We start from the raw sequence: 72,089 nt of genomic DNA, 5'->3' as shown, positions 1-72,089 counted from the left end.
GGCTAACTCTATAAAATTATAGAAGTTCGTTGGGGGTTGGGCGAACTCATCCTAAAAAAAAGCGCATTCCGGAAATTAAAAATTAAATTTAAAATAACGTGTTTTTGGAAATAATATTTTTTATTTGTTTCAGAAAAAAACCATGAGATCACATTTAAAGATTTGCATAAGTAACTTCGGTTCAGATAGAGGCAAACGACAAAAAGCAGGCACACGTCTAGCCCAAAAGCACAAATGGATACGTTTGATGTAGAATATGCTCAGAAAAAATTGATATCAATGTTTGTTCGCGAGAAGCTTTCTTTTTATTTGTAAAAAGTGAAAGTTTTAAGGAATATTTGACAGTCTTGTAACCAGGATTCAATACTCTTTAACGTATTACATTGGCACGTGACATCTTGATGCTCTATGAAACAAAGAGGGTTCAACTTCAAAAATACTTTTTCAAATACGGTGGAAGAGTTTATCTTAAGACTGATAATTGGAGTTCGTATCAGAATATGGCGGATATGTATTTGACTACTCATTTCATTGATGTGGATTGAAAGTTGCAGAAGAAAATACTAAATTTTTGCCAAGTCATCGACCACACTAGAGAGATTATGGCTCAAAATGTTGAAGCTTGCTTGAATAGCTGAAAGTTGAACAAGATTTTGAGTTTGACAATTGATAATGCATTGTCTAATGATGTAGGAGTTATGTATTTACAAAGGAGGCTGATTTCTTGGAAGAGTTCAATTTTGAATGGAGAGTATCTCCATATGTAGTGATGTGCGCATATTTTAAATCTAATTGTGAAGGATGGACTGAAGGAGATTAATGATTTGGTTATCGAAATTCGAGATGCTGTGAAGTATGTTAGATCTTCAAATTCAAGCTTAACTAGGTTGAAGGCATGTATTACACAAGAGAATATTCCGTATAAAAGCCTTGTTTGCCTAGATGTTAAAATGCAATGAAATTCTACACACTTGATGTTAGTAGCAGCATTAAAGCATTAGAAGGCATTTGAACTATTAGAAATGCAAGACAAAAAATTTATTGTAGAATTAAACAAGGGAAGAGGGGCACCTTGATAAACCACTATTTTATGGTTTATATTGTGTTTAATTGTGTGGTTTTATCATGATCCTTACCCACTTATTCATTAAATTAGCATGCATTTAGATTTCCTTCCTGAATTTATTACATGTTTGAAAACTACTTCCTAGAGACTTTAATTATTTATTTTTAATTCTCCTTTATTCCATTCGATGTCGTGATCTGTGTGTTAAGTGTTTCAGACTTTATAGGGCATGAATGAGTTGGATATTGGAAAGGAAGCTAGCAAAAAATGGAAGGAACACAAGAATTTGAGGAGATAACCAGCGAGAAGTGACGCGGTCGCATGGCTCACGAGACCGCGCGAAGGAGCGCAAATCGCAGTGACGCGGCCGCATGGCTTGCGCGGCCGCGCGGATTGGAAAGCCCAAGCGACGCGGTAGTGTGGACGACGCGAACGCGTGGCGAGGAAAAACGCGAATGACGCGTCCGCGTGGATGACGCGATCGCGTGACATATGCGATCTGCATAATCTGCAGAATTCGTTGGGGGCGATTTTGGACCTCATTTCGGCCCAGTTTTTAGCCCGGAACAGCATACTAGAGTCAGAGAACATGCAGAAACAAAAGACATTCATTCAGCAAGTTTTAGATCTAGTTTTCACTCTCTTAGGTTTTCCTCTTTAGGTTTTGAGAATTTTAAAATTTCAATTAGTCTTAGCATTGGAACATTGAGAAGAGTTATTTCCTCATCAAGACTTCATCATTCTAGTTTGTTTTCTTAACTTGGTTTTATTCTTCCATGTTCTTTGTTTTGTTCAATTTTGTCATTCAGATACTTTTATGATTATTTAATGCAAGGATTATTTCTTTTTAATTCAATTTCAATTCCAATAATCATGTCTTCTTTTAATTCCCTTTCATGTGCTATGGATTCTTTATTTACAATGCGTGAGTAGTTTCCTTACTTGATGGGGAGTTGATTAAAAATAACTCTTGAGTTGGAAGGATTGAAAGAAAATTTGTAATTGGGTTAAATGTTGGATTGCTATCCTGTCACCGACGCCAATCCCTTTGAACTAAGTGGGTTGCAACTTGTGAATAGATCTAGCATTCCAACTTGTTTGACTTTCCCTTACCTAGTAAAGGATAACCAAACAGAATAACCATTAATTATAAATCAATCTTAAAAATCACTCCATCAATGATAGAGATTCTAACCAATCAATTCCCAGTCAAGGATTTTATTTATATTATTTAAAATCCCTCAATTTAAATTCCAATTTACTTAGCTCAACTTCTTGAAACATCTGATTAATAAAATAGCACACTTGTCTGCAACTCGTTGGGAGACGACCTGGGACTTAAAACTCCCAGTAATTTTAATTTAAACTCTCTGTGACATATTTCTAAATTGATAGGCAAATTTTCGGTGAGTTAAGAACTATACTTGCAACGTAACCATTTTAATAACTTTTAATTCACCAGCTTATGCGTCCCATCAATTTTTGGCGCCGTTGCCAGGGAGTTGCAATAGAGTGCTAATTTTATTAATTAGAATTTATTTATTTGCATTTTATTTAATTTTGCTACTATGAGCTGCATGTTTCTTCCGTCAAATGACACGTTCACTTCCTGATCCGCGCTTGCTAATATTCAATCCTGAAATTGAAAGAACAATTTCATGAATAAGGCGAGAACAGCGTAGGTTAGCCCGCTCTGAGGGTGGATCTGAAAGTGAATCTGAGGAAGAAACCAGCCCCCGTTCTACTGATTCGGTTGTTTTACGTGCAGAAAACATAGCAGCTAGAAGAGTTACCATTCAGGAGGAAGGAGCTCCTTATTTTACAATGCAACCGTTTCAAGCGCATCATCCAGCGGTAGCTACGGATTTTGAAATAAAGACCGCACTGTTAAATTTTATGCCTAAGTTTCATGGCCTACCTGCTCAAGAGCCTATCAAGCACTTGAGAGATTTCCAAGCAGCCTGTTCTACTGTCAGGCGTGATGGCACTGATGAAAATTCAAATCTGCTGAAAGATTTTCCGTTCTCTCTTGAGGGAAAAGCTAGAGAGTGGTACTACACTCAAACCCTAGCAAATGTATCCAACTGGGATACACTCAGAAAGGAGTTTCTGGAGAAATTCTTTCCATCTGAAGTTACTGATAAACTGAGGAAGGATATCTCTACAATTGTTCAGGATGACAATGAGACTCTCTTTGAATACTGGGAGCGCTTCAATAATCTTCTGGAAGCATGCCCCCACCACATGATTGACAAGATCGTGCTACTCAGCTATATCACACAAGGTATGAGGCCCCAAGATAAGACCACATTGGAAAGTGCCAGTAATGGGTCTATGAAGAAGTACAAGACCACTGATGAAGCTTGGCAATTGATCAGTGATTTAGCTGAATCTACTCGGAACCACAGACAAAAGCAAGGCCGTTCAAAAGCCATTACAGAAGTATCTTCTGACAGAGAGACTGCTGCTCTAACTCAAAGCATCTGTGAGATGACCAACCTGCTGAAGCAAATGCAGTTAAATCAACAAGCTCAGCAAACTCAACCGCAGCAAAACCAACAACTAGTCCCACAAAGAATTTGCGGAATTTGTGCTGATTACAGCCATTACACTGATGAATGCCCGCAGCTCCAACAAGAAGACAACATGGTGGCATCCACTCACAACTTCTATGACCGCCCCAACCAAGGGTACAATCAAAGTGGAAATAATAACCATGGATGGCAGGACAATTCAAACCAGAATTGGAGGGACAACAATAACAGGGGAGGCAGAGATAATCAGGGAAATCAGAGGTGGAATAATAACAACAACAGGTAGCAAAATCAACCTTACCGAGCACTTCACCTGAGGCAAAACCAAGGACCACCGAACAATTAGCAGCAAACCTCTCAATTTACTCATTCTTCTGTATCTTCTAATGAAGATTTATTACAAGCTTTTGAGAAAAGACAACTGGCCATGGAAAGTACCATCGTGAACACTATTAACGCCAGTCTGAATGGTCTCACCTCTACTCTGTAAGCTTTTATGACACAGCTTGGTTCAACACAAAATTCCAGCAACCAACCTTCAAGCACCACTGGAATCCCCTCTCAACCGTTACCCAATCCAAAGGGAGGCATTAATGCCATCACCCTGAGGTCCAGAACCACACTGCAGGAGAGGAATCAGGAGGAACCAAGCTCACCAGAATACGCCTCAGCTGAAGAGGTGGTAGAAATCGAAGATGTTGAAGAGGAAGAGGATATACAGGATATAGCTGAAGAAGAGATAGCTCAACCACAGGAAGAAGCACCAAAAGGCACAGGCACCACGGAACCCACTGTTCCCATTCCATTTCCAAAACTTGCAAGGAAGCCCAGGAAGCAGCTGGAACCTGATCCTAAAATGGTAGAAATATTCAAAAAGGTTGAGGTAACTGTTCCCCTTTTTTATGTTATTCAGCAAGTACCTAAATATGCAAAGTTTCTAAAAGACTTATGTATCCATAAAGACAAAATTAATGAATTAGAAACTATTCCTTTAGGTAGTTCTATATCTGCTTTAATGGGAGGATTACCTGAAAAATGTAGTGATCCAGGTCCTTGCATAGTTAGTTGTACTATTGGTAGTGTAGTAATTTATGATTGCATATGTGATTTAGGAGCATGTGTCAGTATAATGCCTTTGTCTATATATGATGTTTTAAGGCTCCCTCCCATAAAAAGGTCGGCAGCTCATTTTGTGTTAGCAGATAAAAGCATTATTACAGTGGCTGGAGTTGCTGAAGATGTTTTGGTGAACATTAAAGGGCTCACATTTCCCACTGATTTTTATATCTTGGAGATGCCCCATAATGATTCAGATAAGCCATCATCAATCCTACTTGGAAGACCATTCCTGAAGACATCCAAATTCAAATTGGATGCTTTTTCAGGAACATACTCCTTTGAAATAGATGGCCGCATAGTGATCTTCAATCTGAATGGAGTCATTAACAACCCCCCAGAAGATCGTTCTATCTTCCAGTGTGATGTCATAGACGAAAGTGTGGCTGAAGTTCAAAAAGAAGAGTTTGAAGAGAGGCACACTGGACAAGGTCCAAGTGTGGGGACCCTCTTAACTGATAGTGAGGGCACTTCGCCATCTTCATGAGCCCTAGATAATCCAGAGCCTGCCCATGATCAAAAGTTAGAATTGAAACCTCTCCCTCCACATCTCAAATATGCTTATCTTGAGGATGAGTAGAAGCTTCCGGTTATTATTGCAAGGGAACTGACTTCTCAACAAGAAGAGCAGTTACTTGATGTACTGAGGAAGCATAAGAAGGCAATTGGATGGAGTTTGGCAGACATAGTTGGAATCAACCCTCAACTATGTGAGCACAGAATATTTTTAGAAGAGGGAGCAAGACCTGACCGTCAACCACAAAGAAGATTGAATCCCACCATCTTGGAAGTTGTCAAAAAGGAAGTGACCAGACTATTGGAAGTAGGTATCATATATCCCATTTCAAACAGTGAATGGGTAAGCCCAGTACAAGTGGTGCCCAAGAAGTCCGGAGTCACTACAGTGAAGAATGAGCATGGAGAGCTCATAGCAACTAGAGTTCAGAATGCTTGGAGAGTCTGCATTGATTACAGGCGTCTCAACCAAGCTACCCGTAAGGATCACTACCCACTTCCATTCATTGATCAAATGCTGGATCGCCTGTCAGGTAAATCACATTATTGCTTTTTAGATGGTTACACAGGTTATTTCCAGATTCATATAGCTCCTGAGGATCAGGAAAAGACTACTTTTACATGTCCTTTTGGGACTTATGCTTATAAGAGAATGCCCTTTGGCTTGTGCAATGCACCAGCCACCTTCCAAAGGTGCATGATGAGTCTTTTCTCTGATCTTATTGAGGACTGTATGGAAGTTTTTATGGATGATTTTAGCGTTTATGGTGATTTTTTAACCTATGCTTAGATGGGTTATCTAGAGTATTAGATAGATGTGTTAATACAAACCTTGTATTGAATTTTGAAAAATGCCACTTTATGGTAAAACAAGGGATTGTATTAGGACATGTGGTAATAATGGCATTTCTGTAGACCCAGCAAAGGTGAATGTTATTTCTAGTTTACCTTACCCCTCTTCTGTGAGGGAAGTCCGTTCGTTCCTTGGCCATGCAGGTTTCTACAGGAGATTTATTAAGGACCTTAGTAAGGTGGCACTTCCCTTATCCAGATTACTGCAGAAGGATATTGAGTTCGAGTTCAGTGAGGATTGTAAACAAGCGTTTGATAAGCTGAAGACTGCTCTAACGCAAGCCCCAATTGTGAGAGGACCAGACTGGAACCAACCGTTTGAAATCATGTGCGATGCTTCCAACCATGCAGTAGGAGCAGCACTGGCTCAGCATGAAGGTAAGGATCCTTTTGTTATTGCCTATGCGTCTAAGACTTTAGACACTGCCCAGTCCAATTATACTACTACTGAGAAAGAGCTACTTGCTATTGTTTTTGCTCTGGATAAATTCCGAGCCTATTTACTTGGTACCAAAGTAGTAGTGTATTCGGACCATGCAGCTCTAAAGTATCTATTAGCTAAAAAGGAGTCCAAACCAAGACTTATACGTTGGATACTGCTGCTACAAGAATTTAATTTAGAAATAAAGGATAGAAGTGGTAATCAGAATTTAGTAGCAGACCACTTGAGTCGCCTTGAACATATTAAGGATGATTCTACTCCTATAGATGATAATTTTCCTTTTGACAACCTGCAAGCAGTATCTGAGGTAACCCCTTGGTATGCACCTGTTGCTAATTATTTAGTTAGCCGCACATTTCCTCCACATTTTTCTAAACATCAAAGAGACAAGCTGAAAAGCGAGTCTAAATATTATACATGGGATGACCCATATTTATGGAGATGTGGTGCTGACCAGATAATTAGACGTTGTGTGCCTCAATCAGAATTCCAGTCCATTTTAGAGGCCTGTCACTCATCTGAAAGTGGAGGACATTTTGGCCCTCAAAGAACAGCTAGAAAGATCTTAGACTGCGGATTCTGGTGGCCTACTCTTTTTAGAGATGCTGCTGAGTTTTGTAAATCTTGTCACCTATGCCAGAAATTTGGTAACATATCCAAGAGGGATGAGATGCCTCAACAATATATGCTTTTCTGTGAAATTTTTTATGTTTGGGGCATTGACTTCATGGGTCCATTTCCAAATTCTAGTGGATATTTTTATATATTGTTAGCTGTGGATTATGTTTCCAAATGGGCGGAAGCAATTCCTACCCGCACTGATGATGCTAACACTGTTGTTTCCTTTGTGAGAAACCATATTATATGCCGCTTTGGATCACCACGAGCAATCGTGAGCGATCAAGGCACCCATTTTTGTAATAGGAGACTAACAGGATTAATGAAGAAGCATGGGATAATCCATAAAGTTGCAACAGCTTACCATCCCCAAACTAATGGGCAAGCCGAGGTGTCGAACAGAGAAATTAAGCGTATCTTGCAAAAGATAGTGAAGCCTCATAGAAAAGACTGGAGCACCAGGCTACAAGATGCACTGTGGGCATACAGAACAGCATACAAGACACCCATTGGGATGAGTCCCTTCCGCTTGGTTTATGGAAAAGCTTGTCATCTCCCATTTGAAATAGAACACAGAGCCTTCTTGGCAGTTAAGGAGTGCAACATGGAAATTGAGAATGCTGGAGCTGAAAGAAAGTTGCAACTGCAGGAACTGGAGAACCTTCACCTGGAAGCTTATGAGAACTCCAGAATATACAAGGAAAAGATGAAAGTTGTGCATGATCAAAACATCAAGAAGAGAGAGTTCCAACCTGGAGATTTTGTCCTCCTTTACAAATCTCGACTAAGGCTCATGCCCGGTAAGTTGAGATCAAAATGGAAAGGTCCATACAGAGTAGAGAAGGCTGAACCGTACAGAGTTTATCACCTAAGCCATCCTCCAAGCTCTGAACTTATTAAGGTTAATGGACAACGCCTGAAGCTATACCATGGTGAGAAGGTGCAGAAAAATAAGGAGCTTGAGATCTTTCGCTTGGAAGACCCCCACATCGCAGCAGATTGAGCTATTGGAGCGTCCAACTTACGGATGTAAAAGCAAAGTGCTTGGTGGGAGACAACCCACCGCGGTATGATCGTTCTTTTCTTCACTTTTAGTTTTTCTTCTTTAATAACTCTTCTCTTTATTAGTGCTTTCGTGCTCTTTCAATTACATGTCTTTATCTTTCCTTAAAAAAAAAAATTTCGCCGCGCGACGCGATCGCACCAGCGACGCGTCCGCGTGGTAGGGGGAGTAAAGAAAAATAAAAATGAACAGAAAGTTACGCAGGAGCAGCGCTGGAGTCGTGCCAATGGCACAAATTACCCCACGCGACTGCGTCGCATGGAAATCATGGCCTCCCATGCGACCGCGTGCCCCACGCGGCCGCGTGCCCTGAGTTTTCGACGTAAAAGGGTGCACAGTCACATTCCGTGCGAGAGTGATGCTGGATTGGTGCTGGAAGCACAATCCTTGTCACGCGACCGCATCGCTGACGCGGCCGCGTCACCCATTTTATAACGCACACTCATGCGATCGCGTGACCCACGCGATCGCGTCACCCAATTTTGGCAATTAAAATGAATCGAACAGAGAGTTGTGCTGGAGCGAGGCTGCACTCGCGCCAGCAGCGCAACATAGATCACGCGACCGCGTGACCGACGCGATCGCGTCACCTTACCTGAAGCGCAACCACGCGAACGCGTGCCTTCTGCGGCCTGTTGCATGCGCCGCACAGCTCAACCTCAGTTGCCAAGTTATCTTATCTTTCTTTCCTCCAAATCCTACTTTTTCTTTTCCCTCCTTCTTTCTTCTTTCCCCCTTCCCCTTTCTATCTCACATTTCACTCTCTATCTCTCTCATCATCATTACCAAGGTTTTACCTTCTTCTTCCTTCTTCTCTTTTCTATCATTCTTATTATATTATGTATATATATTATTATTTTCTTTTTCTTCTCTTTTTCTTTTCAAATTTTTATTTTTCTTCTTCTTCTTCTTTTCTTTTCTTTACATGGTGTTAGAAACCTTTTGAGTCATCATCCCTCATTATATGCTTGTGAATTATTGCAAATTATTTGACAATTATTTTTCTCCCATTTAAGGGATTGCTTGCATGTTCATCTTCATATTTTCTATACCCTATTCACCATGCATGCTATGTGTTTGTGAAAAAGTCCATGTGGCATTATGCACTTCTCTATGTTACTATACTATTCAATGCTTGCTTTTCACAACTTTCCCTTATTATTTTATTAATTGAATTCAATTGTCAATACAAACGTGATGGTTTGTTACAAAGTAATGCTTGGTCTATACTACTCATGCCCTTTGCCAGCATGCCAATAAACACCTTGCATTCACTTGTCTTTTTATGCACTAGCTATTTCCCATTGATGGCTTTTCATATGTACTCGAGAGCATGTGTTAATGTCATCTACATTTTACTGTGCATCATTCACCCTCTTTTCTGTTTCCTTCCTTGCTGTATCTCTCTTTAAATTTAATTTTCTTTCTCTTCCCTTCTTTCAGGATGGCCACCAAGAAAGGAAAGGAGAAAGCAACTTCCAGACCACCAGTAAGAAGAGGAACTAAAAGAGCATTAGTGGCAGAGCCTTCTTCAACCGCAGTCAAGCCCTCAACAAAAAGAGTTAAGAGGATAATAAAGGTTGATGAAAAGGAGAAAGCCTTTCCAGCGAAGGACGCTGCACGATTTCCCAATCGCTACTGTGAGCAGATGTTCCCTATCCTAGCAGAAAGGAACTATAACAATGAACACCTTCTTATCCTCCCATCCAATATTGCCTCCTTTGTTGAGCCGCAAATTGAACGAAGACAATGGGGTTTCTTACGGAGACAGCCGAGGCAGGTCAATCTCTCTTGGGTAGTTGAGTTCTACTCCAACTTCTACATGCCGACCCTGCAGTCTGTTTATGTCCGGCAGAAGCAAGTCTCCATCACAGAAGAGGCCATTCAGCAAGCTCTAAGTCTTCCCCCTATTCCAGCAGGAATGGACGCTTTTCAAGAAGCCGCCCTTTAGCGCCAGAGATACCAATTCGACTGGGACTCCGTTCTCGGAGTCATTGCATTACCTGGCAACTGTTGGATCTACGGATACCACCGTACCCGCCCTAAGGGAATCTTGGCTTCAGCACTTACCTTGGAGGCTCGCGTATGGGCACAGATCATGTCCCATTACGTCTTTCTGAGCACTTATGAGTCCTCTTTCACTGCAGACATGGCTGTTTTACTATGGTGCATCCTTATAGACCAACTTTTGAATCTCTCAAGACACATCCGGAATGCTATGGAGCATGTACAAATCGTGGGCAACCTACCTTTTCCCGCCCTGGTCTCAGATCTTGTCTCAGTAGCCGGAGTCTCCTACAGAGCTGGGGACACCAAAGTCATGCTTCCACGGGATGATCAATATGTCCCTAACGGGAAATACCTCAGACTTTCAGCAGCCACTACAAGCCAGCCTACTGAGCCAGTTGAAGATATTCCTTCTTCAACACCACAAGCATCTACAACTGAGAAATTACTCCAGCAGATACTTGAAAAATTGGATCGGCATGAACTGAAAGCTAAGATGAGAGAGCGCCGTAACGAGCGCCGATTCAAACACCTCAAGGAGCTACTCAAGGGACGCTTCAGAGACTCAGATACCCCGGATTTCACTTCCTTTACTAGCACAGGGAGCCATGACGGTCCCGATGATGGAGATACTACTACCAGCCCACCCCTATTTCTGACAGATGGCACCGAGGACGGTGCAAAGCCTTAAGTGTGGGGAGGTCGGTCAGTACCTGACTTCCGGAGGTAAATTCTCTTCTCTGGCACCAATAATTAGGACATTTTAGTTAGATTTTTCTTTCCTTTATAGAATAGAATAAATTGCATAGGTTAGGATAGTTGCATGCATGTTCTACTTGATTGAAAAGACAATAAGTTTCTTTTAAAATCTATCTTTGGAATAAAATTTCACTAATTTTTCAAAAATTCTTATGATAAATTTGCTTGAGTTGTATTTGGAACATGATATTTGAATTAAAGAACACGCAACCTGTGGAAGATTTGAGCCTTTATGAATGGTTACATTATTTAACCATAATTATTTCATTCTTGTGTGTTTACTTCTCTATGATTGTAATCTATATTTTGTTTTATCTTATATGTCCAATAGTTATTACATTTGCATGCTTGCACATGATTGAGGTCATTATTTGTTTAAACTCACTCATCCAAATTAAGCCTACCCTTTTCAATTACCTTTGTTAACCACTTTGAGCCTTTAATTCCCTGTTCGATATCTTACCACATTACTAACCTTAAGCCGAAAAACAATTGTATATCCCAAATTGAATCTTTGGTTAGCTTAAGATAGAATTGTGTGTGCTAGTTAAGTATGGGAAATTGTGGGAACAAAAGTTGTTAAGGGGATGTGTCATGAAAATTTAAAGGGAATTTGGATACCTATTCATGTGAAACTATAAGAATCAAAAATCTATGTGCATTGATAAGCTTTATTTATTTCAATTCAAAAAAAAAAAGATGATAAACAAATAAATAATGGGACAAAATTACCCCAATGTTAAATTCAGAATTCAAAGATCAATGCACATATGATAGAATTAAAATACAAAGTTGAAACATGAGTATGGGTTGAAAAAGGGAACTACGGGTAGCTAGGCATGAATTTAAAGGTATATAGAATATATGTATATTAGGAGAGAGCTTAGGTTAATTAAAGATTCAATTTATAAAGCTCACTTGGCCATATATATACCCTTACCTGCACCTTGGCCCCATTACAACCCTGAAAAGACCTCATGATGTTTGCATTGGTATATTAACTGTTGTTGATTGGTTAGGAGAAAAACAAAAGTTAGAAAACATGACTAGAGAAGAATAGAGTGATTACCTTATACACTAGAGATTAGAGCGTACATACATTATCAGTAAGGGTTCAATGCTTGAATCTTCATGTTTCCTGCCTTCATAAGCTATCTTCTTGCACTTTTATCCATTTTACTGTATAATGATAGAATTGGTGGAATTTGATTTGTAACTGTTTTGAAGAGCTTATTTACTTTTGATCAAGTGGACAAGAATCATGTAGTTGCATTTATTTATATGTATAGAGGTTTGCATTGCATTTCATGAGTTTCTACATGTTCATACTTATTTCCTTATCTCCTTCAATTTAGCATGAGGACATGCTAATGTTTAAGTGTGGGGAGGTTGATAAACCACTATTTTATGGTTTATATTGTGTTTAATTGTGTGGTTTTATCATGATCCTTACCCACTTATTCATTAAATTAGCATGCATTTAGATTTCCTTCCTGAATTTATTACATGTTTGAAAACTACTTCCTAGAGACTTTAATTATTTATTTTTAATTCTCCTTTATTCCATTCGATACCGTGATCTGTGTGTTAAGTGTTTCAGACTTTATAGGGCATGAACGAGTTGGAGATTGGAAAGGAAGCTAGCAAAAAATGGAAGGAACACAAGAATTTGAGGAGATAACCAGCGAGAAGTGACGCGGTCGCATGGCTCACGAGACTGCGCGAAGGAGGGCAAATCACAGTGACGCGGCCGCATGGCTTGCGCGGCCGCACAGATTGGAAAGCCCAAGCGACGCGGTAGCGTGGACGACGCGAATGCGTGGCGAGGAAAAACGCGAATGACGCGTCCGCATGGATGACGCGATCGCGTGACATATGCGATCTGCATAATCTGTAGAATTCGTTGGGGGCGATTTTAGACCCCATTTCGGCCCAGTTTTCGGCCCGGAACAGCAGACTAGAGTCAGAGAACATGCAGAAACAAAAGACATTCATTCAGCAAGTTTTAGATCTAGTTTTCACTCTCTTAGGTTTTCCTCTTTAGGTTTTGAGGATTTTAAAATTTCAATTGGTCTTAGCATTGGAACATTGAGAAGAGTTATTTCCTCATCAAGACTTCATCATTCTAGTTTGTTTTCTTAACTTGGTTTTATTCTTCCATGTTCTTTGTTTTGTTCAATTTTGTCATTCAGATACTTTTATGATTATTTAATGCAAGGATTATTTCTTTTTAATTCAATTTCAATTCCAATAATCATGTCTTCTTTTAATTCCCTTTCATGTGCTATGGATTCTTTATTTACAATGTGTGAGTAGTTTCCTTACTTGATGGGGAGTTGATTAAAAGGAACTCTTGAGTTTGAAGGAATGAAAGAAAATTTGTAATTGGGTTAAATGTTGGATTGCTATCCTGTCACCGACGCCAATCCCTTTGAACTAAGTGGGTTGGAATTTGTGAACAGATCTGGCATTCCAACTTGTTTGACTTTCCCTTACCTAGTAAAGGATAACCAAACAAAATAACCATTAATTATAAATTAATCTTAAAAATCACTCCATCAATGATAGAGATTCTAACCAATCAATTCCCAGTCAAGGCTTTTATTTATATTATTTAAAATCCCTCAATTTAAATTCCAATTTACTTAGCTCAACTTCTTGAAACATCTGATTAATAAAACAGCACACTTTTCTGCAACTCATTGGGAGATGACCTGGGACTTAAAACTCCCAGTAATTTTAATTTAAACTCTCTGTGACATATTTCTAAATTGATAGGCAGATTTTCGGTGAGTTAAGAACTATACTTGTAACGTAACCATTTTAATAATTTTTAATTCACCAGCTTATGCGTCCCATCACACCTTCTATTTAAGATTGGGATTACGCGTGCCAAGTCCGTCTTACTATTTTTTGAGATATTTTATGATGCTACTTTTTGTATTTTTGGATCCTCTTATGTCATCTATAATTTGTACATGAAAGAAGTGTTTGTTCTTGAAAGGAGGATTTAACAATATCTTAATGATGATGATTTGAGCATAAGTCTTATGGCAAGTAAGATGAAAGCAAAATAAAATAAGTATTGGAAAAATCCAAAAACTATTAACATGTTGTTAATTACTATAGTTCTAGATTCTTTTCATAAATTGGATTATGTTAAGTGGTGTCTAGTTAATTCTTTTAGTGCAGAAGTGAGTGGTGAATTGAAGATAAAATTATCTTCTTGTTTTCATTTTCACTTTATAATTTATATCAAGGTGTAGCTGAAGAAAATCAAGATGATACCCTCTTCCAACCGAGTGCAAGTGATAAAACCAAAGACATTTATGATATGGGGTTGTATCACCGATCAACCGATCACAAATTCAATCTTAAATCTAAGATTGATCATTATTTGAATGAAGATTGTGAGCTAAATGATAAGCCTTTGAATATTTTAGGGTGGTGGAAGGCTAACTCAAATCGATTTTCTGTCCTGGCAAATATGCATATGGCACGGAACATATTGGCTATACTAGTTTCAATAGTAGCTTCCGAGTCTGTTTTTAATATGGGGAAAGAATCATTGGTCAATATCGTAGTTCATTGACTCTCAAAATGGTAGAAGTCCTTGTATGCACCGAAGATTGTCTTAATGAAGACTTTTTCTCTTCTCTTGCACCTGAGAATTTCGAAGAGCTTGAAAAGGTCGAATAAGGTAAATTGAGTATTAAATGTCTCTTAAATATATCATATGATAATTTATTGATTCCAAATATCTATTTTATAGTTTTTTTTCTGTTAGTTAGCTTGATATATATAGTGCTGATAAAACACAATTTTCTGGTTTATTTTGTATTATATTTGGTGGATTTTATTAACTTTTCTCCTATTTATTCAATAGAATATGATGGTTTCATGAATTTTTTCTAATTGTGCTTAATGGTTAAAAACATGCTTTTTAGGCCTTTAATTAGTTAAATTTAATTTACTTTGATTCCACTCGATGCCTTGATATGTTTGTTAGTGATTTCAGGGTCAAGAGGCAAGGAATGGATCAAAGGAGTGAAGAGAAAAGCATGGAAGACGGAAAATTCATGGAAATGAGGATTTGGAACATTCAAGGCGACACGTACGCGTGCGTGCGAAGAAGAAATTTGTCAAGACAACGCGTACACGTGACAAGCGTCTCGTGACCTCATTAAAGTCAACACACTGGGGGCGATTTCTGGACTGGCTGAAGCCCAAATTCACTCATTTCTGAAGCTATTAGATGCAAAATTCATGACGGAACAAGGGGAGAGCAATCAGGGACTAGCTTAGCATCATGTTTTAGGTTATATTCTAGAGAGAGAAGCTCTCTCTTCTCTCTAGAAATTAGGGTAGATTATCTTAATTTCTCTATAGTTCTCTCTTTAATTCCTCTTTCAGTGTAGTTTCATTTATGTTTTCATGCTTTATTGTCTTGGGTCTCTTTGTTTGCATTGTTAATTTCCCTTTTATGCCATTTTTATGTTTATGAACTCTTGTTACGTTTGATTTCTATTAATATAATTTATGTTTTCTATGTTTATTGTTTCTCTCTTTAATTGTTAGTTATTGATTCTTACATTTGGTAGTTTAGATTTAATATTTCTTGTTAATTTTCTATGTTTTTATTTTGTGCCTTCCAAGTGTTTGATGAAATGCTTGGTTGGATTTTAAAATAGATTTTTCTGTTCTTGGCTTAGATTGATCATTTAGAGACTCTTGAGTTGTCAAAGTCTTTTGTTGATTGGTGATTGAAAGTTGCTAGTTAGCTTGAGCTTCACTAAATCTAGTCTTTGATTAGGACTTGTGAACTTAAGTTGATTTTGCTCACTTGACTTTCCTTCAATTGTTAGAGGTTAACTAAGTGAAAGCAAAAGGCAATTACCATCACAATTGACGATGATAATGAGGATAGGAATTTTGATTCTCAACCGTTGCTAAGACTTTCCTTAGTTTTTAGTTTATTTTTTTATTATTTACATTACTGTCTCTTATTACAAAAACCCCAAAAGATACCTTTCCCATAACCAATAGTAAGTACACTTCCCTGCAATTCCTTTGAGAGACGACCCGAGGTTTAAATACTTTGGTTATTTTTATTAGGTTTGCTTAAGTGACAAACAATTTAAACGTTGACGGAGGTTTAATTGTCGGTTTAGAACTATACTTGCAACTCAATATTTTTGTGAAAAATCTTTACCGACATTTTTCTTCTGTCAAGTTTTTGGCACCGTTACCAGGGAATTGCAAATGTGCGCCTTATTATTGGTTATTGTGAATATGTTTGCCTTTTGTTTCTTTGTTAGTTGTTGCTAGTTTTAGGAGTTTAATTTCATTATTTATTGTTAGTTTTTGCTTTAATCTTCTCGTGTTACTATGAATTCTCACCACTTTGGCTATGAGTTTGGTTCAAATTATGTTGTAGGAAATGGAAGCTACAATGAGGATATGCAACAAAGATGGAACAATCAGAGGTGGAAGGAGCCATATGCATATGATCAAGATTTTTGGCAACAACCTCCTCCAGCTTACTATGAGCAAGAGTCATTCCAAGATGCATACCAACCACCTTATGAGCCATATGAACCATACATAGAACCACCCCAATTCCAACACAATTACTCCCAAGAACCACCATCTCAATATACAACATCTCCATATCCTTATCAAGATGAACCATCTTCCTATTATGAGCCCTTTCTCCCACCAAATGAACCCTCTTATCCACCCCAAGCCCCAATAGATGATTCTCTCACTTTACTACTTCAAGGGCAACGAGAGATGCAAAGGACGACACTAGAACTCATGGCTACCTTGACCGAGGTAGTAAATAACTTAGCCTCCCTACACTTCGACACTCAAAGTACCCCCATGGCCCCATGGATACATGTGGAGAATCTAATGAGGAGCATAGCCTGAAGGAGAGATTAGAAACTCTGGTGGAAAATGAGGAATGTGATTTTGTACTAGAACAATTGGAGGAAGACGTAATTATTGAAGAGGAAGAAGTGGTTGAAGACTTAGGAGATGCTGAACTTCCATGGGAATCTAGAGTTAGAGAGTATTCTTCTAAGAAGTTTGACTTTGATCAAGAGATGGATTCAATAATTGATGAATTTCTATCTACAATTGAATCCTTCCTCATTGGACTTGAAAAAGAGGTTAAGGAACAAGGTGCACGACTTCCAAGGCATGTTCCCTATGAAGAATTAGACGGAATAGATCAAGAGGCGAGTTCCTTTGATGATGATGATCATGAATCAAGTCCTCCTAGCGATGAATTTGCATCCGCAAATGAACTCCTTGAGTTTGAAGAACCTTCTCCAATTGAGTTGGAGAATGATATGGAGATGGAAGTCCTTCGAAAAAGATGGACGGGAGTTAAATATGCTTTGTCAAGATCGTTGGAGACTTCTCTACCTAGGTTGCCATCTAATCCTTCATTTGAATGGGTAAAACTTATCTCTCTTAGATTTATTGTCCCACTTGAGTATGGTAAGCTTGAAACGGATGACCAACTTAGGAGGCTTTGTGGAATGAAGCATAAGAGAAGGATGTTTAGTGGTTGGAGTTGCAAATCAAGACTCATCAAGGTTGAGATTTCAAGAGCTAGATACAAGGGTTGGACTAGTGATAATTTGGTTGGATCTAAGAGAATAGTTTGGTATTTCATAGAGAATTCGGATTGCTTACCATCCGATTGGAACAATGATAATCAACTTGAAGACGGGCGTAGAAAATAGATTTGGAATTCGGGAATATATGAGGATCAATTTTGGGAGCCCTTAGCTTGTGTGAAACTTAATCAAGGCTTGGAGCTATTAACGTTGAACTTTGGAGCTTATTGGAAGTCCAAGCATTAGTGGAAGTTTCAAGATGAGCTCAAGCACAAGCCCCATGACAAGGAGCTCACTAAATGTCCAACTTAAGGACTTTAACTAAAAGTGCTAGGTGGAAGACACCCCACCATGGTAAATTTTTCCTATTTTCCCTTTTTGTTTTTATTGGTAATAGGTTGAATTTTCATTTTTTGTTAGGTTTATTTAGTTTAAGTTGTGATTTAGCTTGTTTGATAATATTTGGCATTATTTCGGTAGCTTTTTAATAATAATAATAAAAAAATAAAAAATTGCTGTTGTTGCTCTCTGGTATAAAACCCAGAGAGTTGTGCTGAAACTGTGCGGGTGGGGTGTTAAGCACACAACCCAACTCATGCGTGTGCCTCGCTAAAGCGTATACGTCATTTGCATTTCCGGCCTTCCACGTGTGGGCGTGATTGACGCGCACGCGTCGTACCTAAATGCTGCCTCTGGTGCAAAAACCAGAGAGTTGTGATGGAACTGTGCTGGTTTCGTGCATCTAGCACAAATTTTACCCACGCATGCGCGTCGTCCACTTGTACGCATCATACCCTCTTCTCTCCCCTCATGCCCACGCATGATCGATGCGTATGCGTCAAGGCCCCATTTGCTCCTGCAACGCTTACGCATTAGCCACGCTTACGCGTTAGCCACGCTTACACGTGGATTCAAATATGATAACCCCTGACGCGAGTGTCCTAGCTCATTTGCATAGCCTTTCTCATCTTCCTCTAACGTCTCTTTCTCTTCTCCTCTTCCCCAAACTGAAACTTCCATAACCACCACCCAGCCTTCAACCTAGCCTCCGTCACCGCCGCCGATCCGTCGCTGGCCACCCTCCACTTTTCCCTATTCTTCCTTTCTTTTTCCCCCTCTCTCTCCCTCTCTGCCCATTTCTTCACTTTCTCCCCTGCCATTAGCCCTACCGCAGCCACACCTTCACCGCCGGCATCCATACCACCCACCACCATTACCCTTCCTTCTCCTCTTCTCTACTCAGTTCACCACATTCCCTGATTCCTCGAGCATTGTCTGAGAGCACACCCCTGTTCTCAGCTCAGCGGCGGTCCTGCCTCTCATCACCACAGACCGCCGCTTCTGCCGTCTCTAGAGCGGCAGCTCTTCCTTCATTCTCTTGTCATCATCATTTTCTACTTCTGCTTGTTTTTCCAGGTTTCCATTAATTGCTACTTTTATTTCATTAGCTTAATTTGTTTAATTTCTATTATTAGTTAAGTTAGATTAGTTAGTTGATTCTAGGTGGTTGGGTAGATTTTAGGATTTTGGTTAGTGGATTTAGGTATGGTTCTTGCTGCTGATACTGTTTGGAATGGCTGATTCTCAATTGTTTTGTTGAAGTGATGATGATGTTGATATTCTTTTGTTAATCTATATATTGCTGCTGTGCTAATTTTATTTATTGCTACCTGATTTATATGAATTTATTGTTCTTCATTCTTATTTGAAATATCTTGGATTCATATGAGTTGCTTTTGCTATTTGTTTCTATCCGGGAACGTCCAATTTACTACCGGGATGCTACCGAATTTTCCAAAATTTTTTATAACATTAGTGTTCATACCCTGGGTCGAGCTATCCGACCCCAGCTGATTAAAGATAAAGTGACCGACCTCTTCAGATGGGTCGCCCCGACCTCTTCTCAAAAGAGGTCAGCCAAACTGCCATGAGAGGCCCAAGCAGGCCCAAACAAAGGGACACAGTCCAATCTAAAGGCAGCTAAGCCTAAAAAAATAAGGGCGGTTCTCCTAAGAGATAAGATGACCTTACTTAAAGATAAGATAAGATAACTAACTTATCTTATCTAGAAAGGTCAGCCCACACTACTATAAATACAATGGAGCACCCAAGTATAACTCATACTCTGATTCTACAAAAAACCTGCTTAAAGCCTATGCTAACTTAAGCATCGGAGTCTCTTGCAGGTACCACCACCCTCCAATGATGAAGGATCAGCAGCACCACCAGCTCCAACAAGTTGGACACGACAGCTCCAACAGCAACAGCAGATCTCCTCCGAGATCGACCTCCAGTTTCAGGTAACCCTCGAAACGTTGGTGCCGTTGCCGGGGAACCTGGAAGTCATTCCATCATCATGGCGGACAACCTCGACAATGACCACAACTCTGATTTGGAAAATAGAATGCCACATAAGAATGCGGTCATCACACTAAAAGAAAAATCTCAACCAAATAGAGATAAGCATCTGCCAAATACAGACATCCTGGAAGCCCTACAAACTCAGCAAGATCACCTCAAACAGCTCGAAAAAGAGGTAGAACATCAACGAGAAGCTGAGAGAAACCTCCGGAGGGAAACTAGGCGAAGACGAGAGCTAGAGGACAAGCTCCTAAAGCTCGAAGTTGATCTCAAAGCTAAAACCGTTCAGTCCAGTCTCGATGACAGCTCCCATAAGGACCAAGATCCCTTCACTAAGAAGATCATGAAAGCTAAAGTTCCAAAGGATTTTAAAGCTCCCAATATGACATCATATGATGGCACCTCAGACCCCAGCCATCATCTCAGTAATTTCAGAAGCAAAATGTATCTCACCGATGCCTCGGACGCTGTTCGTTGCAAAGCCTTCCCGACTACCCTGACAAAGACAACAATAAAGTGGTTTGACAGTTTGCCTCCTAGATTCATCACATGTTTTGACGACTTAGCCAAAAAATTCCTTGCCAGATTCTCCAACCAGAAGGACAAAGCCAAACACGCCCCGAGCCTGTTAGGGATCAAGCAAGGAGAACGGGAAAGTCTTCGCAACTACATGAAAAGATTCAACAAAGCATGTCTGGACATACAAAGTCTGCCAACAGAAGCAGCCATCATGGGTCTCATCAATGGCCTAAGAGAAAGACCCTTTTTAGCCACTTCATATCGAAAAAGCATCCAACATGCCTGAACGAGGTACAAGAACGGGCAGAAAAGTATATTAACATGGAGGAGAACTCTCGATTAGGAAAAACCTCAAAACCTGGATTCTCCTACCCCTCTCGGGACAAGGATAAAGAATCCAAGAAAAAAGGAGATCAACTCAATGAGAAGCCTAGAAAATACCACAATTACACCCCTCTTCGGGTGTCTCTTGTAGATGTTTACCGAGAAATATGCAACACTGAGAAGATCCCACCACCCCGTCTAATCAAAAGCAAAAAAGGAGGGGGAAGTTGGACAGAGTATTGTGAGTACCACTGAATTTATGAACATCCTACTAACGAATACTTCGACTTGAAGAATGTCATAGAGAAATTGGCAAGGGAAGGGCGACTAAATCGGTACTTAGCCAACAAAACGGAAGAACCAGGAAAAAGAAGAAGGGATGAAGAGGTCAGACGGGCTGAACGACCACCTCACACTCCTGAGAGACATGTCCATATGATAAATGGAGGATTCGCAGGAGGAGGGATCTCTAAATCATCTCGCAAAAGACACCTTAAAGAAGTATCTCATGTAGGGGAAGGAGAGAGGTCATCCGACCTCCCCACTATTACCTTTACACAAGAAGATGCAACAGGCATTATCCTGGGACATGATGACCCCATGGTCATTACTATCATACTGGCCAACACTAATCTCCACAGAACGCTAATAGACCAAGGAAGCTCCGCAGATATCCTGTTCAAATCCGCCTTCAACAAACTCGGTTTGCAAGTTAAAGAGCTCAGAGCATATCCGAATAGCTTGTTCAGACTAGGAGATACTCCAATCCAACCACTCAGGTATATCTCACTACACACAACCTTTAGAAAGAGAACCCGGACAAGGACACTTAACATAGACTACATTGTAGTCGATGTGAGCTCAGCTTACAACACCCTAATAGGTCGGACAACACTAAACCAGCTCGCCGCAGTGGTCTCGACTCCACATCTATGCATGAAGTTCCCAACTCCAGAAGGGATCGCCACGATAAAAGGAGACCAAAAATGGCACATCGCTGTTATAATGAAAGTCTGAACCTTAAAGGCAACCTAAAAGGGGAGGAGGTCAACACTATTGAACTCGGGGGTATACGAGCTCGCGAGGAACTTCATCCACAACCTGAAGGCGAAACTGAAAAAATCCAAATCGGCGACGCCCGGGATAAGACAACAAACATAGGGGTAACCTTAAGAGGAGGCTTGAAGGAGCCTCTGATACAGCTCCTAAAAGATAACTCCGACCTCTTTGCATGGAAGGCCGAAGACATGCCAGGCATAGATCCCAAACTAATGTGCCACAAACTGGCGGTATACCCAGGATCTCGGCCAGTGCAGCAGAAGCCTAGGAAGCTCGGACCAGAAAAAACCCAAGCTGTGGAAGAACAGGGACAAGCCTTACTGGAGGCAGGGTTCATAAGGGAGGTAACATACTAACTATGGCTAGCCAACGTTGTCTTGGTAAAAAAGTCAAATGGGAAGTGACGGATGTGCACTGTCTACACCGACCTTAATAAAGCCTGCCCAAAAGATCCCTACCTGATTCCCAGTATAGACGCTCTAGTGGATGTATCTTCCAGATACAAGTACCTCTCCTTCATGGATGCTTATTCGGGATACAATCAAATCCCGATGTATCCACCCAATCAATAAAAGACCTCATTCCTAACCCCAAAAGCAAATTACTGCTACATCGTCATGCCATTCGAGCTCAAAAACGCAGGAGCTACCTACCAAAGACTGATGAACAAAGTCTTTGCCAACCACATCGGAAAGCTAATGAAGGTGTACGTAGACGATATGCTGGTAAAAACACAAAGTGAGGAATCCCTGTTGCTCGACCTCACTAAAGTGTTCGACACCATCAGAAAGCATGGAATGCGACTTAACCTCGAAAAATTCACCTTTGTAGTGGAAGCTGGCAAATTCTTGGGCTTCATTCTCATGCAAAGAGGAATTGAGGTGAACCCAGATAAATGTCAGTCCATACTCAACATGAAAAGTCCGACCTGCGTCAAAGAAATACAACAGCTCAACGGAACACTTGCAGCCCTATCCAGGTTTCTAGCCAGGTCAGCCATGAGGTCTCTCCCTTTTTATGCCATATTAAGGAAAGGAAAGAGGTTTGAATGGACAACAGAGTGTGAGCAAGCCTTCCAAGATTTCAAAAAATTCTTGGGGTAACCACCCATTCTTACCCGACCAAGGGGAGGAGAAGTACTTGTTCATACCCTGGGTCGAGCTATCCGATCCAGGATGTTCAGTAATAAAGCGACCGACCTCTTCAGGTTAGGCTATCCGACCTCTTCTCAAAGTGGTCCGTCGAATTGATAGGAAAGCCCAGTAAGGGGCCCAAATAGAGGAACACGACCCAAATCCAAAGGCAGTCCAAGCCTATAGAGATAAGGGCGGTTCCCTTAAAAGATAAGTTGACCTCAACTCAAAGATAAGATAAGATAAGATAACTAACTTATCTTATCTAAAAAGGTCACTCTACAACCATTATAAATACACTGGAGCACCCAGGTATAACTCATACTCTGATTCTACTAAAAACCTGTTTAATACCCATGCTAACTTAAGCATCGGAGTCTCTTGCAGGTACCCCCCACCCTCCGGTGATGAAGGATCAGCAGTGCAGCCAGTCCCACAAGTCGGACACGACAGCTCCAGCCGCCACCCACCAGCCGGACACGTCATCTCTGACCAGTACCGAAGATCTCGTCCGAGATCGACCTACAGTTTCAGGTAACCCTCGGAACATTGGCGCCGTTGCCGGGGACCTGGAAGTCATCCCACCACCATGGCGGACGATCATGACAACGACCATGATTCAGATCTAGAGGATAGAACACCGCACAAAAATGCGGACACTAAGCTAAAAGACACTCCGGAATCCAACGGGGACAAAAATTCATCAAATCCGGGAGTGATAGAAGCGCTTCAAGATCGATTAAAGCAACTTGAAAAAGAAACCCATCAATAACGAGAAGTCGGGAAGGATCTACAAAGAGAGGTAAGACGACGTCGAGAATTAGAAGATAAACTTCTAAAACTCGAAGCCGATCTCAAAGCAAGAGCTACTCGGACCACCCCTGAGGACAACTCACGCAAAGATCAAGATCCATTCACTAGGGAAATCATGAAGACCAAAATTCCTAAGGACTTCAAACTTCCGGATATGACTTTGTACGATGGCACCACAGATCCCAACCATCACCTCAGCAATTTCAGAAGTAGAATGTACCTTACCGACGCCTCAGATGCAGTTCGTTGCAAAGCTTTTCCAACAACTCTCACAAAGACAGCAATCAGATGGTTTGACAACCTACCTCCGAAGTCCATCTCAAGCTTTGATGACCTAGCCAAAAAGTTCCTGGCCAGATTTTCCATCCAAAAAGACAAGGCTAAGTACGCCCCCAGCCTACTAGGAATCAAGCAAGGAGATCGGGAAAGTCTTCGCAACTACATGGAAAGATTCAACAAAACATGCCTAGACATACAAAGCTTACCAACAGAGGCCGCCATCATGGGCCCCATCAATGGCCTACGAGAAGGACCTTTTAGCCAATCCATATCAAAGAAGTACCCCACATCTCTGGACGAAGTGTAGGAACGAGCAGAGAAATACATCAACATGAAAGAAAATTCTTGACTAGGAGAAACCTCAAAATCCGGATTCACCTACCGAGACAAAGACAAAGAGTCCAAAAAGAAGGAAGATCGACAAGGGAAAAAAATTAAAAAATACCATAATTACACCCCTCTTAGGGTGTCCCTGGTGGATGTTTACAAAGAAGTCTGCCACACAGAAAAAATACCCCCAGCTCGACCACTCAAAGGCAAAAGAGGAGGAGGAAACCGGAATGAATATTGTGAATACCATCGAGTCCGTGGGCACTCCACCAACGAATGCTTTGACTTAAAAAATGTCATAGAAAAATTAGTGAGAGAAGAAAAACTAGATCGGTTTCTGGCCACCCGAGACGATGAGCAAAGAAAAAGGAGAAGAGACGAGGAGGTGGGAAGAACCGAGCGACCACCTCGAACACCAGAAAGGCATGTCTATATGATACACGGAGGATTCACAGGAGGAGGAATCTCCAAATCATCTCGCAAAAGATATCTCAAAGAAGTATATCATGTCGAAGGAAAGGAGGAAACACCCGACATCCCTGCAATTACGTTTACCAAGGAAGATGCATCCGGCATCATCTCAGGACACGATGATCCCATGGTCATCACCATTATACTGGCTAATGCAAATCTCCATCGCACACTGATAGACCAAGGGAGCTCCACCGATATCTTATTCAAAACTGCCTTCGACAAGCTCGGCCTAGAAGATAAAGAACTCAAAGCATATCCAAACAACCTGTTCGGGTTGGGAGACACTCCAGTGCAACCACTGGGATACATCCCGCTACACACAACCTTCGGAAAAGAACACCAATCCAGAACACTCAAAATAGACTACATCGTGGTCGACGTGAGTTCAGCCTACAACGCCCTAATAGGTCGAACAACATTAAATCAACTCGGCGCCATAGTCTCAACTCCACATCTATGCATGAAATTCCCAACTGCAAAAGGGATAGCTACGATAAAAGCAGATCATAAGATGGCGCGCCGCTGTTATAACGAATGTCTAAACCTCAGAGGCAGAGGAGAAGAATTCCATACAATCGAACTCGGTGGAGTGCAGAGGCGAGAAGAACTCCGTCCACAACCTGAAGGCCAAATAGAGAAAGTCCAGATCGGAGACATCCCGGACAAAACAACCAATATTGGCACGACTTTAAAAAGAGAAATAAAAGAATTACTTGTATAGTTCTTACGAGACAACGTCGACCTCTTTGCGTGGAAGGCTGCAGACATGCCAGGCATAGACCCCGAGTTAATGTGTCATAAACTAGCAGTCTACCCTGGATCTCGGCCAGTACAACAGAGGCGTAGAAAGCTCGGACCCGAAAGATCCCAAGTTGTGGAAGAGCAGGCACAAGCTCTACTGGAGGCAGGATCCATAAGAGAAGTTAAGTACCCACTATGGTTAGCTAATGTCGTCTTGGTGAAAAAATCAAACGGGAGGTGGCGAATGTGCACCGACTATACAAATCTCAACAAAGCCTGCCCAAAAGACCCTTATCCACTCCCAAGTATCGACGCTCTGGTAGATGCCTCCTCCGGATATAAATACCTCTCGTTTATGGATGCATATTCCGGATACAATCAAATTCCCATGTATCCACCCGATCAAGAAAAAAACCTCGTTTTTAACACCAAAAGCAAATTATTGCTACATTGTGATGCCTTTTGGTCTTAAGAACGCGGGAGCTACTTATCAAAGGCTAATGAATAAAGTCTTTTCAGATCATATCGGAAAAGTCATGGAAGTCTACGTGGACGACATGTTAATAAAAACACAAAATGAAGAGACATTATTGTCCGACCCGGTCCAAGTGTTCGACACTATAAGGAAGCATGGCATGCGACTCAATCCCGCAAAATGCACCTTTGCAGTAGAAGCAGGCAAGTTCTTAGGTTTTATGCTCACACAAAGAGGAATTGAGGCAAATCCGGATAAATGCCAGGCAATACTCAACATGAAGAGCCCAACTTGTGTCAAAGAGGTACAACAACTCAATGGGAGACTGGCAGCCTTATCCAGATTCCTAACGGGGTCAGTGATAAGATCTCTTCCCTTCTATGCTACTCTAAGGAAAGGAAAGAAGTTCGAATGGACAAAGGAATGCGAACAAGCCTTCCAAGATTTCAAAATATTTCTAGGATGGCCACCTATCCTATCTCAGCCACGAGAAGGAGAACCACTCATATTATACCTCGCGGTAGGAAGTCAGGCAGTAGCCTCAGCACTGGCTTGAGAGGACAACAAAGGGAAACAACCTGTATACTTCATTAGTAAAGCGCTACAGGGATCCGAGCTGAAGTACCAAAAAATAGAAAAATTTGCCTATGCGCTCATATTAACATCTCGACGTCTCCACCCGTACTTCCAAGCTCACACCATTAAGGTTCGGACCACCCAGCCCATAAAAGGAAAATCGCAGAAAACAGATCTAGCAGGCAGAATCCTACAATGGGCAGTCGAGTTGTCCGAATTCGACCTTTAATACGAAGCTCGGACAGCCATTAAATCACAATACTTAGCCGACTACATTGCAGAATTTACAGACACCCCGGAAACCCCCATAGAATGGAATATTTACGTGGACGGTTCCTCGAATAAAACTGGAAGCGGCGTAGGTGTGATAATTGAAAGCAACCAAGGAACCCAAATTGAGCTTTTCCTCAAATTCGGGTTCCCTGCCTCAAACAACCAGGCGGAATATGAAGCATTACTAGCCGGTTTGAAGCTGGCTAAGGAGGTGGGAGCTAAAAAACTCATCATCTTCAGCGACTCACAAGTAGTCACCTCACAAATAACAGGGAGCTACCAAGCCAAAGATCCCACCATGAAAAAATATTTGGATAAAACCAAGGAACAGCTCGGATAACTTGGGGAATATGAGATCCACCACATACCCCGCGAACAAAATGTCCGAGCTGATGCACTCTCAAAACTAGCCAGCACCAAACCAGGGGGCAACAATAGAAGCCTCATCCAGGAAATGCTACAGAACCCGTCAATCTTGGAAGAGGAAAAGGTCCTAGCCATAACAGGTCAGGATCAAGGATGGATGACCCCCATAATTAACTACCTCAAAACAGAAACACTCCCTACAGATGAAAAGGAGGCAAAAAGGTTAAAACGGGAGGTACAATACTACACTATCATAAACAATACTCTATACAAAAGAGGAATTTCAATATCATTGCTAAAATGTGTACCGACTTCCAACACGAAGGAAGTTCTAGACGAAATACACAGTGGCATCTGTGGCAATCATCTCGGAGCACAAGCACTCACCAAAAAAGTACTTCAGCCAGGATTTTATTGGCCAACTCTACAAAAGGAGGCTACAGAGTTTGTAAAGACATGTCCACCATGTCAAAAACATGCCAATTTCCATATCGCCCCGCCAGAAGAGCTCATCGGCGTAACCTCACCTTGGCCATTCGCGAAATGGGGACTCGACCTTCTCGGACCCTTTCCCCAAGGATCGGGACAAGTTAAATTCCTCATAGTAGGGGTAGACTATTTCACAAAGTGGATCGAGGCAGAACCCCTAGCTAACGCCACTGCTCAAAGAAGTCAAAAATTCCTATATAGGAACATTGTCACAAGGTTCGGGGTTCCATACTCCATCACCACAGACAATGGCACCAAATTCACAGATGGAGGCTTTAGAAAATTAGTAGCCGACTTGAACATAAAGCACCAGTTCACCTCTGTCGAACATCCCCAAACCAATGGACAAGCTGAAGCTGCTAACAAAGTCATACTGGCCGGGCTAAAACAGAGATTTCAAGAGGCAAAGGGAGCTTGGGCCGAAGAACTTCCACAAGTCCTATGGGCATATCGAACAACACCACATTCCACCACAAAGGAATCACCCTTCCAATTAGCATACGGAACGGAGGCAATGATCCCGGTAGAGATCGAGGAAGGGTCGCCTAGAGTGGTCCATTACAATGAAGAAGCCAACTCCCAACTTCAAAGAGAAGAGCTCGACCTACTTCCTGAAATCCAAGAAAGGGCTCGGATCAGGGAAGAAGCACTAAAACGTCGAATGGCATCCAGATATAATCAAAAGGTAGTGCCAAGAGGTTTCGCTGAGAATGATCTCATCCTAATCCGAAATGATATTGGAACAACTCGACCCGGAGAAGAAAAGCTGGCAGCAAACTGGAAAGGACCCTACCGAGTCATAAAAGTACTTGGGAAGGGCTACTACAGACTATCCAAACTCGACGGGCGAGAACTTCCTAGGTCGTTGCACGCCTGCAACCTAAGAAGGTACTATAGCTAGAGAAGGTAAAAGATCTCAATATAGGATGCACTCTTTTTCCTGAAAAGGTTTTTTAATGAGGCACCAAGTTGAGATCCAGAAAACTCTATATGTACATATTTTCATTTTCTTTTAAATAAAATATATTAGACGTTCTACAAAGTTTTCAAGACACATTAATCTAAAATATTCATCGTCCGATTATAAAGCGACAGATTGGCAGAAAGTGAAAAACAAATTCACTGCACAATCACGAGAAAGACCAACAAAGATGAAAACCAAATTCATCTAAAGGTCGACTAAACGAGGATTTAATCCACTTTCTACAAATCGGCAAAGATAAAAACAGAATAATGCAAGAAGTTATCGAAAGTGATCCGGAGAAAGGACCTGACGAGGTCCTGATGGATTGCTAAATAATAACTTAAAAGACTGGCCGACGTTAAGAAGTCGGACCAAGTCAAACCAAGTTATAAGTAAACCCTGGAAAGAGGTCTGGCCAACCCTATAAAAGAGGATTACTTTAACTTAGAAGGGCTCGACATGACGAAGTCGGCCCAAAACACAAAGTTATAGAAGTAATCCCTGAAAGAGACCTGAACAAGGTCCAAGAAAGAGGATTACAAAAGTAACTTGAAAGGGCCCAACATAACGAAGTCGGCCCAAAACATAAAGTTATAGAAGTAATCCCTGAAAGAGACCTGAACAAGGTCCAAGAAAGAGAATTGCAAAAGTAACTTGAAGGGGCCTGACATAACAAAGTCGGCCCAAAACACAGTTATAAAAGTAATCCCTGAAAGAGACCTGAACAAGGTCCAAGAAAGAGGATTACAAAAGTAACTTGAAAGGGCCTGACATAACGAAGTCGGCCCAAAACACAAAGTTATAGAAGTAATCCCTGAAAGAGACCTGAACAAAGTCTAAGAAAGAGGATTACAAAATAACTTGATCCGACATGATGAAGTCGGCCCAAAACACAAAGTTATAGAAGTAATCCCTGAAAGAGACTTGAATAAAGTCCAAGAAAGAGGATTACAAAATAACTTGATCCGACATGACGAAGTCGGTCCAAAACATAAAGTTATAGAAGTAATCCCTGAAAAAGACTTGAACAAAGTCCAAGAAAGAGGATTACAAAATAACTTAACCCGACATGACGAAGTTGATCCACATAGAGTGCAAAGGCTACAAAAAGTAATACTTGCTAGAGACCTCACAAAAGGTCCAAAATAACAGGATTTTTTCCTCAAAAGGAATCAAAGCCAAAAGCACAAAAGCCACTCAAAGAGATCGAGTGACAAGACCCCAAGCACAACCAAAAGCCTAGAAAATGTGCCTAGACGAGATAAAGATCGATATGATACTAAAGGCGCAAAGTTGTGATAAAAACAAATTCAAAGGGGCTACCCAAATCAGCCCCAAGAACTTGGAAGCTATTTTTTGTTTTTAGCCTAAGGTTGCTAAACAAGCAACTAAACAAGTGTCAACAGTCAGCAAAATGAAAATTACAAAATAAAGAGTTTAAAAGCCCACAAGCTGGGCTATCTACACAATCAAGATAAAAAAGTTCAGTTAAACATCAGAAGTCTTCCCGATAGCATCAGCACGGGGAGAAGGAGGGCGAGTCTGAATGGGCACAGTATCCACAGTCCCATTATCCCGATTCAGGATTTGACAGTCCGGATCGGATACGGGATGACCGACCTCAACTGAAGGAACTGTAGAAGTTGACACTTTGACAGCAGGCGCAGGGGGAGGTTCGACATCATCATCATCCGGGTCGTCAGGGACAATCTTACCATCCCTCACAACATTGTCCAGGCTAAAGAGAGAGAGGTCAACCTCGGGAGCCAGAATTCGAACCTACTCCTTCAGGTTCTCATAAGCAGCATTCACGCTGCCGACAAGGTGACCTTAGAGCTCGGAGTAATCAGCTCGGGCAGACTCCAACTCCTCCCTCAGATGCATTACCTCCTGATAGGATGTAATATAGCTGGCTTTATGCCTCAATGCCGTGTCCTCGGCCAACCTCACAGAAGCTGCCAAGGCAAGGGAGCTAGCCTTCTCGCTCTCCAGCTCCTTCTCCAGTTTTGTCACTTTCACTTCGAGCCCCTCCTTCAAGCCCTTCATCCGATCAAATTCCTGTTTAGCCTCCTCCATGAAGGCTTTGGTAGCATGAAGAGGAAGATTTTGGGCAGTTTGGTACAAGGCAGCCCCCATGTGCACCATCTTAACGCTACTCCGAGTTATAAAGTCCAAATGGCAAAGGAGTGATACATCATCCATAGGGAGGACACCGTAAGGACCGATCTGCTGATCTATGAACTCGACCGCGTCAAAATCAGGGGCATCAAGGTTGAAAGGCTCAATGGTTTTTCGCTTTTTGTTGGGAGGAGCACCAGAAGTAGCAACAGAGGCTTGGGGAGGATCAATCAAACAAACCCGGGGAGTCGGGATTACCTTCCTCGCCCCAGGTGAACTCGGAACGGCCGGCTTCGACTGAGCCTGGGATGATCCCTCCCCGGCCGCCTTGGCCGAGACGTTTTTGGCTGCGGTAGCTTTCCTCGCCCTTTTGAAGGCCTTCATAGATTCATTATCCTTAATCATCTCTGCAAGCAAAGCACAACAGTAAGGAATCAATTAACAAATCAGAAAAGAGCTTGCAAACAATATAGGAGCAGACAAAAGAGGAAAATCAAAAAATTAACTACCCAGCTCAGTTCAGAGGAGAGAGGGATTGGTTAAAAATTTCTTTGTGTCGAGATGGGGAGGCTGGCCCCAGGTCTCTTACAGAACAGTCACAAAAGCTTGCTCAGCCTCATCCAACATTTCCCATGAATATATAGATACCCTCACGTCCTTTTTCCATTCCAAGGGAAAGGCGGGCTCGTCATTTTCATCCAGAAAAAACGGCCGAGCTCCTTCAACATCTCTGACTTTAAAAAAGTAATTTTTAAAATCACGGAAAGATTCATCAAACATGGAGAAGACCTTCTTTCCCTGGGAAGCTCGGAAAGAAACCCAAGCAGCTTTCTTTTTTACTACCCCAGGCTTCGTCAAAACAAAGAGATAGAAGAAAAGAGATTGCGAGGCAGGAATACAATTGAAAGATTTTTATGAAACCCCAGGAATTGGGGTGAAGTTGGGAAGGAGCAACATTACAGGACCATAACAGGTTGGTCTCAAAGTCAGTAAAAGGAAGGGTGATACTCATCTGGCCAAAAAAGAAATCGTAAGCATAGAAAAAAGGGCGATCTCCAGCAACCCGAGTAGAGAAACAAACTCTCTCTTCAGAAGTGGGAGGTACAAGTTCGTAATTCTTTTCCTCACCAACACTACTACAAACCCTATGAAATTGCCTAAGATGCTGACAAAATTCAGAATCAACCAAAGAAACACACAAAAGAACCATTGAATCCACCCAATCAGCCATGCCCTCAGGGACCTGGGAAGATGTCTCAACAATGTTCTTGCGAGAAGACATGAGGTCAACTAGTCCTACAACAAGAAGAGAAGAAAACAGATTACTAACCCAAAAACATCTCGGATAAAAAACAAAACATCTCAGAACATCTCGGACAAGCGCAACACGGAGCAATACAAACAAAAGGAAACCCCCGGGACCCACACTAAAGATCCAGAGGCATCCTTTTGAGGGCAAGTAAGGGAGTGAGGACTCAAGGAAACCTACAAGTTTACATCTCTACACGTCCTGACAGGAAGATAACACTTCGAGAAGAAAAGCCACGAGTTACAAATCAAAAATCATCAAAATAATTACCTCCCAAAATTCACAGTCTCAGACAGAACTAACAAGCAACAAAAGCATCAAGAGGAAGTCAAGAAAATGCACTCCGAACAAAAGACGAAAATTAAATTATGGGTATCGTTATCTCCTACAAAGGTACAGCAACAAGGAAAGCCACCAAAACAGAGCAGAAGTCAAGGGGCAATCTTTTGAAATTGTGAGCAAGATACAGTTTTTTCAAAAAAACAGCCAGAAGCGACAGTAGAACATGCAAAGCCCTAGGAAGCCTCAAACAGAAATACCAGGAGTATGCATAAAATGAAAAAGAAAAAACACATTACAGCGACAAGCAAACACAAGATCATAGAAAGGTTCAAGCTTTTTTTGACATGCAGTCAAATATCAAAGAAAACCAAAGACAAAGCAACGAAAAAAGTGAAGAAACTGTAAATAGAACCAACCTGGAAAAAAGCGGAAAGCTTCAGAAGAGTTGAAGATGGAAAGACGGAATCGCCGGATCACTGAATGACACCGCAACGCAAGAAAAGGCAAGCTATAGGCGAAAAACAGAAAGCGAGAGAACGAAGGGAGAAGTTACAAAGAAAAATGAAGGAGAGAAACCGTTTCTGATTGCAAAATTCAAAATAAAAGCCAAGGGAAACGGGGCAATTAATACCAATTAATGAAGGTATTAAACCCTCACACATTTCCAAGAACAAAGCGCTGATATAAAAAGCGCGCGCTTTTAGAAGAAAACTTTCCACATTCAAAAAAGGCTCTACAAAGAAAGGAATCGACAAAATGCTCGAGTTCGGCTTCACTAAAGAAATATCGAAGTCAAAGATTCGACCTCAAAGCAGAAGACCGACCTCAAAGCAGAAGACCGAGCTCAAGTAGGGGCACTGTTCATACCCTGGGTCAAGCTATCCGATCCGGGATGTTCAGTAATAAAGCGAACGACCTCTTCAGGTCAGGCTATCCGACCTCTTCTCAAAGAGGTTGGTCGAATCGACAGGAAAGCCCAATAAGGGGCCCAAATAGAGGAACACGACCCAAATCCAAAGGCAGTCCAAGCCTATAGAGATAAGGGCGGTTCCCTTAAAAGATAAGCTGACCTCAACTCAAAGATAAGATAAGATAAGATAACTAACTTATCTTATCTAAAAAGGTCACTCTACAACCATTATAAATACACTGGAGCACCCAGGTATAACTCATACTCTGATTCTACTAAAAACCTATTTAATACCCATGCTAATTTAAGCATCGGAGTCTCTTGCAGGTACCCCCCACCCTCCAGTGACGAAGGATCAGCGGTGCAGCCAGTCCCAGAAGTCGGACACGACAGCTCCGGCCGCCACCCACCAGCCGAACACGTCATCTCCGACCAGTACCGAAGATCTCGTCCGAGATCGACCTACAGTTTCAGGTAACCCTCGAAATAGTACTCATCTTATACCTCGCAGTAGAAAATCGGGCAATCGCTTCAACATTAGTCAGAGAGGACGAAAGCGGGCAACAACCCATCTACTTCATCAGCAAAGCTCTACAAGGGGCCGAGCTAAACTATCAAAGGATAGAAAAGTTTGCCTACGCTCTCATACTCACTTCTCGACGACTCCACCCGTACTTTCAAGCGCACACTATCAAGGTCCGGACTAACCAGCCCATAAAAGGCATTCTACAGAAAACGACTTAGCTGGAAGAATCCTGCAAAGGGCAGTCGAGTTGTCTGAATTCGACCTTCAATACCAAGCTCGAACAGCCATCAAATCACAACACCTGGCCGACTTTATTGCCGAGTACACTGATACCCCGGGAACTCCCACAAGATGGAATCTCTACGTGGACGGCTCTTCAAACAAAACCGGGAGTGGCACAGGCGTGATAATAGAAAGCGATCAGGGAACCCAAATCGAACTTTCACTAAAATTTGAATTCCCTGCCTCGAATAATCAAGATGAATACGAGCCATTACTGGATGGTTTGAGGCTGGCAAAGGAGATAGGAGTTCAAAAGCTCACCATCTTCAGCGATTTACAAATAGTTACCTCACAAATAAAAGGGAGCTACCAAGCCAAGATCTACAAAATTGCCCAATTTAGAAGGGTAAGCACTCATATGTACATACTCTTGTCTATATGCCTATTTTCTACTTGAATAAAGTTTTTCAGATTCCCTAAAAAGTTTCCTACCAAGACGCATTGATCTGAGCGCAAAAATTCACCGTCCGATCACGACAAGGTCAGCAAGGTGAAAACCAAATTCACCGCCCGATCACGACAAGGTCGGCAAGGTGAAAATCAAATTCACTGCCTAATCACGACAAGATCGGCAAGATGAAAATGATCAAAACAGATCAATGCAAGAAGTTATAAAAAGTAATCCATAAAAAGTGGCCTGACGATGTCTGACTAAAAATGGACTGCTAAAAATAACTTAGCTTGGACAGACAAAAGAAGTCGGACCAATGAAAGCTACAGCTTGGACCGACAAGAGAAGTCGGACCAACAAAAAATACAGCTTGGACCGACAAGAGAAGTCGGACCAACGAAAGCTACAGCTTGGACCGACAAGAGAAGTCGGACCAACGAAAAATACAGCTTGGACCGACAAGAGAAGTCGGACCAACGAAAGCTACAGCTTGGACCGACAAAAGAAGTCGGACCAACAAAAGCTACATCTCGAACCGACAAGAGAAGTTGGACTAGCAAAAAGCGTGCGCTAAAAGGGACACAGCTTTGCCCAAAAAGCCACAACTCTACGACAAGACTATCAAAATTTTTATGACTAACTAAAAAAGGTTCTACCAGAACACTAAAAAAGTTGTCAAGACAAGTTAGCCCCAAAGGGTGACCTCGCCCTAAACAGAAGACAGACAAAACAAGATCTGATCAAAAAGAGGTCGAACAGCAGAGTACCAACGCTCTATAAAGATCTACAAAAGTTGCAAAGGCACGTACAGTATATCAGAGAAATATACCCATCAAAATAAAAATATTCAAAGACTCAAAAGGCCACCTAAGAGGTAGCCTCAAGAGTTTAAAGGTGTTTTGTTTTCAAAATAAAAGTTGCACAGAGGCAACTGAAAGTCAAGAGAAGTCTATCAAAAGTTACAAAAACAGAGTTTAAAAGCCCACAAATTAGGCTGTACAGATAAAACCAAGAAATCATACAAGGTTCAAATTTTCTCCGGTAGTAGCATCCGTGGCGGAAGGAGGAGGAACGATATTCATAGGCGTAGCATCCACAGTCCCATCCTCCCGATTAAGAATTTGACAATCAGAATCAGGTTGGGATTGGTCGACCTCAGCAAAAGGATTTGAACAAGTCGTGGAAGCAGAAGCTTTGGCTGGCAGTGCAGGAGGAGGCCCATCATCTTCATTGTCCAGAGCAAGCACAATTCTGCCATCCTCCACTACATTATCTAAGCTAAAGAGAGTCAGGTCGAGTTCAAGAGCAAGAACTCAGACCTGGGCCCTCAAGTTGTCATAAGCACCCGTCACATTATCTACTAGATGACCCTGAAGATCGGCGTAATCCGCACGGGCAGAGTCAAGCCTCTCCCTCAGCTCCAACACCTCGGCGTAAGTGCGGGTATAACTCTCCTTACACTTCTTTGCCATCTCCTCTGCCAAGTTTGCAGCCGCCTCAGCCCTGGTAGCACGGAACTTCTCCTTCTCCAAATCCAACTCCAGCTTAATCACCCTAGCATCAAGCTCATCATTCAATCCTTTGACTCTATCAAATTCCGACTGCATCCTCCAGGAAAGCCTTAGTTGCATGAATTGGGGAACCCTAGACAGTACGAAACAAAGCCGCTCCCATATGGGCCATCCGGATACTGTTACTGGTGATAAAATTCAAGTGATGGAGAATGGACACATCATCCATGGGAAGTCAACCATAAGGAGCAATTTGATTATCAACAAACCCCACGACATCAAAGTCAGGGGCATCCAAGTCATAAGGATCCACAGTTTTTTGTTTTTTAGGAGCAGGACCAGCTGAAGGAGAAGGGGCAGCACCAGAGGTTGAATGGAGAGGATCAGAAGGAACAACACGAACCTGAGGAGTCGGGATGATCTTCCTCGGTCCAGAGGTGTCCAAGGTCGGCTTCCTCGGAGGAACTTGAGTAGATCCTTCTCCAGAAGCCTTCGTCGAGATGTTATGAGTAGCGGTCGCCTTCTTAGCCCGACGATAGGCCTTTATGGAATCTGCAGACTTCGCCATTTCTAAAATAGGAAAACAGGCAAAATCAAGTTGCAATTAAGAAAGGGATAGATTGGAAAACAAACAAACAAACAAAGAAAAGCTATAAACGAAGTCGGCGACTACCCAATTCAGCCCGAAGAAGGGAAGGATCTCCTAAAAACTTCTTCGTGTCAAGATGGGAAGGCTCTCCCCAATTTTCCTCTAACACATTTACAAAGAACTGCTCGACCTCATCCAGACTTTCCCAGGAGTACCTAGCTACTACTACATTCTTCTGCCAGCACAAAGGGAAGGTAGGCTCATCATTTTCATCCAAAAAGAAGGGCCGAGCTCCCTCAATAGCTCGAACCTTGAAATAGTAATTTTTAAAGTCCCTAAAGAACTCATCATACATAGAGAAAACATTTTTTCCTTGAGTGGCTCGGAAAGAAACCCAGGAGGCTTTCTTCTTCGCTACCCCAGGCTTTGTCAACACAAAAAGATAAAGGAAGGGAGTTTGGGTAGTGGTGCACGAAATCGTGATCGTTCATTCCTTGGTAGCGGTGCTAAAAACCTAATACGCACGTTCATAATCTTAATTCTTTGTCACAACTTCGCACAACTAACCAGCAAGTGTACTGGGTCGTCCAAGTAATAAACCTTACGTGAGTAAGGGTCGATCCCATGGAGATTGTCGGCTTGAAGTAAGCTATGGTCACCTTGTAAATCTCAGTCAGGCAGATTCAAATGGTTATAGAGTTTTAATAATTAAAATATAAATAAAACGTAAAATAAAGATAGAGATACTTATGTAATTCATTGGTGAGAATTTCAGATAAGCGTATAGAGATGCTTAGTTCCTTCTGAATCTCCGCTTTCCTACTACTTTCATCCAATCCTTCATACTCCTTTCCATGGCAAGCTTTATGTAGGGCATCACCGTTGTCAATGGCTACTTCCCGTCCTCTCAGTTAAAATGGTCCAAAATGTGCTGTCACCGCACGTCTAATCATCTGTCGGTTCTTGATCATACTGGAATAGGATTCAGTAATCCTTTTGCGTCTGTCATTACGCCCAGCACTCGCGAGTTTGAAGCTCATCACAGCCATCCCTTCCCGGATCCTACTCGGAATACCACAGATAAGGTTTAGAATTTCTGGATCTCAAGAATGGCTACCAATAGTTCTAGCTATACCACGAAGACTCTGATCGTGAATCAGGAGGCTAAGAGATATACATTCAAGCTTGTTTACATGTAGAACGGAAGTGTTTGTCAGGCACGCGTTCATAAGTGAGAATGATGATGAGCGTCACATAATCATCACATTCATCATGTTCTTGTGTACGAATGAATATCTTAGAGAAGAAATAGGCTTGAATTGAATAAAAAACAATAGTACTTTGCATTAATTCATGAGGAACAGCAGAGCTCCACATCTTAATCTATGGTGTGTAGAAACTCTACCGTTGAAAATACATAAGTGATGAAGGTCCAGGCATGGTCGAATGGCCAGCATCCATAAAGGTCTAAGATAGAATAAAACTGATCAAAGATCCGACTCTAAATACAATAGTAAAAAGTTCTATTTATACTAAACTAGTTACTAGGGTTACAGAAATGAGTAAATAATGCAGAAATTTACTTCCGGGCCCACTTGGTGTGTGCTTGGGCTGAGCATTGAAACTTTCACGTGCAGAGGTCTTCCTTGGAGTTAAACGCCAGTTTGTAACCTGTTTTTGGCGTTTAACTCTGCTTTGCAACCTGTTTCTGGTGTTTAACTCCAGAATAGGGGAGAGAGCTGGCATTGAACGCCAGTTTGTGTCATCTAAACTCAGGCAAAGTATGGACTATTATATATTTCTGGAAAGCCCTGGATGTCTACTTTCCAACGCAATTGAGAGCATGCCATTTGGACTCTTATAGCTCCAGAAAATTTACTTTGAGTGCAGGGAGGTCAGAATCCAACAGCATCTGCAGTCCTTCTTCAACCTCTGAATCTGATTTTTGCTCAAGTCCCTCAATTTCAGCCAAAAAATATCTGAAATCACAGAAAAATACACAAACTCATAGTAAAGTCCAGAAATGTGATTTTTATTTTAAAACAAATAAAAATATATTAAAAACTAATCAAATCATATTAAAAACTATGTAAAAACAATGCCAAAAAGCGTATAAATTATCCGCTCATCACAACACCAAACTTAAATTGTTGCTTGTCCCCAAGCAACTGAAAATAAAATAGGATAAAAAGAAGATAATATACTATAAATTCCAAAATATCAATGAAACTTAGCTCCAATCAGATGAGCGGGACTAGTAGCTTTTTGCCTCTTGAATAGTTTTGGCATCTCACTTTATCCATTGAAGTTCAGAATGATTGGCATCTATAGGAACTTAGAATTTAGATAGTGTTATTGATTCTCCTAGTTTAGTATGTTGATTCTTTAATACAGCTACTTTATGAGTCTTGGCCGTGGCCCTAAGCACTCTGTTTTCCAGTATTACCACCGGATACATACATGCCACAGACACATAACTGGGTGAACCTTTTCAGATTGTGACTCAGCTTTGCTAAAGTCCCTAATTAGAGGTGTCTAGGGTTCTTAAGCACACTCTTTTTTTGCTTTGGACCTTGACTTTAACCGCTCAGTCTCAAGTTTTCACTTGACACCTTCACGCCACAAGCACATGGTTAGGGACAGCTTGGTTTAGCCGCTTAGGCCAGGATTTTATTCCTTTAGGCCCTCCTATCCACTGATGCTCAAAGCCTTGGATCCTTTTTATTACCCTTGCCTTTTGGTTTTAAGGGCTATTGACTTTTTGCTCTTGCCTTTTGGTTTAAAGAGCTTTTGGCTTTTTCTGCTTGCTTTTTCTTTTTCTTTCTTTTTTTTTCGCCATTTTTCTTTTCTCTTCTCTTTTTTTTTTCGCAAGCTTTTGTATTCACTGCTTTTTCTTGCTTCAAGAATCAATTTTATGATTTTTCAGATTATCAATAACATTTCTCCTTTTTCATCATTCTTTCAAGAGCCAACATATTTAACATTCATAAACCACAATATCAAAAGACATATGCAATGTTCAATCATTCATTCAGAAAACAAAAAGTATTGTCACCACATCAAAATAATTAAACTAGTTTCAAGGATGAACTCGAAACCATGTACTTCTTGTTCTTTTGTTTTTAGAACAGTTTTCATTTAAGAGAGGTGATGGATTCATAGGACATTCATAGCTTTAAGACATAGACACTTAAACACTAATGATCATGTAATAAAGACACAAACATAAATAAACATGAAGCATAGTAAACGAAAAACAGGAAAATAGGAACAAGGAGATTAAGGAACGGGTCCACCTTAGTAAGGGTGGCGCCTTCCTCTTCTTGAAGAACCAATGGTGCTCTTGAGCTCCTCTATGTCTCTTCCTTGTCTTTGTTGCTCTTCCCTCATAGCTCTTTGATCTTCTCTAATCTCATGGAGGATGATGGAGTGCTCTTGGTGCTCCATTCTTAGTTGTCCCATGTTGGAGCTTAATTCTCCTAGGGAAGTGTTGATTTGCTCCCAATAGTTTTGTGGAGGGAAGTGCATCCCTTGAGGCATCTCAGGGATTTCATGGTGAGGAATTTCCTCATGCTCTTGTTGAGGTCCATGATCTCTTGTTTGCTCCATCCTTTTCTTAGTGATGGGCTTATCCTCATCAATGAGGATGTCTCCCTCTATGTCAATTCTAGCCGAATTGTAGAGGTGACAAATGAGGTGAGGAAAGGCTAACCTTGCCAAAGTGGAAGACTTGTTAGCCACCTTATAGAGTTCTTGAGGTGTAATCTCATGAACTTTCACTTCCTCCCCAATCATGATACTATGGATCATGATGGCCCGGTCTATAGTAACTTCAGACCGGTTACTAGTAGGAATGATTGAGCGTTGAATAAACTCCAACCATCCTCTAGCTACAGGCTTAAGGTCCAGTCTTCTCAATTGAACCGACTTGCCTCTTGAGTCAACTTTCCATTGAGCTCCTTCCACACATATGTTCATGAGGACTTGGTCCAACCTTTGATCAAAGTTGACCCTTCTAGTGTAGGGGCGTGCATTTTCTTGCATCATTGGCAAGTTGAATGCCAACCTTACATTTTTCGAACTAAAATCTAACTAATTCCTCCGAACCATTATAAGCCAATTCTTTGGATTCGGGTTCACACTTTGATCATGGTTCCTAGTGATCCATGCGTTTGCATAGAACTCTTGAACCATTAAGATCCCGACTTGTTGAATGGGGTTGGTGAGAACTTCCCAACCTCTTCTTCGGATCTCATGTCGGATCTCCGGATACTCATTCTTTTTGAGTTTGAAAGGAACCTCAGAGATCACTTTCTTCTTGGCCATAACTTCATAGAAGTGGTCTTGATGGACCTTTGAGATGAATCTCTCCATCTCCTATGACTCAGAGGTGGAAGCAATTGCCTTCCCTTTCCTCTTTCTTGAGGTTTCTCTAGCCTTAGGTGCCATTAATGGTTATGGAAAAATAAAAAGCAATGCTTTTACCACACCAAACTTAAAATGTTTGCTCGTCCCCGAGCAAAAGAAGAAATAAAGAAGGAGAAGAAGAAGAAAAATGGAGGAGAGGGAGAGAGGTGTGTATTCGGCCAAGGGGAAGAAGAAAGGGTTGTGTTGTGTGAAAATGAAGAAGGAATGAGGGGTTTATATAGGAGTAGGGGAAGGTTTAGGGTTCGGCCATTAGGGTTGGGTTTGGAAGGGAAAAGAGTTTGAATTTTGGAGGTAGGTGGGGTTTTGGGGAAGAGAGGATGGATGTGAGTGGTGAAGAGGTGATGGGGAAGAGTGATTGAGGTGATTGGTGAAGGGTATTTGTGGAAGAGAGTTATGAAAAGGTGTGAAGAGGAGAGAAGAAAAGGTGGGGATCCTGTGGGATCCACAGATCCTGAGGAGATCCTGTGGGGTCCACAGATCCAATGGGGTCAAGGACTTAACATTCCTACTCCAATTAGGCATGTAAAACGCCCTTAGTATGCATGTTTGGCGTTAAACGCCAGCTTGCTGCTTGTTTCTGGCATTTAACGCCACTTCCATGCTCTGTTCTGGCGTTAAACGCCAGTCTGGTGCTTGTTTCTGGCCTTTAACGCCAGCTTGATGCTTCTTTCTGGCGTTAAACGCCAGTTTGATGCTTCTTACTGGCGTTTAAACGCCAGTAAGTTCTTCCTCCAGGGTGAGCTATTTTTAAAGCTGTTTTTCATTTTGTTTTTGATTTTTCAGTAGTTTTTGTGACTCCACATGATCATCAACCTAAAAAAACATAAAATAACAATGGAAAATAAATAGATATAGTTAAATAACATTGGGTTGCCTCCCAACAAGCGCTTCTTTAATGTCAATAGCTTGACAGTGAGCTCTCATGGAGCCTCACAGATGTTCAGAGCATTGTTGGGACCTCCCAACACCAAACTTAAAGTTTGACTGTGGGGGCTTTGGTTGACTCTGCAGTGAGAGAAGCTTTTCATGCTTACTCTCCGTGGTTACAGAAGGAGATCCTTGAGTTTTAAACACAATGTTGTCCTCATTCAGTTGAAGGACCAACTCTCCTCTGTCCACATCAATCACAGCTTTTGCTGTGGCTAGGAAGGGTCTTCCAAGGATGATGGATTCATCCTCATCCTTCCCAGTGTCTAGGATTATGAAATCAGCAGGGATGCAAAGGCCTTCAACCTTTACTAACACGTCCTCTACTAGTCCATAAGCCTATTTCATGGATTTGTCTGCTATCTCTAATGAGAATTTGGTAGCCTGTACCTCAAAGATTCCTAGTTTCTCCATTATAGAGAGTGGCATTAAGTTTATGCCTGACCCCAGGTCACACAGAGCCTTCTCAAAGGTCATGGTGCCTATGTTACAGGGAATTAGGAATTTACCAGGATCCTGTTTCTTTTGAGGTAATTTCTGCCTATCCAATGCATTCAGTTCATTGGTGAGCAAGGGAGGTTCATCTTTCCAAGTCTCATTACCAAATAATTTGGCATTCAGCTTCATGATTGCACCAAGGTATTTAGCAACTTGCTCTTCAGTAATGACTTCATCCTCTTCAGAGGAAGAATACTCATCAGAGCTCATGAAGGGCAGAAGCAAGTTGAATGGAATCTCTATGGTCTCTGTATGAGCCTCAGATTCCTTCAGGTCCTCATTGAGGAGCCCCTTATTGGTCAGTGAATGTCCCAGGAGGTCTTCCTCACTAGGATTCACGTCCTCTTCCTCCTCTCTGGGTTCGGCCAGACCAAGTAAGGTAATGGCCTTGCACTCTCTTTTTGGATTCTCTTCTGTATTGCTTGGGAGAGTACTAGGAGGAGTTTCAGTGACCCTTTTACTCAGCTGGCCCACTTGTGCCTCTAAATTTCTAATGGAGGACCTTGTTTCATTCATGAAACTTAAGGTGGCCTTAGATAGATCAGAGATTATATTTGCTAAGCTAGATGGATTCTGCTCAGAATTCTCTGTCTATTGCTGAGTGGATGATGAAAAAGGCTTGCTATTGCTAAACTTGTTTCTTCCACCATTATTAAAGCCTTGTTGAGGCTTTTATTGATCCTTCCATGAGAAATTTGGATGATTTCTCCATGAGAGATTATAGGTGTTTCCATAGGGTTCACCCATGTAATTCACCTCTGCTATTGCAGGGTTCTCAGGATCATAAGCTTCTTCTTCAGAAGATGCCTCTTTAGTACTGTTGGATGTAGCTTGCAATCCATTCAGACTCTGAGAAATCATATTGACTTGCTGAGTCAATATTTTGTTCTAAGCCAATATGGCATTCAGAGCATCAATTTCAAGAACTCTCTTCCTTTGAGGCGTCCCATTACTCACAGGATTCCTTTCAGAAGTGTACATGAACTGGTTATTTGCAACCATGCCAATGAGTTCCTGAGCTTCTGTAGGCATTTTCTTTAGGTAAATGGATCCACCTGCAGAATGGTCCAATGACATCTTTGATAGTTCAGACAGACCATCATAGAATATATCCAGGATGGTCCATTCTGAAAGCATGTCAGAAGGACACTTTTTGGTCAGTTACTTGTATCTCTCCCAAGCTTCATAGAGGGATTCACCTTCTTTCTGTTTGAAGGTTTGAACATACACTCTAAGCTTGCTAAGCTTTTAAGGAGGAAAGAACTTGGCTAAGAAAGCCGTGACCAGCTTATCCCAAGAGTTCAGGCTATCTTTAGGTTGAGAGTCCAACCATATTCTAGCTCTATCTCTCACAGCAAATGGGAAAAGCATAAGCCTGTAGACCTCGAGATCAACCCCATTAGTCTTAATAGTATCACAGAGTTGCAACAATTCAGTTAAGAACTGAAAAGGATCTTCTGATGGAAGTCCATGAAACTTGCAATTCTGTTGCATCAGAGAAACTAATTGAGGTTTTAGCTCAAAATTTTTTGCTCCAATGGCAGGGTTTGAGATGCTTCTTCCATGTAAATTGGAATTTGGTGCAGTAAAGTCACCAAGCATCTTCCTTGCATTGTTATTATTTTCGGCCATCTCTACTTCTTTTTCAAAAATTTTAGTTAGGTCCTCTCCAGAGAGTTGTGCTTTAGCTTCCCTTAGCTTCCTCTTTAGAGTCCTTTCAGGTTCAGGATCAACTTCAATAAGAATGTCTTTATCCCTGTTCCTGCTCATATGAAAAAGAAGAGAACAGAAAATAATAGGGATCCTCTTTGCCACAGTAGAGATGTTCCTTTATGTGAGTAGAAGAGAAAAATAGAAGAAGGAAAAGATAAGAATTCGAACACAGAAAAGAAGAGTTGGTTCGAATTTTTTTTGAGTAGAAGGAAGTGTTAGTAAATAAACAAATAATTAAAAGGAGATGAGAGAAGGAAGAATTCGAAAATTAAATAAAATAAAATAAAAATATTTTTGTTTTTAATTTAAAATTAAAGTTAAAATGCAAAAATTTTAAAAAAAAAATTAAATTAAATTAAAATTTAAATCAATTAGTTAATTAAAAGAAAATTTTGAAAAAGAGGAAGGTGACTTTCGAAAATTAGAGAGAGAATTAGTTAGGTAGTTTTGAAAAAAAGATATGACTGAAATAGTAAACTTTTAAAATCAAACAAAAAGTCAAGTAGTTAATTGAAAAAGATTTGAAAATCAATTTTTGAAAAGATAAGAAGTTAGAAAAGAAGTTAGAAAAGATTTTGAAATTGATTTTAAAAAAGATGTGATTGAAACTTATTTTGAAAAAGATTTGAAAAAGAAATTTAAAAAGATTTCATTTTGAAAATTAAAGTTGATTACTTGACTAATAAGAAACAAAAAGATATGATTTTAAAATTTAAAGATTGAACCTTTCTTAATAGGCAAGTAACAAACTTAAAAATTTTTGAATCAATCACATTAATTGTTAGCATTAATTTCGAAAATATGAAATGGAAATAAGAAAAAGATTTCGAAAATCAAAATTTAAAATTTTCAAAAATATGAAAGAAAAATGAAAAAAGATTTGATTTTTGAAAAAGATTTGAAAAAGATAGAATTTTTAAATTAAAAATTTGATTTGACTCATAAGAAACAACTAGATTTTAAAACTTTTTGAAAAAGTCAACTCAAATTTTCGAATTTTATGAGAAGAAAAAGGGAAAGAAATTTTTTTGATTTTTGAATTTTTAATGATGCAAGAGAAAAACAATGAAAAGACTCAATACATGAGAATTCAAGATCAAAACACATGATGCATGCAAGAACACTTTGAATGTCAAGATGAACACCAAGAACACTTTGAATGTCAAGATGAACACCAAGAACTTATTTTTGAAAAATTTTTAAGAAAAGAAAAACATGCAAGACACCAAACTTAGAAATTTTCAAACTTTAGACACTAACAAATTGAAAATGCATATGAAAAACAAGAAAAGATACAAAACAAGAAAATATGAAGATCAAACAAGAAGACTTGTCAAGAACAACTCGAAAATCATGAAGAACACCATGTATGGGTTTCGAAAGTTAAAGAGCAATTAAAAAGATGCAATTGACACCAAACTTAAAAATTGACACAAGACTCAAACAAGAAACATCAAATATTTTTGGTTTTATGATTTTATTAATTTTTTTTGGGTTTTTCGAAAATTAATTGGAAAAAGAAAATTAAGGATTTCAAAATTTTTAATGAGAATTCCAGGAATCATGCAATGATAGTCTAAAGCTCCGGTCCAAGAATTAGACATGGCTTACTAGCCAGCCAAGCTTTCAGTGAAAGCTCCGGTCCAAAACACTAGACATAGCCAATGGCCAGCCAAGCTTCAGCAAATACAAATCAGGCGTATAACAGCTGATTAGATGAGAGTCCAAGGGCTCTTGCCATGATAGGTGGAAGCCTGAGTCCAAAAATTTAGACATAGCTTGACAGCCAGCCAGGCTTCAACAGATCATCGTGAAACTCTAGAATTCATTCTTAAAAATTCTGAAGCCATAGAATAATTTATTTTTGAAATTTTTTTTTGAAAATTTTTCAAAAATAAAAAGAATAAAAACAAAAACTTAAAATTAAAATAAAATTACCTAATCTGAGCAACAAGATGAACCGTCAGTTGTCCAAACTCGAACAATCCCCAGCAACGGCGCCAAAAACTTGGTGTTGTTGCCGGACCAAAAACTTGGCACTGTTGTTGCCGGAAACAAATACGAAATTGTTGTTCATTCCCTCCCCGGCAACGGCGCCAAAAACTTGGTGTGGCAAAATCGTGATCGTTCATTCCTTGGTAACGGCGCTAAAAACTTAATACGCACGTTCATAATCTTAATTCTTTGTCACAACTTCGCACAACTAACCAGCAAGTGCACTGGGTCATCCAAGTAATAAACCTTACGTGAGTAAGGGTCGATCCCACGGAGATTGTTGGCTTGAAGCAAGCTATGGTCACCTTGTAAATCTCAATCAGGCGGATTCAAATGGTTATAGAGTTTTAATAATTAAAATATAAATAAAACGTAAAATAAAGATAGAGATACTTATGTAATTCATTGGTGATAATTTCAGATAAGCGTATAGAGATGCTTAGTTCCTTCTGAATCTCCGCTTTCCTACTGCTTTCATCCAATCCTTCATACTCCTTTCTATGGCAAGCTTTATGTAGGGCATCACCGTTGTCAATGGCTACTTCCCGTCCTCTCAGTGAAAATGGTCCAAAATGCGCTGTCACCGTACGGCTAATCATCTGTCGGTTCTCGATCATACTGGAATAGGATTCAGTAATCCTTTTGCGTCTGTCACTACGCCCAGCACTCGCGAGTTTGAAGCTCGTCATAGCCATCCCTTCCCGGATCCTACTCGGAATACCACAGACAAGGTTTAGACTTTCCGGATCTCAAGAATGGCCGCCAATAGTTCTAGCCTATACCACGAAGACTCTTATCGTAAATCAGGAGGCTAAGAGATATGCATTCAAGCTTGTTTACATGTAGAACAGAAGTGTTTGTCAGGCACGCATTCATAAGTGAGAATGATGATGAGCGTCACATAATCATCACATTCATCATGTTCTTGTGTGCGAATGAATATCTTAGAGAAGAAATAGGCTTGAATTGAATAGAAAAATAATAGTACTTTGCATTAATTCATGAGGAACAACAGAGCTCCACACCTTAATCTATGGTGTGTAGAAACTCTACCGTTGAAAATATATAAGTGATGAAGGTCCAGGCATGGCCGAATGGCCAGCCTCTATAAAGGTCTAAGATAGCATAAAACTGATCAAAGATCCGACTCTAAATACAATAGTAAAAAGTTCTATTTATACTAAACTAGTTACTAGGGTCACAGAAATAAGTAAATAATGCAGAAATTCACTTCTGGGCCCACTTGGTGTGTGCTTGGGCTGAGCATTGAAGCTTTCACGTGCAGAGGTCTTCCTTGGAGTTAAACGCCAGTTTTTAACCTGTTTCTGGCGTTTAACTCCTGAATAGGGCAGAGAGCTGGCGTTGAACGCCAGTTTGCATCTTCTAAACTCGGGCAAAGTATGAACTATTATATATTTCTGGAAAGCCCTGGATGTCTACTTTCCAACGCAATTATGAGCGTGCCATTTGGACTCTTGTAGCTCCAGAAAATCCACTTTGAGTACAGGGATGTCAGAATCCAACAGCATCTGCAGTCCTTCTTCAACCTCTGAATCTGATTTTTGCTCAAGTCCCTCAATTTCAGCCAGAAAATACCTGAAATCATAGAAAAACACACAAACTCATATTAAAGTCCAGAAATGTGATTTTTATTTAAAAACTAATAAAAATATATTAAAAACTAATCAAATCATACTAAAAACTATGTAAAAACATTGCCAAAAAGCGTATAAATTATCCGCTCATCAGGTAGGTCGGATATCCAGTTCCTGACACAACAATTGGAAGATTTTTATGAAGCCCCAAGAGTTTGGGTGAAGTTGAGAAGGAGCTACATTGCAGGACCACAACAACTTGGTCTCAAAAGGGGTAAAAGGAATGGTAATATTCAATTGACTAAAGAAATAGTCATAAGCATAGAAAAAGGGACGTTCCCCTTGAGTCAAAGAGGGAAAACTAACCCTCTCCTCAGGGTCAAGTGACACTAACTCATAATTCTTCTCTTGATCCCTATCACTACAAATCCTATGGTGCCTCCTAAGTCGCACACAATACTCAAAATCAGCAAATGTAACACACATCAACACAACAGAGTCCATCCAGTCAGCATACCATCCGGGATCTTAGTAGACATCTCAACAATGTTTTTGCGAGAAGACATAGGTCAACTATTCCTACAGGAAAAAAAATGGTTTACTACCAAACAACTCAGACAAATATGAAAACAATTCAGACAATAACATATGAACGTCAAGAGTCAGACACAGCAGTAAAAGGGAAATCCCAGGATTCATACTAAAGTCCAGGGGCACCCTTTGGAGGCAGTAACAAGGCAGGAACCAGGAAAGAAGGAAATCAATGGTCAATTCCCTAATCATCTCCCAAACAAGAAAACACAATCCTTCTCTAGTAACATCACTCCACACAATGCAGCAAAAAATCCATCATCATCAAAACTACAATCTTTCTTTACCAAATAGTTCAAACAAAGTAGTGAACTCAGAGACGAAGACATGCAAAAATGAAAGATGTAGGAACAGTGCTAATAAAACCCTAAGAAAGCAAAAATTACCAGGCACACATCATAGCAAAAGAAATGCAGGGATCACCACAAAGATGCAAGCTTTTTCAGATAACCATCGAAAAGAACGACACATTCTTTTTCTCGAAGGGGTCAAGATTCTCAGAGACAAAATCAGTACAAAAATCACATACAACAGTGGAGACATACAAGAAGGCGACTAACAAAAACCTTAAATGGAAAAGAAAAAACCAAACCTGTGAAGGATGAAGAAGCAACCACGAGGGAAGAGGAAGAAGCAAGCGACCAAATATGCATTCTCGAGCAAAGGAGATGGAAAGCTTGGGAGCGTGTAAAACAGAAAATATTAGAAAAGGCAATGACTGAAACCCGCACAAGCAAATACCCTGGGACTGAACAGAAACATTTTGAAGCGTAAGAGGAACAGAGAAGGCGAAGCAATGCAGTAGACGACGAAGGGAAAGGAGAAGAAGAAACTGAAAACAAAGTCTTTTGAAAAAATTCAAAAAGAGGGAAAAACGGAACGGCAAAAGGAGTTAATAAGCATTAAACCCGCGCACGTTACCAACGAAACAAAAACTCGCGCTACAGAGGAAAGAAACGCTTCGCATTTTAAAGTAGAAAGGCTAAACCTGGCAGGAGTTCTGCAAGAGATCGGCAAAAGATAAATGCTCGATCTCGACTTCCTCAGAGGATCGAAGTCTAAAGGACATGACCTTAAAAAGAAAAAGTCGAGCTCAAGCAGGGGCACTGTTCATACCCTGGGTTGAGCTATCCGAACCGGGCTGATTAAAGATAAAGCGACCGACCTCTTCAGATGGGTCGCCCCGACCTCTTCTCAAAAGAGGTCGGCCAAACTGCCATGAGAAGCCTAAGCAGACTCAAATGAAGGGACACAGCCCAATCTAAAGGCAACTAAAAGCCTAAAAAGATAAGGGCGGTTCCCCTAAGAGATAAGATGACCTCACTTAAAGATAAGATAAGATAACTAACTTATCTTATCTAGAAAGGTCAGCCCACACTACTATAAATACACTGGAGCACCCAGGTATAACTCATACTCTGATTCTATAAAAAACCTGCTTAAAGCCCATGCTCACTTAAGCATCAGAGGCTCTTGCAGGTACCACCACCCTCCGGTGACAAAGGATCAGCAACACCACCAGCTCCAACAAGTCGGACACGACAGCTCCGGCAGCAACAGCAGATCTCTTCCGAGATCGACCTCCAGTTTCAGGTAACCCTCGGAACAATTAGGTTTCAATTTGTGAATTAGATTTGGTGCATTTTTAACTTTGGCCCCATTTTGTTATTGCCAACTCCAATCCACACTTTGGCCGGCTAGCATTTCGGCATCTTTTTTTTAGTTCCCTTTAATTGAATTTGTGATTGTTGACATCAAGGAACTATTTGACGGATTTCTGTGTCAAATAGAACCTTGATTGACGAAGTCATTTTGAACCTCTTTGGTGTTTTTAAATTTTTAAGTTAGGTAAAAAATGTTTCTTCTTCATTGGTCCTTTTCAATTCAAATTTTTCCTTGACCATTGAAGTGACTTTCATAAATTTCCTATTTGACCTAATCTTGTTCATCTTTATTTGAGGTTCTTTTGAAGTTGTAAATATTGGTGCGGTTTCACTTTTGTAACCGCTTGATAAAGTTTCAGTTTTCAATCAACTTTGGGTTACATTAAGTGCATGCTCAATCTTTTTCACACAAATTTTTACAATTTTGTGATCAAACACATTGATGATGACTTTCATTTCTTTGTGTGCTTATGTTGCATTACATATTTCATCATCAATGACTTGCATTACAATTCATGAATGTGAGTATGCTTGTTTCCTAAACTTTTGAACTTCTCTTGGTTAACTTCAATAATTGTCATGCCACTAATTTTTGACCTGCTTTTCTAACTTTTGATTTAATTAAATTTTTAACTTTTCTTCTTAGTTTTTCCCTTTTCCAGTTTAACACTTTTGAATTCTTTTATGGCATGATAATTTTTGTTTCTTAACAAACAAGTATTCTAGGCATTATTGTATAAATTCTTGGATTGTGATTCCTGATTGATTTTTGAATTCCATTTTTCTTTCATTACAAGAATTTACATCTTTATACTCACTTCATGATTTTGTTTCGATGCCCTTCTGTTTTCTGATTTCTGTCTATTTGATTATATGAGGTTTGCTTTTCTTTCCTCAGCTTTGTTTAATATTCTGTATCCTGTAAATTCTGTTTTTCAGGATGTCTGACAAAGGGAAAGGCAAAGCCAAAGGCACCTCCAGTAAGAGGAAAAGGTCGCAGCCATCCACTAAGCTAGCGACCTTAGGCTTATCTGAGCGGAAGCTTAATGAGAAGGAGAAGGCTGACCAAGCTACGCCTTCTACCAACTCAGTTAAGTTTGCCAACCTATACTGTGAGCTCAGATTTTTGCACTTTCATAAGCGGAACCTCATTGTGGAGAAGAAACAAGTTGTACCTTCTGATCTGGAGCAGTATACTGAGCATCAGATTGAGGAGTGGGATTGGGTCTTTTTGGACAGAGAGCTAGTGAGAGTGAATGAGTCTTGGGTCCGGGAGTTCTATTGCAATTTATACCGAGCGACCCTTGATGCAGTTCACCTCAGAGACAGGCAGATTCTAATTACAGAAGAGGCTATTGAGGACATCCTCCACTTTCAGCCAAAGATCAGTGATAAGGATACCTTCCACAAGGCTGAGGAGGATATTCACTGTATGAGTTTTGATTGGGATGCAGTGCATCGTACGGTTGCCCATTCTGATGCCCCTTGGGATAAAGGATCCTCGAAAGTGACTCCGAAGGGCATCAAGTTCAATTATCTGACGAAAGAGGCCAAGGTGTGGCAGCAGATCCTATGCACCTATGTCATGCCTAGTACTCATTCTACTGAGGTCCCAGCCGATATGGTAGTTCTAATCTGGTATGTCTTAGAGGGGAAGGAGCTGTACCTTCCACAACTCATCAGGAGATACATGTACTGGACCAATATTAGAGGTAACCTGCCATTCCCTTGTTTGGTCACACAGCTAGCTCACCGGGCTGAGGTACCCTGGGAGCAGGGCGATGAGGCACCAGCAGTTCACGGTAAGGAGAAAGTTATCCCTTGGAGTGAATGGTTTGGTGACCGCCCAGTAGCCTGGTGCCGAGACTGAGTAGCCATAGCAGTAGCTATTGAGCCGGCTACTTCTTCAGCTGCAGCAGGACCATCTGCACCATCTTGATCACCACCATCATCTGCATCACAGCCGGTCTACCATCTTGTGCAGCGCCTCTTTGAGCGCATGGATCGGATGGAGCGGCGCTTGTTGCGACGTTATGAGCAGTCTGAGCGTCGCAACAAGCGATGTTATGCACACTTGAAGTTGATTGTGATTTCTGGCCACGCGGATATTCCCTCTGAGCCCGACACTCCATCTGACCAGTCTGAGGAGGAGAAGGATGCCCAGTAGGAGGAGACTCAAAATGAGATCCCTACAGAGCCACAGGCACCTGCACAGCCAGAGCCGACAGAGCCAGAGCCACATCCACCCACAGGCAATGGTAGAGATGCAGGCATTGACCCCTCTCACCCGACTTGACCTGAGGAGCATCGAGAACGATGCTGTCATTTAAGTGTGGGGAGGTCGCCATCATCGGCAGAGTTATATTTTGGTGAACCATTTCAGATACTTCTGCTTTTATTTTGTTTTACTTTTCAGTATCTGCATTTTTACTTTATTACACTTTTGGATTCTTGTATATATTAGTTGTTTTGGATACTTTTTAGTTTGCTGCATTTTGCACTTTTGCTTGTATATACCTTAGATTTCTAGTTTGATTTGCACTTTTTAGTTTGATAGTGTATATATATATATATATATATATATATATATATATATATATATATATATATATATATATATATATATATATATATATATATATATATATATATATATATATATATATATAGTATTTTAGTTTATTAATGTGATTGAAAAATGCGCATAATTGAGCTTAATTTATTCCGTTGCATATGAAAAATTGATTTGGTTGAAAATAGGATTAAACTAGGAATTTTTAACTTTTCACAATCACATCATATAATTTATTATATATATAATAAATGTTGGTCAATTTGATGAGATTTTCAAGAAATTCCTTTTATAAAGGGTATTAAAATTCAAATTGATTGAGTTGAAACTCTTTGAAACTTGCATGATGTATATATATAGTTTGGAATATGGTTTTTAAGCTAAGAACACACAACTTGTGGGTTTTTTAGCCTAATTGTATGGTTACATTATTTAACCATGATTTTTATTCTTGTGTGTTTTCTTCTCTATGATTGCAATCTTTGGTTTGTTCCATTCTATATGTCCATTATTTATTGTATATTCATGCATTTATGTGATTAAGGCCATTATTTTATTATAGCTCACTTGACCCAAATAGCCTACCATTTTATTTTCCTTTGTTTGCCACTTTGAGCCTTTTTAACCCCATTTTGTTCTTTATATTACCACATCACTATCCTTAAGTGAAAAAATATTTAATTATCCTATTTAAATATTTGGTTAGCTTAAGATAGTGAGTGTGTGTCACCTAAGTGTGAGGAAATATGAGAACTTTGGTTGATGAGAATGTGTTTTATTTTTATTGAGAAATATTGAGAATTTGGGTGTATACTCATGTGAAAATATAGAAACCATATGCATTGATGTCCTTTGTATATATTATGTTTTCATACAAAAAAAGAGAAAAGAAGAAATAAATGAATAGGGGATAAAATTACCCCAATATTAAGTTCAATAAAAAGATCAATTCATATGTGATGGAATTGGAATTGATACTTGAGTGTATGTATATGTGTAAAAGTGAGATCGTGGGTGGCCAGGCTTGATTTTAGAATTGTATAGAGAGTGTGTATGTGTTAGGTGAGAACTTAGATTAGTCAAAGATTCAAATGATAGCTCACTTGGCCATACATATATCCTCACCCTTACCTTAGCCCCATTAAAACCTTGAAAAGCCCTCATGATATTTGCATATGTACACTAAATATTTGTTGATTTGGTTAGATGAAGAAAAAACTTTAGAAAGTATGATTAGAGAAGAATTGAGTGGATTAACCCTAAACACTTGAGCGATTAGAGTGCATATACACATCCGGTGAGGGTTTAATTGCTCATTTCCATATGTCCATCTTGGATCATTACTTATCTTGCAAGTTTGTGAACTCTTTTGAATAACTCAATTCAATTGTGAATATGTTTTGATATGATTGATTTAGCCCTTGATTGTGCGTATATGATCTCTTGGAAATTTGACTCACTTTGACCACACATATGCTTATATATATAGATAGATAGTAATTATAATAGCTAGACACATGTAGGTAGCTTGCATTTAGATAGTTTGCATTTGAATAAATTGATTACCCCTTTTTGTCTTTCTTGAATTTAGCATGAGGACATGCTAATGTTTAAGTGTGGGGAGGTTGATAAACCACAATTTTATGGTTTATTTATTGTATTTGGTGGATTTTATTAACTTTTTCTCCCATTTATTCAACATAATAGCATGCTTTCATGAATTTCTCCTAATTGTGCTTAATGGTTAAAAACATGCTTTTTAGGCCTTTAATTAGTTAAATTTAATTTACTTTGATTCCACTCGATGCCTTGATATGTTTGTTAGTGATTTCAGGGTCAAGAGGCGAGGAATGGATCAAAGGAGTGAAGAGAAAAGCATGGAAGACGGAGAATTCATGGAAAATGAGGATTTGGAACATTCAAGGCGACGTGTACGCGTGCTCGACACGTGCACGCTAAGAAGAAATTTGTCAAGGCGACGCGTACGCGTGATGAAGAAAGTTGCCAGCGACGCGTACGCGTGACTCACGCGTACGCGTGATAAGCGTCACGTGATCTCATTAAAGTTAACACGCTGGGGGCAATTTCTGGACTGGCTGAAGCCCAAATTCACTCATTTCTGAAGCTATTCGATGCAAAATTGATGAAGGAACAAGGGGAGAGCAATCAGAGACTAGCTTAGTATCATGTTTTAGGTTATATTCTAGAGAAAGAAGCTCTCTCTTCTCTCTAGAAATTAGGGTAGATTATCTTAATTTCGCTTTAGTTCTCTCTTTAATTCCTATTTCAGTGTAGTTTCATTTATGTTTTCATGCTTTATTGTCTTGGGTCTCTTTGTTTGTATTGTTAATTTTCCCTTTATGCCATTTTTATGTTTATGAACTCTTGTTATGTTTGATTTCTATTAATACAATTTATATTTTCCATGTTTATTGTTTCTCTCTTTAATTTTTAATTATTGATTCTTGCATTTGGTAGTTTAGATTTAATATTTCTTGTTAATTTTCTATGTTTTTATTTTGTACCTTTCAAGTGTTTGATGAAATACTTGGTTGGATTTTAAAATAGATTTTTCTGTTCTTAGCTTGGATTGATCATTTGGAGACTCTTGAGTTGTCAAAGTTTCTTGTTGATTGGTGACTGAAAGTTGCTAGTTGGCTTGAGTTTCACTAAATCTAGTCTTTGATTTGAACTTGTGAACTTAAGTTGATTTTGCTCACTTGACTTTCCTTTAATTGTTAGAGGTTAACTAAGCGAGAGCAAAAGGCAATTACCATCACAATTGACGATGATAATGAGGATAGGAATTCCGATTCTCAACCGTTGCTAAGACTTTCCTTAGTTTTTAGTTTATTTTCTTGTTATTTACATTACTTGTCTCTTATTACAAAAACCCCAAAAGATACCTTTCCCATAACAAAGAGTAAGTACACTTCCCTACAATTTCTTTGAGAGACGACCCGAGGTTTAAATACTTTAGTTATTTTTATTGGGTTTGCTTAAGTGACAAACAATTTAAACATTGACGGAGGTTTAATTGTCGATTTAAAACTATACTTGCAACGTGATATTTTTGTAAAAAAATTTTACCGACATTTTTCTTCCGTCAAGTGCTTTTGTACAGATTTAATTTTATCAGAGGACATTACTTGTTCTGTGGATCTAGGGTTTAATTGCGCTTGAGGATGACTAGAAAACCTAGATAATAGATTGTTTATGTTATCTTTAGTCATGTTCTAAACATTCTAGATGTTAGAGATAATGGAGAGATGTTTCAAATAACTTGGTAGGATTTAACTATTTATTTTTGTTTTTATTTCAGTTTTTTTTAATCTTGTTATTTGTTATATTCTAAAACTATTTGGTTTTTTTAAAAAATTAAAATCTTTTTGTTGCTGTATATTATTTAGAAAGAAAAAAATATAATTTTTAGATTAAAAAATTCAATTTAAAAAGAAGGTAAAATTTTGTCTTTGTGTATAAAAATCGATTTTTCTATGTAAAAAACTAATTTTTGTGTAAAAACCAATATTTCAGTGTAAAAATCGATCTTTTAGTGTAAAAACTAATTTTTTGGTATAAAATCATATTTCTATTTTAAAATTAATTTTTTTATGTAAAAATTGGTTTTTTTTTTAAATTAATTTTTACTTTTATAACTAGTTAAAACTGAATTTTAAAATTTTTAACTAGTTAATAATCAATATTGTTATGTAAAATCAATTGAAAAAGTTAAGGGGCCAACATGTAACACCCTACCACACAGAGTTTTACGCTTAAGCCGTAAAGCAGAGGTGGTGTGGTATTACGACCTCTAAAACAAAATATATACATAATAATATTGAAAAGAATACAGTATATGAGGAGCCTTGAAAAATGGGTAAAACAAATTCGCAAGACGAAAAGTGCAACACTCAGAAAATTGGGTTACTTTCGTGCGAAGAAATCTAAAATTCTTAAGTATAAATAAACAGAAAGTGGGAATAGAGGTCCAAAAGTACAAAATAACGAGCTCCTGACTCTGCCTGCGAAGCTAAGGCTGGCTGAAGGATATTTACATATATATATACATACCCCGAAAAAAATCCAAAATACAAAGATAAACCCTAATTCTCCATAAATTTCTAAGAGGTACAAAATAAAGTATCTGGTCGGAGAGTTAAGTACATATATAAACATAAATTATAAAACCCAGAAATCGCTCCGCTATAGAAGTCCAAACGCTTACCGAGGAGCCTCTCGACCTGCATCTAAAAAACAATAATACAATATGGGGTGAGAACCAGAGGTTCTTAGCATGGTAAAGGTGCCACACACATAAGATATAAGGTCCTGGGAATACCAGAGGCAATCCTAGAATGCCGTCACTCAGATATAAATCTTAAGGAACTAAAAACAGAAGCCATAAGTGGGTGGTCATCTAAAGGTTCTCAAACCTAACTAAACCTAACCTGTACACTAAACTTCTCTACCTTTTCTCCGTTCCTCCATCTCCTAAGAGTTGCACAGACAAACAAGCAAAACAAGACAAACACAAGTAGTTCACAAGTAATACAGATAACAATTATAACAGATAGTAGTTTATAATCACATAGGCAATCCCATATAGTTCACAAGCAGACAACTAAGACAATATGCATATGATGTATGTCTGTCCTATGGCTGATGAGGCTCATCTGTCGATTATCAAGCCAACCCGACAAGTCTGGTTTGCTAAACACTTGGACTGTCCCCCGTTGCGCATCCCCATATGTCTATACATAGCTTTTTCTATTTTCATACATAATTCATACATTCATATATAACTTTACTCAATGGGGGGTTACCATTTCCGGAAATTTATGTATCCGGTCACCCTTATGACGTAGGGTCAACAGAGTATCGAGTTTCAACCTGGAACACGTGGTGGCAAGCCACGGTACTTTACCCAGGGAAACTCGTATCTCAGATCATTTGAGTGCATAAGCCAAATAATATTCATAATCATTTATAAACATTGCATATTCATACCATCAAAATCATAACACCAATTGCACTCCAAGTACACATATTTCCATACTTAATTCATCACTTTTTTAGCTTTACTTCATTCCCAAGTTATCTCCATTTCCTAACTTCATCTAATTACTAGGCTTACTGCTATGATTCATGACTGAAAGAACGAAAATAGAGGTTTAGAAGTTTGAAATTAGGTTTAAAACTCAAAAACCCAGATTTGCTGAAACAGGGGTCACGCGTGTGCGTGGGCCAGCGTACGCGTGAGCCACGCGTACGTATGGGCATGAAAAATCCTTACTCGAGTACGGAAGCTCTCTACTCGCGTACGTGTGAATCCCAACCTGAAATGGTTGGTTGCGTCGCGAGCAGCTGGACGTGTACGCAAATCCCAGGTCACGCGTACGTTTTTCCAAAATTTTTGCTAAGTCTGAAAAAGCTGCAGAATTTTCAATTTCAATCCCAAACTTCCGACGCGCATAACTTTTCCGTTTTAAAATATTTTTCTTTCATTCTTCAATCGAAGTAAACTTCACGGACCCAATTTTCATATAAAACATATTTGAAACCGTTTGGAATTCTGGAAGCCAAGTTATGACTCGCCGAATTTCGGCCAAAAACTAATGTTTCACAAAACTTCAAAACCTCCATTTTCCATACAAACCAAACTCAATTTCCACTTTCTTTACACATATTCAACACTATAATATACCAAGTTAATTGCCAAAACCTCTATTTTCTTTAAAACTCAATTTACCATACCTACAACCATCAACATAACATTTCTTTATCAATATCGCATTAATTTTCACATCCTACCATCTCTCAATTCAACATATATATATATCATCATCATCAAATCATCATTTATCCAACAAAGGTTACTAAGATTAAACATATTCATACGTTCCAACCTATCCTATGGTCATCTAGCCTAAGTTTTCACAAAATATTATATATTAAATACGTGAAACCTAAACCATACTTTGGCCAACTTCCACGTATTTACCAAGGCAAATCACCAAAGTCACACAAGTCCAAAATCACCAAAGTATTGATGCTAATCCTCCACCAAGCCTTCCAATGCCCAAAATCAAATTCTAATATATGTATATACTCCTAAATTCACACACACACACACACACACACACACACATACCCAATCAACAATTTCAAGGAATTGACTAGAGCTAGTGATCCTTACCGTACCCATGGACCAAATGAACCAAATCCAACAAGTTCCGCAAGCTAAACCAAAATTAGAGTACCAAATTCAACAAAATCTCAACATGGATATTCAAGATTTTCAAAATTTGAGGAGTAGAAAAACTGGGATAATAGCGTGGCTTACCTATAAAATTGTTCCGATAGATTCGTAGAGCTCGATGTGGTGGTCGCGTGGCCGCAAACGGTGCGGCCATCGGAGCTCGGAGTGAGAAGTTATGGTAGATTAAAGTGAAGATTAGGGTGTGAAATCCTTTCTTTTCTCCCCTTTGGCTGTTTCAGCGTTGTGCTGAATGGGGAAGAAGAAGAGGGTTTTCTTCTTTTGGTGTATGGGCTGACTTGTTGGATTTGGGCCCAGTTCAATTGGTTCGGTCCGTTCGACCTAATTTTGAGCCAAATTTTTTGAAATTAGTGTCAAAATTTTCATTTTAATGAGTTCTATCCTATTTTAATATAAAACTCACATTTCTAATTTATTTTATTAAAATTTAATTTATTAGTTAATTATTTGATAATTTAACGGGGCTTACACAACACTTTTATTAAAATCTAGCTACCACTTAGCCAGTAAAAGAAAAATGAGTACAGTGGCGGAGCTTAACTAGGACAATGGGGGCATGGCCCCCCAAATCTTTTATAAAAAAATTAGTAGTAATTCTTCAAAAAATAAAGAGTAGTTCAGTTGGCTCAAATGTTTTATTATAATTTAGGATAATCAGGTTCAATTCTTATCTCATGCTTTTATTGCATAATAATTTTTAGAGTGAGTCTTTATTGACTTCACAACAGATCTAACAAAAAAAAGTTATCTAACAAAAATCATCATGCTTGCTGCGTTGTTTCTCATTATAAAAACACGTTTTGCTTCTCATTCTAAAATTAGGTATTTTTTATTTATTTAATTTAATATTAGTTTATATATTACTGTTTATTTAATTTAATTTTTTATATGATAAAAAATTATTAGAATATTCAATAAATATTGATATTATTGTATTTGTATAAATTGATAAAAAAATTAATAAATATTATAAATTTTAATATTTATCCTTCTAATTTTTTTTTACATATTTTACAGGATATATATTCAAATTTTTATACAAAATAATGATGAAAAATCAAAGAATTAATGCATTTTCTAAGAGGAAGACTAATATTCAAGAAGGAGAACATATAATTTCTACAATATCAACATCTATAAATAGTTCTTCTACTTTAATGAATCACGAAAAAAGTGAGATACAACCTTCAAAAATTCAAAGAGTTGTATCAGATGAGTTTGACCTTAAATTTTTATATTAAATTTTTGGCCCCAAAAATTTTGTTTCAAGCTCTGCCACTAATTGCGTAATTTTTCACTATTATTAGATAAAATCTCACACAATTAAAAATACTATTGATAACTAATTAATAGCTACAAATCACAAAATCTACTCACCTCCTAACATTTTTCAAATCAATTTAGTTAATTAATTTAAATTAAATTTTTTATTATACTAAAAATAACTTTAATTTTTGGATTAACCATAATCATGTACAAGTCTAAGGACCATCGCTGACACAAAAAAATTTACAACCACGCTATAATTTGGTGCTACTTTTATATATATGTTTTCGTAAAGATTATATTTTAAACTATTAGATAATTTAATCAATTATATTTAATCAATTATGTTAAATTATTTAATATTTCATAATATTATTTTTACATAAAAATATTTTTATAAAAATATCTATTTTATAATTTGGCTTATGTATAAAATAATTATTTATATAAAAATATCTTTATACAAAAATAATAATTGAGATATTAATACATATTATATTAAATAATTTATTAAAATATATTAAATTATCTAACAATTTTTAAATATCATTTATACGTAAAATCATTTTAATACAAATAGTCACCTATAAATAATATTACATTAATTTTATATTTGTGGTATACTTCATTCATACTAATTGATTACTTCAACATAATAGAACAAAGACAATAATGCTGGATGTTTCCAGAGACGTATATATATTGTGTATTCTTCAAATACTAATGGTGAGTTTTAGCATGCGCCTGCCCGGTGCTCACGATGCCCATAGTTTTTTGTTGTGTTGGAGTTTTGAGTATTTGTCACGTGTATACCTATTTGACGTTGATAGTTAAGGACGTGTTGCTTTTGACCTGCACAGAGTTAGAATCGGTTTATAATATTTACAAATGTATCCATTATGTTTTAGGTGAAAACATAAAATATATGTTGATGGGAGGTCAGTATTAAATATTTGTTTTCATGTGATTTGGGCCGTGAATAGACAATCAAGTAATTGGACTGTATTTATTTTTAAATTTGTAAAGGTGTGATATTGGATTTTGTCTATATAAAACGGTGGTAGTATATTTTTTTATGGCTGTATATATATTGATTTTGGACTTGTCCCAAAAAACAGTTGACTTTGAAAAAAAAACACTAACTTAATTTAAATCAATCAAAACTTAAGAAATAAGTATGCCTATAAATGGTTAGTTTCGAAAAAAAGAATTGTTACAAGTTATGAAGTTAATTTATACAATTTAACGTAATAGTTAGTAATTGATAAATGTTTATGAAATGGAAATTATTGTTTATAGTATTGAATGAATTATTGGTTAGGTGGGTGTGGAATAGAAAAGAAAGAATTGACACATTGACAATTATTTTTATATTTTATTTTTTGTTGTTAAATTTTTGGGCCTTTTGGGCCAGTATTAAAAAAATACAAATATATATTAAGAGTACTATTTTCTTAAAAAAAATATTGCTACAAACGAACATTATATTAAGAGTATTATTAAATAATAATATTGTCATTTCTTAATTAATTAATAACAGTTGACAAAAAAAATAATCCATAATCTCACTTTTAAATTATAAAATCTTGCTACAAAGGAACATTATATTAAGAGTACTATTTTTTAAATTGAAAGTAGTAATATTCACTCTCTTAACTCTCTTATTTCTGTACTCTTCTTTAAAAATTTTCAATAACAAAAGATTTTTTTAAGAAATAAAAAATATATGATAAAAAAATTTAGAAATCTCATTTCAGCTAATTTATGTTATACTTTTTTTAATATTATGATATTTTAATTATTTGAATTAAAATTATTTAATTAAAAAATATTCAATTTAAAAAAAATTCAGTAAAATTAATCCGAAAAATTGACTTAAAAATATACCGCACTTCATCATTTTGTTTGTCTAAAATCTAGTTTATTATATATAGGTATATATATATACATTAATTTTGGATCAATTAATTTATTTAACTCAAATAAATAAGATACCTATTACCTTATTAAGAATTATCCTCACAAAAAGATGTTTGGATAATCGATATGTTAGTTGTTCCCATATAGAATATACAATTATACCACTGATGTTAATATAAGAGACAATATACAACTGAGAAGTCGTTGATTTCTTGTCTTAAAATAGAGGGTTTGTTCGACACACTAGAGAGTTTGGTGGCCTGGCTCCATTGAGATAGTGATTTTGAAGGATGGAGGATAGCATGCAAAGGTACTTATTTTTTGCAGTGACAAAGGAGACATGGACAGGTGTGTATACCAGTTGGGAAGACGCGAGAGAGCAAGTTTGTAACTACCCGTTTCTTGAATTTCACGGGTTTAATAGCTACCAACAAGCTGTATTGGCATTCAACGCAAGATTGCGATGTATTGCCACTGAGACAGCTACAAGGCTGGAGATGATTGGTTCTAGCGGTGAAGGAAGTGGTGTTCGGAAAGGAAGTATGCCATCTCGGAGCAGCTGGCCTCGACCTGTGGTATCCTGTAAGTTTGAGTTTCAATGAATATGCTTAATCGAAGTTATTCTTATAATGTTTTGTTCATTTGAGTTATTGTATATGGTATATATTTGGGTTATTTAAACCGTAGAAAAATAATTAGTGGAAGTGATTGCTGATGCAGGGCTTCCAGTGATCCCTGAAGAAGAGCTTAATGGTGAATTCACCATAGTGAATAGTATGGAAGACTGGCTGGTGAAGGTGTGCCACGAATCTGATATTCCTGGGCCGTGTTTCTTCAAGCAGGAAAGGTATGTCGGAGACAAAGGTCCATTCTTTGAATTTACCATGGTGGTTCCAGGCCAGCCGTACGAGGTTGAACTCAATGCTAAGGGTCGGTTTTCTATGGTAGAAAGGGCGGCTCGCGAAGATGCGGCGCAAGAGATGCTTGGCCAAGTCTTGGAAATTATCGGTAAGGAAATTAAAGATTATTACTATTCAAGAGTGAAGCTTCTTCGAGACAGTAATACAGCACTCCGTGCTAAGGTGGACCAGTTGGAGGATGCTTATGAGAAGCTTTTGGCCAGTTATGAGGCTGTTGTGAACGCTCGTATCGAAGGCCAGTCCCCTTGAATCAAGTTTGGATTTATCTGAATTTAGTTATAGTGAGTATGAAGTTATTATATGTTTGATGTATGTGTTAAAGAAGAATTTGGTTTTGTGAACTGTTGCTTTAGTTATTTCTCTGGATTATGGGTCATTAAGTAGGTTGGTAAATTAAATTCATTTAACATGTCAATGTGAGTGCGAGGATGTGAAGCTGCTTTCTCGATGTTGTTGTTGCTAATACTATAGAAATGTGTTTGTTGATGCTGGTAACGATGAAATTTAGTTAATCTTTTTTCTCATCCTTCGTTAGCATGTGTTGTTACTATTTATTTTTGAGATGGTTAGTTATCGGTATATTTGGTTCGTTCTTTTAAAGTGGAGCTATGGCCTATCTGTCTTACGTTGGGTTGGACAGTCGTATAGCCATGACGACACACATAATTGCACAGAGTCTGTTTTGTCGTGTTGTATTTAATTTTTTAGTGCAGGGCAGCGATATGGAGTTGTCATTGTTATAGAGAATCATAATGCTCAGTGATTTTTTGATATGCTTTCAGTAGAACACTGTGATAGGGATGAGTGTGCATTTATGTTTTGTCTGCACCAAATAAAGCCAAAAAATTAAACAATTAAATTATGTTATAGTGTCTTCACGAAATATGTTAACGGTAAAGAATATTATCACGTGTAGAATTGTACCTGTTTAGTATTAGAGTTAAAGACTTTAGTTGTTTTATATATCTTAATTTATTTTTTTATATATGATTTAAGAATAGGATTAGAAATTCAAATATTAGGATATAGATTTAATTTTACATAATATTTCAGTTAATAAGTAAATATTATTTATTTATCTTTAACATTGTTTTTATACTTGTGTTTATACTATTATTGATTTTGTAGATTAATTAATATTATGCCTTTTTCAAAGTGCACCACGAAGCTATACATTCAAGCCAAGCAGGATAGGAGATTTACGTTCAAAATATATTTTCATGCAAACAGGTTACACGATCGAATGCCCATGTTTTTGCTTAGTTAGCTGTGATCCACAACAGATCAAATAATAATAATAATATGTTAAACAATTAAAATATATTATAATATTATATGATATTAATAAAAAGTACGGGGATAGATATATTAAAATAATAACTTGTAGTGTCTCTGAGTACATAAATAGACTGAAAGGCAAAAAAGAACAATGCCACTTAAATAGACTAATAAGGTAAAAGTACAATGACGACACTAAAGTTGCCTACACTTAAATTAGTTGAAGTCCTGAAATTAACGGATAAACTAGTTGAACAGACATAATGATATTGTTGTTGAGGACTTAAACCCCTTAAAGTGGCAAAGAAAATTACCAAAAAGGAGATGGCGATGATAATGAGCACATTCAGGATTATCCTTTTTGGTCTTTGGCGTGGTGTTGTATTAGGAAGTGAGATTATTTTGTTATGGATTTGTAATGTTAAAGTAATGTCTTTATCAAAGCAAATGTTTTTTTATCCAGCCAACTCATTAAATCATTCATTTAATCATTCAGGCAGATACTATTTCTTAAACGTTTTAAGGAAAAAATAATGCCCATAGTTACACGAATGACACAAACACCATTGTAAAGATAGCCAATGTTTTAAGTTTTACATAACTCTTATACGTATTTAGTGCGCCAATATAGACCTCGACTATGTGCTTAATTGTCAAGGTCATTGAATGGAGATTCTGGACACATTCTGTGTCAAGGCTAAAAATGATGCCTAGTACTATGAACTTTCATCTTGGATAATAAAACTGACATAATTAAAAAACTTCTCTATTGCCTGTTTATATTTTCTATTTAACGTATCAATCTCTGATATACTTCAGCGTTAGGCGCAATCTTTAACTGGAAATAGAAAAAATTTGGCCTGTGCTTCCTGATGCTTCATCACCGAGACACTAATGATGCATTTTTTTGTTTTTTTGTTACCTCTTCGAAGACCTGTTTTAATTTTTTAATATTTTCATAATTTAATATTATATTCGTTTAGTATATTAAAACACGTATCCATTGGCCTTGCCTAACATTCTCATTCAAACACATGGATAAAACTTCTCCGGCTAGAACAAAGACGCCATCGTTGCAGTCTTCTGAAGCAATAGAGAAAATGATTGTAGATGCATCCGTCGCAGAGGAGACCCACTCTCTCATGAACGTCAACCACACGGGAATGCTAGTTGGCGGGACTCTTACCCGAAGCTCAGAAAATGTAAGCTAGGAATGACTTTCAAATAGTGTTCATCGTTGTTATGCCATTAACAATACTTTCAAATAATGTTGTTTTGTGTTTTTTTTGTCTCTTGTAGTTACTGGCACCCATGCAAATTGATCTATGCGCACACTCGGAGCTTGTTGCTGCCATCAAGGCTTTGGCGACCTCCGTTGATGCTTTGGCAGCGAGGCTCGAACAAAGTGATGTTCGTGGAGGACGGATTGAACAATGCCTTGACTCACTATGCAAAGTACTTGTTCGGATGGAGTCGAACATGCCCGAAACATTTTCCCAAAAAGACATGGGCAAGAGCCAACAAGATATTTCATTTACAAAAAAAAATATACTAGACGGAGATTTCGTTACTACGACCCCAAGAAGGATTGGGAAAATGTCAAGAATGGTTGACGGTTTGAACGCCGACATTCCCATTCCGATTTCCATTCCTGATGACGATGACGACGATCTAGTAGGTGAGAACTCCAGAGTAAAAAAAAACAAAGGTTTAGAGAACAACGTATTTTTGCTTCGCAAGTCATCAACGAAGGTATTTGGGTGCTTCCTCACACGCTCCTATTGCATAAGTTCATTTTTAGTATAGTATCGTGCTTTCATATTTTATTTTTTTTAAATTTTTATGAAATTTTGTGTCATAAATTTGTTATAATATGAATTATTACTTTATTAAAAAAACAAAATAATAAAATTCTATAATCTAAAATAATACTAAATAAAATAATAATAAGAGTACTACAAAATTTATAAGATTAAAAAGAATACTTAAAAAGAGTACTAAAATATATTATTTTATATGTTATATTTGATTTAAAATAATGAATATAATTTTATATTATGAAAAAACTAAAAAATTTTGCAAATTTTATAGGTTATTTTTAATTTAAAAAATAAAAATTAATTTGTATTAAGAAAAATTTGGTTTAGTTTAATTTATTTAATTTAAATTATTAATAATTTTATTATATTTTATTTCACGTCTCTTCATTGGCGTTGATATTATTATGAATTGAGTTTAAGTATAAATCTATAACAATGGACTTTTTAGATAAGTTAAGATTTGTGGAAGGTTGGGCCTGTTCAGAGTATAACCATGTATGTTAGGGATTCACCGAGGTATATAAAGATAAAATAAGCAAGACTATGAAAATAAACTTTTGTGATTTATTTTGATCCATGAAAAAGGTATACTTTACAATTAATCCAGCATTGGATTACTAAGCAAATAAGCCCCAACGGGCTAACGTTTTCTTGGGCTGGGTTAGATCAAAGTTGTTTAATTAAATTGACCTGTTTAACCCATATCATAACAACCATTTTAGGGGAAGTCTGCCATAGCAATCACATTCCCTTGTTCTCCGTTGCCACAAGGTGATGTCCCTGCCGCCAACAAGAAGCAATGCTTCCAGATGAACTCGATTCCTGCAACTTCGATATTGAACGCGGGCTCTTCAATCGGTGCCGGGTCACAGAATTCCCAACCACCGCTAATGGGTCGTCCAGCCATGATATATAAAGGGGAAAGTTCGAGCTCGGCGGTATATCCTATACAACGGGGGAAGATAGGCAACTCAAAAATCAATTTACCTATTCGGGAACAAGAAACTTTGCATGGTGTTCCGTCCAGAAGAGGTGGGTCGAGTGCAAATGGACAAAAGGGTAAAGGAGGCAGTTCAGTGAAGCTATTTGGCAGCGTGATGAATACAACCCCCAACCACAATATTGTTAATAACAATATAATCGAGATGAATCCAACTATGTCACCAAGCCCTACTGAGCCCTCACTGTCAGAACTCCAAATAAGCATTGCAACATATGTATTCAACCCATAGGGGAACCAAGAGTAAGTGTCACTAAGCTTTGATGATTGTTTTTTGCATGTTCAATCATGGCAACATTATCCCACACGGGATGGTGACCATAATATTTTTCTGAAAACAAGGAGGTACTGGTGAAATACGGGGATTTAATGATGACAAGAGAGGAGCTGATGACCTTGAAACCAGGTGAGCTTCCGCATGATAAGACCTTTGAAATGTTTGCTATGAGGCTGACGAAATTGTTTCAACGATAAGATGGACCAGTTATTTGGTGTCTTCCACCGTCATTTTCGGTAAGGACTTTCAATTGTTATATCATAGCCTGTTTGATTTCGTTGGCCTAACTAAGACCATTTTTACTTGCAGAATGATGTCATCAACGACATAGATGTGCAACAAATAACCGAAACTTACATGCCGACTTGGATGAGGCCTTCTATGAATCTTAACTATGTACTCACAAATACAACCCGTAACATGTTTATAATTTATTCCACAATGATTAATTAGGTACTTCTTTCGTAGGCTTATGACCCTGTCAAAGAGGATGAGGGACACTGGTTCCTGGCTGTCGTAGCATTCAAAGATGAGGTGCTTTATCACCTAGATGCTTCGATGGATGATGAAAAAGCACTTCGACGTAAAGCCACCATAAGAAAATTGGTTAGTCTAATACAGTAACTCAAATTTGTGATGGATAGAGTTGCCTTCAACTTAAAAAAATCAATTCCGCATGGATTCAGGGAGACGGTTTATCAGCAGTCATTGGTAAACCAAAATACCCGCTGCAATTCTCCAAGAAGTACAAAGGAGTGACATACTTTCGCATAAGAGAAGCATATGGTCTTCCAGCAGCCCAATCAAGGTAAGGTGGAATCCATTATGCCTTTCAATTGTTGAATGAATTATTTATGTCGATTTTTCTTGGATTCATAAAACTTCTCATCTTTCCTTTTAATGAAATATTTAGGTGAATGCTAACATGAACTTAGAAAAATGATGAAAGGATGTTTTTTTAATTTGAGTTAAAAACTGTATACATCATTGTTGGCACATTAAGCTTTAAAGTTTAATGAGAAACTTTAAGAATGCTTTCACTAGAGTCAATCTAATCAAATACCATACTTTTTAGAGCAATTTATAATCAATTTGAGGTATTATTCATCATTAACTTTTACTAATTCTAAGCTCTGTTTATATGCATATTATACTTTTGTTAAGCAACCATACTTTTGTTAAGCAACCATATTAAGCAATCATACTTCTGGTGTATGCTACTGAGTACTGAGTCAACCAACACCACTTTTGATTAAAGTTAATATGCATATAAATTTAGTGTGTAATGTTAATATGCCAATTCCACCGCGTAGGGAGACTTCAGCGATTTCGGTTTTGAATTGGATGGCAATGGCCAACGCCTTTCAGCGAAACCTTATGCCCCAGGTAAGTAATCAAATATGTTCTTGAATGTTCTATCTATGACAAATGCCACTAGCTTGACTTGTGGAAAATTGTTGCAGCTCGATGAAAATCTCGTCAGGATGCACACCGCATTGGGTTTGGTCATGGCGCCCTTCAATGAAGTGACATCTTGGATGCCAAGTATTGGTGCGAAAGTTTGAGATAAAGAGAGAATGGTCTTCGCTGTACACCTTTTGTTGTGAACTGGCCGGTGATCATAGTGGACTTTATGTTTCAATCCAGCATGTGCCTACTATTTAAACATCTTCCTTTTAATTGTCATGTATCTTTTGAACTTATGAACTTATATGTAGTCTTTTATGTATCTAGATCTTACTAGTAAATGGCATTGAGTCGGACAAGACAAATCAAACTGAGTTGAACCAAAACATTTTTAATTGTGTTCTATGAATGATTTGCTCGGACATCACAACTTAAGAATGGTTGGAATCAAAATAATAAAGGAAGCTAATGTCTTTACTTCGGCTTAACAAGTTATCCATAATTACTCAACAATAATATACCCTTATTTCTCTATGTTTGTATCTCTACATTTCTATATTCTATCATAATATGTAAACAACTTTTATTCAGAATCATTGAATTAGAATTCCAATAATTAAACATAGGTTAGCAAAGACATTATCCCTCAACTATCATACCATTAATTTGTTGGAAATCTGGGAGAAAAATTACAATAACTATAGGAAATTTTCTGGATCAAATGAAAGAATAAATTACAATAACTACAAGAACATCTGACATTTTCTACTAACAAAAAATAAAGGAAGCTAATGTCTTTACCTGGAGGTAAAAAGTTACCAAAAAGTACTCAACAATACAAATTCAACTACCCAACATTGCAATTATCTAAGGTTCCGATAATGAAATATCATACTCATGTTCATCCGTTGCACATTGCTCTGCCAATTCATCCTCATCAGCATCAACATTACCATCAGTCATGTGTGCTGGGATATAATAATCTCCATCTTCATGCTGTAAGATTGGTACAAGCAAAGACACAAACACTTGTCATAATTATTCAATTTGGTGTATAATTGATTGTTCAAATCGGTGACTCAAGAGTCATATGAGACTAACCTGGGATATGTCTTCATAGTATACGTCATCATCGTCGTACATCTCACCGCTTAGGCTACATCTCGCTGCCAAAGACTCAGACTCACGCCTAGTTTGCCTTTGATGGCATGAAAGTCTATTATGTCCAACTTTCCTACAAATGCCACACCTCTTGACACCCTTGACTGATGGATGGTTTAGTGAACCTTTTCTGCACCTAGTACGTTGTCGGACAATATTCGGATCCCTAACACATTCCTCCAGAGTGTAGGATCCGACCATATTCGCTCTTTCGCCAATCTCTTTGACTGAACCCTTAACGCGGGAGATCTCACTCCTAATTTTCTGGGTGACTTCCACAAACTGATCAGCATCGTTGGACGCTACCACACACAGCTCCCTGCACAAGTCATTCAACATCCAACTACCACAATTGACCATTGAATCCCAACAAAATGGTCCTTTTTCCATGAATGCCCTAACTTTGGACCTGGCATCCTTTGACCACCTGCCCAAAACCAGAGTTGAGGGTATCTCTGTGGCATCCATATGAACAAGGACCACCACAATGTGATCACATGGAATACCCAATGACTCCATCCTCATGCATGAACACTTAAAGAAAGTTCCATTAGGATAATGTGAGACTTGCCACTCTCGCTGTGCATCTCTGGATCGTGAAAGTGTATAAATCTCACACATAGGTGTGTATGTGCAGGAGCAAACCTTCAGGGTGCAAGCTCGTGAAAGCATTGGCCTGAACAATAGAAAAATTTCCCGTGTAAGTGAATTTGCAGCCGATCTCTCAAGAGAATGCAATGGTGTCTGCATTACCAAATCCCCAACAATAGATTGCAAATCAATGTGTGCTTCCCAAGACCTCATCTGAGTTATGCACCGAAAAAACTGCTCAACGAAGTCCTTCAAGTTATGTCTAGAGTGTACAAACTTGCTGAGTATAGAATGCAAACCTTCACACCTCGAGGTCGTTCAGAAACCACCGAAAAAATGTCTGCGGATATATGCAGTGCCCCACATTGCTCTCTTGGCATAAAGATCACACACCCACTGATTAGTCTCGAGACCAAGTTCCGATACAACCTTCTACCATCTTTCCTCAAACTCAAATACCTCAGTCAAATAACATGCATTTTTTGAATTCAGATGTAAACACTGGATTGCTAATATTTGAAGTAGCATTCCTAATTAAATGCCAAGCACAGAGTCGATGATAAGCACCTGGAAATACAGCTTCAATGGCCTTCTTCATTGCACCGTGACCATCAGTTATAACACATCCAGGTGCCTTCCTTTTCATTGCTTCAAGAAACTGCTGAAGTAACCAAGTGTATGTTTCTTCCGTCTCGTTTGCAACTAGTGCTGCAGCAAATACAATTGTTTGGTTATGATGGTTTACACCAGAAAAAACCACAAGCGGGCACATGTACTTATTCTTACGATATGTTGCATCAAATGCTAACACATCCCCAAAAAGATGGAAATCTAGCTGACTGCAATTGTCTGACCAAAACAGGTGAACCAATCGCCCATCTTTATCTGCCAAGTATCTTACAAACATTCCTGGGTTCCGCTCTGCCATTGATTCTAACAACTTAAGACACGATTTTGCATCCCCACTAATGAGCTTCCTTTGTTTGTCTATTTGGTTATACATATCTCTTTTCAAAAACGGAACATTTTCGTGGCCTCCTGCGGTCTGCACAAACGATGCATAAATTTGTGGAGTCCTAATGCCAACCTTAAGCATCATATTCATCTGATTAATAGCTACCGCGTTCATCATCCTGTGTCCGGGAAGCATGAAAGTTAGTGTGTCCTCAAGCATCTTGTGATTATGAACTTCCTGAAAATAGATTATTTCCATCTTCCACTTTCCCTGTGTACATGTACACGCATCTCAGCCTCACAACCACATCTGGTCTCTGGCTTTAGTTCCCTTTTACGTTCTTCACAATCATTGTGCTTTCTAAATCCCTACCTAAAGCAAACAAAAGACTGTTGTGTAACCTCGTTGTTCATGTTCCGCCGCGACCGGTACCTTCTTGCGGCAAACCCGTTCATCTTCGCATATAGGTTATAGAAAGCAAAAGCAACTTCCCGGTCTGCAAAATGTAACATTTTAATCTGATCAGCCCTAATTT

The 72,089-nt window shown here is 38.8% G+C and overlaps 2 protein-coding genes, 2 non-coding genes and 1 pseudogene across 4 annotated transcripts; 3 read left to right on the top strand and 2 right to left on the bottom strand.

Moving 5' to 3' along the window:
- Positions 1-3,208: 3,208 nt before the first annotated feature.
- Positions 3,209-3,316, bottom strand: LOC148553881 (small nucleolar RNA R71). The gene has a single exon (XR_015893538.1). It is a non-coding gene; the product is annotated as a small nucleolar RNA R71 (small nucleolar RNA).
- Positions 3,317-43,680: 40,364 nt separating this feature from the next.
- Positions 43,681-43,788, top strand: LOC148553880 (small nucleolar RNA R71). The gene has a single exon (XR_015893075.1). It is a non-coding gene; the product is annotated as a small nucleolar RNA R71 (small nucleolar RNA).
- Positions 43,789-51,047: 7,259 nt separating this feature from the next.
- On the top strand, positions 51,048-51,977 carry LOC148553879 (uncharacterized). Its single transcript, XM_088494906.1, has one exon. It carries the CDS (start codon positions 51,048-51,050, stop codon positions 51,975-51,977), a length of 930 nt encoding a protein of 309 aa, XP_088351032.1.
- A 10,421-nt stretch (positions 51,978-62,398) lies between these two features.
- Positions 62,399-63,593, top strand: LOC148553878 (uncharacterized). Its single transcript, XM_088492496.1, has 2 exons — positions 62,399-62,727; positions 62,866-63,593. Exons 1-2 carry the CDS (start codon positions 62,436-62,438, stop codon positions 63,312-63,314), a joined length of 741 nt encoding a protein of 246 aa, XP_088348622.1. The 5' UTR covers positions 62,399-62,435; the 3' UTR covers positions 63,315-63,593.
- A 6,121-nt stretch (positions 63,594-69,714) lies between these two features.
- The window catches only part of LOC107608585 (protein FAR1-RELATED SEQUENCE 5-like), a 2,457-nt pseudogene continuing 82 nt past the window's right edge, over positions 69,715-72,089 (bottom strand).

This window comes from Arachis ipaensis, chromosome B7 (genome assembly GCF_059453495.1).
Source record: "Arachis ipaensis isolate K30076 ecotype BB chromosome B7, ASM5945349v1, whole genome shotgun sequence".
Lineage (NCBI taxonomy): Eukaryota > Viridiplantae > Streptophyta > Magnoliopsida > Fabales > Fabaceae > Arachis > Arachis ipaensis.
This window is presented reverse-complemented; position numbering and strand designations above follow the sequence as displayed.

Excerpts from the sequence above, each read along its gene's own strand:
- LOC148553878 (XM_088492496.1), top strand. The coding sequence starts at position 62,436 with ATGGAGGATAGCATGCAAAGGTACTTATTTTTTGCAGTGACAAAGGAG. Across the intron at positions 62,728-62,865 it reads GCCTCGACCTGTGGTATCCT|GGCTTCCAGTGATCCCTGAA; the intron begins GTAAGTTTGAGT and ends TTGCTGATGCAG.
- LOC148553879 (XM_088494906.1), top strand. The coding sequence starts at position 51,048 with ATGTCTGACAAAGGGAAAGGCAAAGCCAAAGGCACCTCCAGTAAGAGG.